At 36.7% G+C, this 72,089-nt stretch overlaps 6 protein-coding genes across 9 annotated transcripts in view; 5 read left to right on the top strand and 1 right to left on the bottom strand.

Annotated features, from left to right (window-relative positions):
- LOC131690836 (TWiK family of potassium channels protein 7-like) overlaps positions 1-20,378 on the top strand; it is a 359,592-nt gene extending 339,214 nt beyond the window's left edge. The window contains exon 8 of the mRNA XM_058976896.1: positions 19,082-20,378. Within this exon, the coding sequence (XP_058832879.1) occupies positions 19,082-19,833 (752 nt within the window). The 3' untranslated portion in view covers positions 19,834-20,378. The remainder of the gene's footprint in view (positions 1-19,081) is intronic.
- Positions 20,379-41,797: 21,419 nt separating this feature from the next.
- LOC131689603 (co-chaperone protein HscB homolog) lies at positions 41,798-42,736 on the bottom strand. The gene is made up of 2 exons (XM_058974812.1): positions 42,395-42,736; positions 41,798-42,303 (listed from the first exon to the last, which is right to left on the bottom strand). The coding sequence occupies exons 1-2, from the start codon at positions 42,563-42,565 to the stop codon at positions 41,803-41,805; spliced, it is 672 nt and encodes a 223-aa protein (XP_058830795.1). The 5' UTR covers positions 42,566-42,736; the 3' UTR covers positions 41,798-41,802.
- A 7,913-nt stretch (positions 42,737-50,649) lies between these two features.
- Positions 50,650-51,086, top strand: LOC131691234 (uncharacterized). Its single transcript, XM_058977474.1, has 2 exons — positions 50,650-50,839; positions 50,907-51,086. The coding sequence occupies exons 1-2, from the start codon at positions 50,775-50,777 to the stop codon at positions 50,998-51,000; spliced, it is 159 nt and encodes a 52-aa protein (XP_058833457.1). The 5' UTR covers positions 50,650-50,774; the 3' UTR covers positions 51,001-51,086.
- Positions 51,087-51,100: 14 nt separating this feature from the next.
- Positions 51,101-53,763, top strand: LOC131691233 (N-acetylglucosamine-6-sulfatase-like). Its single transcript, XM_058977473.1, has 7 exons — positions 51,101-51,230; positions 51,288-51,347; positions 51,399-51,737; positions 51,788-51,962; positions 52,016-52,527; positions 52,592-52,708; positions 53,152-53,763. The coding sequence occupies exons 1-7, from the start codon at positions 51,108-51,110 to the stop codon at positions 53,299-53,301; spliced, it is 1,476 nt and encodes a 491-aa protein (XP_058833456.1). The 5' UTR covers positions 51,101-51,107; the 3' UTR covers positions 53,302-53,763.
- A 3,251-nt stretch (positions 53,764-57,014) lies between these two features.
- On the top strand, positions 57,015-62,211 carry LOC131690557 (chromobox protein homolog 1-like). 4 transcript variants are annotated; one of them, XM_058976431.1, is made up of 5 exons: positions 57,015-57,196; positions 57,346-57,458; positions 60,728-60,894; positions 60,964-61,294; positions 61,358-62,211. In XM_058976431.1, exons 3-5 carry the CDS (start codon positions 60,793-60,795, stop codon positions 61,540-61,542), a joined length of 618 nt encoding a protein of 205 aa, XP_058832414.1. In that variant the 5' UTR covers positions 57,015-57,196; positions 57,346-57,458; positions 60,728-60,792; the 3' UTR covers positions 61,543-62,211. The 4 variants fall into 4 exon arrangements, with proteins under 4 accessions (XP_058832414.1, XP_058832413.1, XP_058832412.1 ...); XM_058976432.1 differs by lacking the exon at positions 57,346-57,458 and having other exon boundaries at positions 57,019-57,196; positions 60,964-61,090; positions 61,148-61,294; XM_058976430.1 differs by lacking the exon at positions 57,346-57,458 and having other exon boundaries at positions 60,771-60,894.
- A 5,895-nt stretch (positions 62,212-68,106) lies between these two features.
- On the top strand, positions 68,107-71,585 carry LOC131689616 (eukaryotic translation initiation factor 3 subunit C). Its single transcript, XM_058974831.1, has 4 exons — positions 68,107-68,235; positions 68,468-68,591; positions 68,649-70,641; positions 70,706-71,585. The coding sequence occupies exons 2-4, from the start codon at positions 68,499-68,501 to the stop codon at positions 71,353-71,355; spliced, it is 2,736 nt and encodes a 911-aa protein (XP_058830814.1). The 5' UTR covers positions 68,107-68,235; positions 68,468-68,498; the 3' UTR covers positions 71,356-71,585.
- The last annotated feature ends 504 nt before the right edge of the window (positions 71,586-72,089 follow it).

Genomic DNA, 72,089 nt, shown 5'->3' with positions numbered 1-72,089 from the left:
TCTGCCATCTTTGTTTAACGCATTGAGTCAAATGGTAGCGCAACAATAGGGGCACTCGATTCGTGTTTTCGTTGCGCTCAAACACGATAATTTCACTGTTTTCAGCGCATGTATGTTATTATCTTGGTACTTAATAACGAAGCAAAGCTGTTGATGCCAATTTGTATGCATTCCATTGTTTGTAGGCCGAGTAATTAATTAATCAGTGAGACGCCCTCCTTAGTATGGTGAAAATAGGCACTTCACCCTATATTTTTTCCACAACCAGTCTTTCTTAAGACTACCTACTTCTTTTTCGAGACTAAAACGTTTTTCAAGAATAATTCAGCCTAAAAAGTATTTACTTCTTCCACCATGGTTGGGTCGTCTCAGAAAGGCCGTGTTCCAAATATTAAAAAGACACGAAAAAGGGTAACTTCTCCACCCGAAAATACAATTAATTGTAGCAAGTCATTCGATGTTTTATCCTAATGTGAAGCAGAAGAAATTTGTAAATTTCCTCGCATTGTGCGTAATTCCAATGAGAAGAAACACCAATCTCCTCCACCGAGAACAGTAATAATCTCCGCCTTCAGAGCCTTTCAAGCTGAGCTTTCGACGTTCCATCCGGACGTGGAAGCCTTTTTTCAGATTGGTCGAAGAAGTGAATGTCGAGTTACAGCGGATGACTTAATTGGCCACAAACCACTTCTTCTGTATCTTACGGAGAAGTTATATAAATTTTATTCATTTTATTTCAAGACAGATAGACCAATCTAATCTTAAAAGGGTTACCGCAAGGCCAAAGTTTGGACGAAATATCGAACGATTTAAAAATTTACTTGACTTTTCTCCTTAACAAATTATTCTTATGACAAGAAAAGCTAACGTCTCCAATGCGTTACAACGCTCTGGAATTACCCAAGAGCTTTATTTAATTCATTTTAACCGTTATGTGGTAAATCATTTGAAAGTGTTAGAAAAACACGTTTTATTTTCCACGTACGAGTAAAGTGGGAACATTACAGACAACATGGGGGCATGATTCAAAATCTGACCCAGTATCCTAGATGTAAATCAAGGTATGTATAAGGTAACAAGCTGAGATACCCAACAAATTTATACATTGAACCCAAGTAAATAAAATTATGATACAGTAAATATACGTAAATTCTTTGCACGTGCATTCGTGGCAAGGAATCGAAAGTTTGATTATAATACTGGTATAATAAGGATACACGTATTATAACTGAGCGGGGCTTGCCGACGGGAAACTGGCCTCGGAATGTAGCGCTAGGTCTCTGTCATTCTGAAATGTGTCATTGGAAAATCGGCAGAGCTAATACCTAATAAAATCCCGATATTAAGTTATTTGCAAGGATGATTGGATCATCCACGTGACTAAGAACTAAGAACTGAAATTGCAGCTTTTGATATTACGCAATCTCTAAAGTGCATGCGTGCATACTTCAAACTATTATTCGATATCGACTTTTTCGAAAGGTGAATTCACAGTCCGTAACATATCCCTTATACCGTTAAACCAATCAATCTGAAACTTCCCACTATTATCTTTAATTTGAACCATTATTGCTAATCCGAATGCCAATGAACAAATTGAAAATTTCTCAGAACTCATAAGGAAAAATTATCATCACTGGAAATTTTTTTTTATGAAACTCTTCGATAGCCTTCCGTTACTCGCGGTAGTGCACTTGGTGCACACAGCTCTGAAAATCTTGCGAAATCTAATAGCAGCGGTTCTCCTTCAGAGCCATTTGCGTGACTTCCGGGGATCTATAGGTCAAACTAACTGACATCTATCCATAGTTTTAAGTTCAACGGTTCCCAAAACATCATGTTCACCGCATCCGATGAAAAATAAACTGTTTTGTGAAGCAGAGATCACTGCTCCATTTTTTAAAAATAGTACAATTAAAAATGATCAAATACTTTTTAATATTTACGAACCTTATTATGAAAAGTTTATTTAAAAAGCTTTTGTAATATTGGTTAGACGAAATGAAGAAAATTCCTAAACTTTTTTTATTTCGATTATAGAGGTTTTAACCTTAAGGTCATTCGCCTCTTCTGGTTAGAAAAATCCCTTATGAAAAATTTCTGACCCTATGTTCGGGGTCGGGAGTCGAATCCAGGTGCGCTGCGTACAAGGCAATCGATTTACCAACTACGCTACGCCCACCCCCACCTACCTAAACTTTCTCGATCCTCAACATATAGACCCTTTAGAGCACCAGTCAATTTAGGATACCCTTTTAACATAATTAATCGTAGCAAACACGCGGATGGGAATAAAATTGACTTTTTTCGGAATACCGCTCAATCGAAAGGTGATTGGGTCCATAAGTCGGTTACCAAATATAAGCTTGGACGTTTGCTTCTAGTTTACTCTCAAGAATTTCTAAGTTTGTAGAGTGATAATAATTGATGATTTAATGACCTAATTAACGCTTAAGTGCATATTGTTGTCATTTGGCAACAAAGCGAATATTGTGGTAGGAATCCTTAATAAGATGTATATATCCTATCCATCACGAAAAATGATTGATTACTTTTGTGAGTTACTAGAGTCGCTCATATTTGGCATGTGGTTTGTGAAGGTGAAAATTGTTGCCGGTCTAGTAGGTATATGATTGATAATACAACAAAAATCAAATGCTCATTCCCAAAACAAAAACATTTTCAGCAAATGTTGAAAGTTATGCAATTTTTTCGGAGAGCAGTCCTATGTTTCATAGACATTTAACCTGCAACTTCGCTCCTTATTCGAAAAATTGACCCTAATCCATATTTCGGTACATCGCTTCAAAACTGAGCTCAACATGATTCAAAATCTGAAGATTATGATTAGTTGCAGAATACCGGAATGTGATTTGACCAAGTATTGTAATTCTCACTCACTCACGCGAGAAGAAACTTATCCGATTTTTCTGATTTTTTCCTTCTCAACGAAGAAGGTATAATAATATTTAATTTTCGTGGAAATCTAATATCAAAATATACATTTCATTTTCGAGAAAAGCGACAAAGAAGTACGATATGCTTGTTTTGTCGTGTTTTGGAATAGCACCAGCAAGGCAACGAACGCGATATACTTATTCGCTCATTCTTCACTGATTTATTTATCGGGAAAAAGAATGCGCTGCATTTATCCAGTGAAGTTATATGAGTTCCAATAACTTTTCGTGTGAAAATGTGAGCTATTATTGTCGAAGCGGAAAAATATCTGGAAACATGTACTCATTTGATGCGTGGTAATATGCAATGCCTGGATTTGACAACTATTGGATCCCGACAAATAGAACAGTTACAGATTATGAATCAATTCCCACAATTTTACAAAAGTCCTTATGATGCTTAAAACAATATGTTCTCAATATACTAATCAGACAATTATTGTTGTAATGTTAAATTAAATCAGCCCACATCAGTATATTTATTTCTTCAATCCAATAAATTTGGTTACGCCGATGCTTGGTGTCATTTATTTAGTTTCTCATTATCCAGGATATGTTTTGAGCTTCGACTTTGTCTACTCAGAATCCGACATTAACTTAGTGACAGCTAGCACCAAGTTGACTCTAGTTCCAAAAACCGATTTAATCCACCTATCAGTGAGATGAGACATTTCTTACACACATCACTGTTGTATTATTCATTATTTTGCCAATCACACGCTAAGTTTACAAGCAACTAGATGTAATTTAAGCACAGTTTCGAGTCCTGCACGAATAACGCTTCGAATAAATTGAATTAAAGAAAAAATAATAAAACACAAAAAAATTAAAAAAATTATGGGGCAAAAAAATAATAAAGTTGTTCGTAAAGTGGATAGAATGATTAACAATTAAATTAATAAAATAAACAAATCAAATTAGCTCAAATGAAAATTACACAATATTAAAAAAGTGAAATTAAAAGAGTAAATTAAATTGTTTCAAGATAACAAACTGTACAATAACAAAGAGAACTGACTAAACGGTTTAAGCTATTTGACGGCGTTTTTAGGATTATCTGGTGTTTCTACTTTATGGATGGGCCTTAATTATTTATCAGGAAATCTAGAAATCAGGAATTTGTTTTGGAATTAAAAGAATTCTTTTTGGTCACGAACATCTTAAAAATTATTTTTGCGCAGAATAGAATTTTCAGGTCCAGTATTTTAACGCGTAATTGGAAATAGTAAGGCCACCTGTAAATAGTATTCATTTGCATTGAATTAACTAGAAAAGAGTGTCCAGGCTATGTTGGCAATTATATTAGTGTCGATGGCACAAAAGCCGAATAATTAGGTCGATTACAACGCAGTCTCTTTCTACCCATCCTTATTACTTGCGAGTTGTTTCGTTCGGAATTCTCGTTCTAGAGATATGACTTTATGAGTCCTATACACAACAAAACCATTGCAAAGAGATGGTTCAAACTACCAGAATAAGTACTTAAATTCATCGAGAAGCCAGTTAGTAATGAAAGTGCCCCTTGACTGCTTTGAGACACGAACATTCTTGAAAGTACATGTCCTATTTTTTCGCAAATAAATATGCTTTTCATCACATTGATTATGAAAAAATATATATTGGGGTTTTCAGTACAACTCAGTGTTAGTTGTAGTTACACAGTAATATGTGTGACATAAATTCAGTGAGAACAACCATCTGTCCAATGGATAAACTATGATTGTAATCCTCGCTAATTTACGTGTAGAATTCGGTACACTCAAACGAAACGTCCATTGAGTTATCCAATGCCTCTACTAATTCTGGCATTGAAGCTTCAATTGAAGCGTTCTCAGCATAAGGCAAATTTGGCAATTGAAGCCATCGTTATAAGGGGCCGTACACTAATTACGTAAGGCTTTTTTAGAGCTTTTCAACCTCCCCCTCCCCCCAGATAAGAGTTCGTAAGATTTTGGTGAACTCCCCCTCCCCCTACATAAGATCTTATCATGATTATCGTAATTAAAATTGAATTGTTAATTCATCAAATAATAAGATAGCAAATCGATATGTATAGAATTATTACAAAAAACTCATGACAAAATTTAACTGTAATCTGCAGAATTTTAATTGCATGCCAATCTCGCCCAGTAGAAAGAATAACTGTTGTCAGACATTCAGTAACTCCAATTTGGTCCACATGATCTGCTTTGCTATATTCCACTTTTTTGTTGGAGACGAACCACTGCGACCAGTATTTAAATCTATGTGTTATATTCCATTTCCTTTGAATCCATTTTCTTGTGATGTAGAATTAAAAAGAGTTCTGGCATGAATTTATTCTGAGTTCCAGCTGTGACGCTTATCGTACGCATAGCTCCGAGTTAACCATCTTCGAATTTTCTTGAATTAAAATACAGCTCACACTCTGGAAATATTCGACATTCAAGATCTTTGACAACATTTTCCAGATACCTTGCCGGTTTGAATCAAACGTTTGAAAAGGACAAAGTCTAACAACACGAAGGGTATCAACACTTCTTAACTTGTAAGGCATATTGTGACTCCAGTTCCCGAACAGAACAATGTACAACCAAGAACCAAAAAATTACGCATATTGTTTGATATACAAGGATTACATGGTACAAATGAAAATAGTTCCCCTTTCTTATTAAAAATAATATTTTCCTTATGGATTTAATTTTTTAAACTTGTTTTATGATATTACGTAAGAAAGGAGAAACCCTCCCTCCCCCTCAGATAAGAATTTGTAAGATATTTTGAAACTCCCCCTCCCCCATATGCCCTTACGTAATTAGTGTATGGCCCCTTAAGTTAAAAGCATCATTTTACTTGCACTTTGGTCGACATTTTTTCCCGGATCTAACTTGTGCATATTTTTGGAATTTGATCAATTATTTTTCTTAACACTCCAGCAAAGGAGCTCTGCGTGATGTAAGAAAAGGGCGTTCTGATTAAGCTAATAACAAGTGTAGTGAAGAAAAAAAAGTTTTAATATACTATTGCATTGGCCTACAAAACCAAACCAAGCTTCGACTTATTTAATTCTCATCATCTTAATCAGAACTCCTTTCCTTGTGGCACAACACGCAGTACTAGGAGATTGCTTAGAAATTGGTGTTTTCGATTTTTAGCTAGCGTCAACCCGGTGCTAGTTGGTGCTAGTCCTGTCACTAAGTTATTGTAGGATTCTGAAAAAAATAAAGTCGAAACGCAAATTACGCAACGCAAAAGACAAACTGTTTCTCTTGTTATTTTTATGTTAAAAATAAATGCTAAAACCACCTTTTTATGAGCCACTGATGAGGAGCCCCTCAGGCGCAAATCGCTAGTGGCAACAGTTTCAGTTATAGCACAGATAACAGACGTTTAGGCTCGATTCGAAACGTGTATAAATACCCGCTACTGAAATTCCGAATAAATGAGACGTATGAAACACGTTTGGCAAACGTTTGTAGGTAGCGCAGTGATCGATGCAATGCAGCGGGCAAACACGTATAGCAAGCAGTTGCGTAGATGGCAATAGTGAATCACGGATATCCAACGGTTATCAATTAGAAAGTTTACACAGGTTTTTGAAGAAATTTTGTACTAGCCTAAATATCTGTGGTTATAGGTTGGACTACATACGTTCTCTGATGATGATTATATACAAACACGTTCGTGTGCATGACGTACGTGTTACTACACAGAGAAGTTTCGCAGGGAGACCGTGTATGAACTTTACCGGTGGCGAAGCATCCTTTTTACCGGCAATGAATTCTACCCTTTCCCGTAACACAACCGTCGATTGCGTTTTGCTGATCGTATCTGAAATGTTGGCATGTTCGGGTGTGCTTCAGTCAGGTGCCCTCAGTAGAGGCCAATAAAAACTTTTTCAAAGAGGAATGTTGATTAAAATTTAATTTAAATCCCATTGGAGTCATCCCTTCCGAATGGGCCACCGATTTTTTATGAGTAAGCCTTTCACACCCCTGCGCATCATATTTTGCGAATTCTATGCGTTTTAACGGTCAACATCGACGTTAAGTTTCTAAGCAAAATTGCTTTTAGTTGACCAACTGTGGTTAAACTGCAACAATAGCTGCTTCTATAGAATAAAGTGCATATTTTGGCCCTGTTAGGGAAGGTGTCGCGCTGTTTCATTAATTACACTGTACCCGATCAGAATGAAATAACAAGATTATAACAGAACACAATTTTTGTAACATATTGTGTTATAAATTAGGTCTCCTTAGTAGTTAAAATAACAGAAATTTATAACAAGTAATAATGCGGGATATAATTTTGAAATACTTCTGTTATGTGTTTCTGATCGGGTAGGCATACGAAATGCGTATAAATTTGCATTAGCAGCTTTGCTTCGTTCCTAAAAATCAATATAATAACAAAAATGACCTGAGAGGTGTAATACTACCGTTTGAGCGCAACGAAAACTGGACGAAAGCACCAATTATCGCACTAGCATTTGAGCCAATGCGTAGAACAAAGATGACAGACGCTGCTCGAACCACCGTCTTTAAATGGGTAGGGCAATTGTCGAATCAGGACGAAAATAGACTCATTACCCTGTATCAGTACAGCAAACACTCGAAACGTTCGTTTTGTTTACCTATCTCTTCGACCGGGAACTGGAATGCTTTGATTTCATTGCAAGATCTATTATTTTAAACGATTATATTTCAACAGTATGTTTGTTTGCATTACACACGTTTTGGATATTCTATTCCATTCGGTTAGCTACCAAATTTCATTCATGTAATTCAAAGGGCTTGTCATGTCAGTGTATAGGAAGCAGTTGCTCCAAATGACAGCTCGCCAAATATTTGGCGGTCATGAACTGCTCAAGTTATCCAAAAGACTTTTTAATAATGTCGTTCCTTCCTACATACATCTCGTAACTCCCGTGTGTGCAACTAAATATTATTTGAAACGTTTATACTGAACGTCATTAGGAAACGATTTTATTATGAATGAGTTTTAAGTTAGTATCGTTAGTTTGTTTAATTTCAATTTAATTTTGTATTATTCGCTACCAGCTTTTAACCGTTGTGTGTCCGACGCGGTACCCGGGTACCTTTTTATGTTTCAATTAATTAAATTCCTATGTTTTATCCATAGCTGGAAATTGAAACTTTGTGATATCTTAGAACTTCACTAAGTCAAGCTTTTGGGTTAATAATATTGTTGATATAGTAAGGGTGGGAGTGAGGAGGGGCTCCTGAATTTTTTTTACTACGTAACAGGCCGACGTGGGTAGCCGGGTACCCACAAAACTAAAATGCCCGTAACTAAGGTAATATCCAACCGATTTCGATACTTTTGACTGTTTCGGATTCAGGAACTCACCCACTTTTGGACTTGGTGATAATGCATCGGGTTACTTTGTTCGGTTCCCGGGAATCCGGGTTTCCGGAAGCAGGTTCCAGTGCTGGGGTACTATTTGCGAACTTCAATGGAATACTAGCAATATGGGTATTAAAATTTCTTGGAATTGCATCAGTAGGCTGTATCTCGTGGTTTTGGAACCATTTGGTGATTTTACCCCGGAATGGACATTCCGGAGCAGGTTCCCGTAGGGCCGTGAGTGGCCATTCCAATCCAATTCCATTTTTCAAATTGCCATAGGGTCCCGTAACAATATAAAACAGATTTCCGAGACAATTAGAAGAGTTTTGATACTCATATTGCTAGTACATTATTAAAATTTACAAATCATATCCTAGTACTGGAACATTACTCCGGAAAATCCGGATTACCAAAAACCAGATCCATATTCCGGTTCTATTGTACAGAATCAAAAAGTAGACGAGTTCCTGAATCCAAAATATCTAAAAGTGTCCAAATCGGTTAAAGGAAGCCATAGTTATGAGCATTTCAATTTGTGGGTACCCGGGTACCCTCGTTGGCCTGTTAAAGGTGTTTTTTGTTGTTGGAAATATAACTGTTAAAGAATCTTCCTTCCTGTATTTGTTTCATGAATTCATGCACAACTTCATATAAAATGCGAAACCCGTTCTTGTGGAATAAAAGCTTTCACCGCAAGCATCAAAGTTGTTGTTTGTAATATTTAGTTCAACGTGGAATTATTCGCACTTGCCTAATCGTACTTGCAGAAGGAGCATCTAGCGAATGAACTTTGGACATTACAGACCACCATATAAAAACATTAATTTGGAAGTTGGTTCCTTGATAAGAAATCGCTTTAGACACATCTTTCCCACAACTCGTTTCAAGTTGAACAACATGACTCCTCTTAAACCTAGATATTTGGTGGTGAACCACGTGAACGCCCAGCAAGAGACGTGTTTGCCGTTGTGCAGAAGATGAAACTAGAGAAAAAGTTTTCCCATAAATTTCCAAATTAAATTAAGAAAGAGGGACCTGTTTGCACATCAAGCAGATAGAACAGTGAAATGAAATAGAATAAATATGTTCGCTGCAGCATATGCTTAATGTGGCTACGGATAGCCACAGGGCACGCTCAAAATAATCAGAGATATGTGAGCGGCGTTGAAAAACCCGCTATTTGCATTTTATGCAATTTATATCCACCAAACAATATAATTTAGTAGAAATAATGCACTCATTTCAATTTACAAAAAGCTTATGAAAATAGTAGTAAGACGAGAGCAAACATTTTTCATTCAATAGAAAAGTTGCGCGTGAGGTGTTCCCCTCCTTCCATTTAGGAATGAGTTACATAACAAAAGAATTTCCTGATTAAAAGTTTTATGTTATACCTTTTCGCAGTAATACTTTGCACGCTTGCCTTTTCCCATTGTTTGCGGTCCAATAGCGGCCTTCTGTTCTACGTGCAAGCAAAAGTAGCTCGACTCACGTATTTTCTCTGTACGATTTTACTTTTAATTGGACGGTTGTATGAAACAGCGGAACTCAACCCTTCTCTACTCCACAAGTTTCAGTAGGGGTTGGTAAGTAGGATGCACCACCTGCGGAAATCTTGATCCATTCCAATTGAAAACATCGGTGTTCGTTACTTTCGGTTTAATTAATTGCTTAGGGACTTACCATTTTGCTTGAGTGCATGCAATTGTAGCAGAAAGAATCAATATTAAGTTTATAAACTGTAATCGGGAGAGGAGAAGTAAAAGATTCTATTTACACGGTTAACGAAGGAATCCACGACGTAGATTTAAACTGATCCCAAAAAAAGGGTATCGAAAATTACTGAGGAATTTCGGTTTGCTACGCCGTTTTGAAACTCGTCGTCATGGAGTCTGTTTTTTACTGTCTATTTGACAAATTTTCATTGTTGAAATGACGGACTATTATAACTTTTAATTTGATTTGACATGAATGAAGTTATTTTTTGTTATTATAGAGGTTTTAACATTTCATTCGCCTCTTTTCGGGTTAGAGAAATCTATTTTGGAACAATCTCTAACCCTATGTGCGGTGTTGGGAATCGAACCCAGGTGAGCTGCGTACAAGGCAATCGATTTACCGACTACGCTATGAAGTTGTTATTTATTTCAATCATCAAACATCGTCAAACATATATAAACTACATAGAAAGGTATTACAAGGTTTTCCTATATACTATCCATCGTTTCTACGGTTAAGTTGCAGTTTCAGTGTGATGCGACAACAAATTAAATTGGTGAACGCTCAAAACTTAACTCAAAACTACATTTTGAAGTTAAGCTGAGTGGAGTTTGGCCACCACGTAACAGGACCATCATGAAAATTTATAAAGCGTTAAATTCGTTTATTGAAGCATTCCTTTTTGAATATTTCCAAATTCATAGTTTAAACCGTCACAAAAAGCTGATTGTCTTGCTGAAGGTACAGTTTCCTCACCAAAACATTTTTTTCGTGAACTTGCCCACGAAAACAAACTTGAATCATCTAGGAACCTTGCCGTGAGCAGGAGCCTTGTAGAGTTTGAACCCCGGGATTTGCCTAAAATTCCCATAGATATCATCGCCAATGCAGACACATCCATCGAGTCAATATCTCGTCGTACAGGTTTTTTCCAAACATAATCCAAGGTATTGGGATCCGGTTTGCTTTTCCGAATGACCTTCATCCGCAGTTGATGAGAATGGCTTTCCTTGTACTTTTTAATCACTCGAGTCACAACACTTTCAGGATAATCTAACATTATTGCCAGTTCCCGAGACGACGCTGAAGGTTTTGCGAGTAACTGTTCACAGTCATTTTTGTTTTCTCCTCCTGCATGAGGAAGAATTTGGCACTATGTTCGTTTAATACTGTGAAATTAATAGATCGAGTGTGGTCGTTTTAACAATTAAAAGATCAAAACTGTTTTTTTAATCCATTTATATGACACGGCTCATAGCGGTAGCTTAACCGAGCCGTGGATCTTTTATATGTTTACAATACATGTAAAAATAAAAATACAAACAAGAATTGTTGTAGTAATATTGGATCTCGTGCGCCCAACTTTTTATTGCGAGCGGAGACCTATTTTCGCGAGGTCTGTTGGGAAACAGGGGGTCATTTTATTCTCTTTTGTTTTTCACTTCCCGGTCGAAGCTGGCTTGGTGTCCGGGATCAAATGTTCTTCCCTGCTTCTTGCACGTATTGTTGATCAGTGTGAATCCGTCGTCATTGTTAGTACATTCGTTGCCGATCTTGGTTACAGTTGCTTTTGAGGTGCTGGATGATTCTTTTGCGGTTGTCATTATGATCTGAACAGCTGCCACAAATTTGACCACCGTTTGTGGTTCAGGCATTGGTATTGAAAACTCTGTTTTTGATTGGTTTGCCGTAGATGAGTTGGCAATCGGTTGAGATGCATTTTCCACTGCATCTTCCGCGAAGATTGTCCATGATGAGCTGTCTGATTACAATACTTGCACGTAGGAGTTTGCCCCTCATGGGTGCATAGCGTAGTTTACATAATTGTAGTTCTGTGAGTTTTGAGTTTTATTGTGAAGTAGGAGGGTACAGGCCTTTCAACCCGCATCCTCGCTACAAAAACGCCGTTAGGAGTACCCATGAAGAAGTTTCTCCAATTATCAGGTGTAACGGATTCTACTTCTCCGTATTGCAACATGCATTTTGCAATTAGCTCAGGAGGGGTACGAGGTGATAGGTCATATAACTTTACATCTATATAATCATTCTCAATGTATACGCAAATCTTAATTTCAACGTTGTCACTTTCAACCACGTGTTTTAAGTTGTTCTTCAAAACGAAACGCTCGGCTTGTGCTAACGTGTTGAATGATATTAACATTGCGAAAATACAGAAGGTACAAGACTTCCGCAAGCCTAGGTTGCATTTTTACCTTCAGAAGGTATTCCACTTTAATAAAACTCGTTTTGAATAAAATTTAAAGTCAACGACCGCAGCGTTGGGTCGGAGTAGAGCTTTTTCGTCAACTTTACTCATAACGACAAGAATAATCCGATGTTTCCTTTGTTCTCGAGACAATGCACACTAGATCGAGAGGCCTGTTGTTCACTTGGCTCGATTGTACGTCTGACTGCGGCAGAAGTAGAAAGTAGACTGATGATCAAAACTGTTCTTTGACTTTAAACAGATCTGCCATCAGTGAGAGCAAATTGAAAACTGTTGAAATATTTCGATGATACCAAAATTGTACAGTTAAAACAAGATAGATCTTTCGACCCGCATTCTGACCACAAGAACATCATTAGCCATATTCGGGAAAAAGTATCTTCAGATATCAGGTGAAACGGATTCTAAATCTGCGAATTCTGACGTATATTTTGCATTTGGTTTACGGGGGTATGCGTTGATAGCTCATATTGCCTTACTTCTATACTGTTATTTTCTATATCCCTCCGGAAGTCGCGCTTATGGCGCTTATGGCTGAACGAGCAGCCGCTGGTACCCTAAGACGATTCCCCTAGATTTTCAGAGCAGCGTGCACTCCATGCACTAGCGCGACTGCCGGAAGAATATACACGGAAATATCTTAATTTCAAAGCTGTAACTTTCAGCCACGTATTCTAAATTTTCGTAACTTTCAGCCACGTATTCTGTAATTTTGTAACTTTTAGCCACGTATTCTAAATCCGTTCGGTCTAACACGTTGAATGATATCAGTCTGCATTGCTTATGTGCAGATACTGAAGAAAGGCGACTTCCATAAGCTTAAACTCAATTTTCACTTCTAGAAAATATTTTGAAATATTTTGATCTCATATCTGAGAAAATATTTTGAAATATTTTGATGTTGGTTGACTGTGATTTCACGCTCTGCGTTTTTTCAGGAAATCAGTTTCTTGTCTTTCATTTTTTGATGCTTTGCCAAAAAATGAAAAAAAAAGAAATTGTGGATGTACCAATAGTCGCATACTTAAGCAAAACTTTTGCTAAAAAATCGATGAATAGATCTATGGGTAATGTTTATACATTAAACGAAAGCTTTCAATCCCTACTTCATAGTAAAAATATAAAAATGGTTTAGTAACCAAATTATGTATTCAATACCGCTAGTACCACTTTAGGAACACATGTACCAATAGTGGTGCAATCGCTAATTTCGGTTCCTATTGTTGCAAATCCCATTGATTTGTTATAGGACTTGCAACTATAGATACATTAGATCAACTATAGGTGCAAGGGAGCTCAAAATTCAAAGCAAATCGATTTTTTAAATAGTTATTTGAGCAAATTTTAAGTTTCATTGTCGCATAATTCTAGTGAGATGAATCGATAAAAAAAATATTTGTTGATGGTCGATACCTTAGTTAGACGTATAACCCACTACTGCAACTATTGGTACACCTCAACTATAGGAGCACCCACCCTATATCATTGTGTGGAACCAAAAACAATTTGTAACATATCAGTCTTTTTTCATAGATGATTTAATTTTTAACTGTGTTGCTTTTATGTCCCAAATACATACTTTTTATGCTCAGAACAATACAACATTTTTTCTATTCAAATTTGGTATGAAAATATTATATAACTACTGCAAAATTTCACCCGGGAAACTCTATATCGATAGCATTAGCGCAACTGCAAAAATGATGTCAAAGAAGCATGTTTTTACTTGTGAATGTATGGTAGAGTAAGGTGGGGCAAAAGTGCGCACCTAACAGTTTTCGTAAAATAACTGTTGGTAGAAAAGCACTAGAAAATCGGCATGATTACAAATTAATACTCTCATCACACATCTTCAAAACGTAATACTAGATATCTCTTGGTTTTGCTTGTAATCCGAGAAATAATTATTTTCTTATGAATCTCTTGGTTTTGCTTGTAATCCGAGAAATAATTATTTTCTTATGAATACCCAAATGCGCACTTTTGTCCCATGGTCGGGGCAAGAGTGCGCATAGCATGGGGCAAAAGTGCGCACTGATTAAATAGCCGATTTATTACCGCGCATAAATTAAACTAATCAATTTTAAGATATCCATCCCCTCTTACTCTTCCTTCATAACTAAAAAGGTCCCCCTTCCTCTGCCTCGGTTGATGTTGTTCAGTTTTCCATTATGTTGAAAAAACTTGGATGTTTCGTTCATGATCAAACTGTCACCCCTCGTAACATCATTATTTGTCATAGTTGGGTGGATCACTACAAGAATTCTTGCGAATATGCTATTTATATTAGAAATACATCTTAATTTACATATTCATAGTTTTTTGTTTCTTTTTTAATTACTCTGAGCTTTCGGCACTCTATATTTTCCCTTGGAACCAGTTATTCTGATGCTTTTGTCCCTAAACCGTTCATATCAGTCGTAATTTGACCGGTGAGCTCGCAGTTATTGAAGATGCTGGTCCCTTCATTAAATCATGGAAGAATTAGTTCAATTTTTACATAAAAAGCTTCATTCACGTCTTTTTATTGGGGCGGATATGCTATGCGCACTTTTACCTTACCGTCAATTTTTTAACTTATTAACTGTTACGTAAATTACTGATTTTTTTTCATAAAATCAAATGTATCTCGCAACGAACCATTTTAGGTTACTGTAGTTTTATAGATCCTGATTTATTCAAACAGCCAATTTATAATTCCCAAAATTCAAAAAATTACATCAAAGCAGAGAAAAATGCTACTTCCTACTTAATTTCAAGCCACTATATTCAAACTTTTCATGCTTATATGTGCGATTAGTTAACTTAATGATATACTAAATCCATACAGAGTTGCCAGGTTCTAGCGCTTGTGTGCTTCTAAAAGTCCTATGCGCACTTTTGCCCCACGCGCACTTTTACCCCACCTTACTCTACAATGCTTCAAACTTTGATACTGTAGTAAAGGAGGGTATCAGAATATATTGGCTTAAATGGCACGTTCCCCGTATGTAGTCGGGGATTTGTGCCTATATATAAGCGGGTAAGGGTTTCAGCGTGCAAAAAAATCAATACTTTAGCGATTTGGGTGAACTGATTGACTTCGATACTTTTGTACATTAAAATGTATCATTCTGTAATTTTTCCGTACAAAAATTTCGACAAGCGACTCGGTGACGAAGCTTTTTGTAGAACGTGTCTGGAAAAAGCAAGATTTTCGGTGTTAACTGCCATTCAAAACTTTACATACACATTCTATGTAAAAAATACCTAACCGTTGAGTTTTCGAGATAATTTTTCAATTAAGAAATTCTTTTACTCATAAAATAGCGAAATTTTTCGTGAAAATAGAAATTTTTATTTGAAATGAGTAAATTTTGATTTCAGCTTTCATTCTAAAGCTTAGAAAACATGTACAATTAGTTAAAAATAATTCACTAGAAGAGTAGACTTTTTCGACAATGTAAGGCAACTTTTAAAGCTGCTTCCAAAATTATGTAACGTATCAGTCAATGCGTTGAAGTTTTTAACTCACAAATAACAAAGCATGGAAACAATTTTATATTTGAAAAAAATCTCACCAAATGAGCATACTTTCAGGTGGTAGTATATTAACTATCAGAAATATGTATTATCAGTGAAATTCATGTCTGAATGTAACGTAACATTGTTGGCAACGCAAAGCCCCCACTCATGCACTTTTTGCACGCACGTATCTATCGCGTAAAACTAGGAACCAGAATATTTAATACCAAACCAAGATTTGGCGTGATATTTTTAACTACTAAACTTCAAAAAACATTAAAAATATCACTATCTTTGCAACCCATGGAAAATAGTACATCGCTACTCATCACCTTACAGTTGAAACAAGGTAAAGCCATTTGCATTTTTCCATTAGGGACCATTCATAAATTACGTAACGCAAAAATTGCCCAAAATTGACCCCCCCCCCCCCTATGTAACAAATTGTCACAAATTTTTCCATCCCCCCTCCCCTGTTACGTAACAAATTCCAAGAAAAAAAATTGATTTCTTCGATGAAAACATGTTACGTAACGATCTAGTTAACACCCCCTCCCCCCTATGTCACAACTTGTCACAACTTGTCGTACCCCCTCCCCCCCCCCCCTAAAAGCGTTACGTAATTTATGAATGGTCCCTTAGGTACTGCTTTACTCAACACATTACTATGCTGGCTTCCAGTATTCCCCGTTGAGCGTGGACCGAAGCAAGTTGGTTTTTCGACATTAACAGCCTGACACTACACATGTATACCAACAACAAAACAATTTAAATAATTGCTTAGCACACAACAATTCACTTCTTCTATTACTGTGTAGTAACTTCATATGTTCGGAGTTGAATAAAGCCAAACATATTTACCAAAACCATTAAACTACGAGATAATGTCCGGTGAAACTGGAAAACTTGTTACCTACACCTATTTCCCAATAACAACGGAGTGGTACATGCTATACACATGCTCTCCAGTTAATCTTCACACTCGTAATTCTGTAGCTCAAGGAAGACATTACACAGGTTTTCGACTATTCATTTTTTGTTTTGGCAGCTTTCCACGAATGCGTACGCATAGTGAAATGGAGGTGGGTATGTACAGGAGCTTTTAGACGCTACAATGCTTTCTGTTTGGATGGCTCTTCTACACACAACAACTGACTGACTTGTCTAGCAACACAGCTTTCAGCATAATACAAATGCTTAGTGAAGTAGTAAAAAATAAGTGAAAACAAGTGTAACTCGGCAAAAAGATGTGCAAGATAGCGAATAGCTTTCATTTAATTTAAAAATACCAGACACGACATTTTACTTCGCGGGCATTTTCCCCACAAACCTATGTGTAAAAATGAGTGACAAGCGCTCTCGGCGAAGATGCAAACATCAACTTATAATATTGTACAACGCAATGAGAACTGTACAGAAATGATTAGATTTTTAAAGAAACTCAACGACTTGTTTTATAAAAAATAATCCTGACAAGGTCCATGAAACAAGAACAGGTGCTTCTCTCGTAATTACTCAGCCCACAGCTGTCATTGGTATGTAGCTAATAAACAGCAGGAACACACAAATGTAAAACCCTTTCGGTAGGCAACTGCAATGGTACCTTATTGTTTCTTAATATACATTCGTCGAATATACAATGGAATGTAAATCTTATACGCCAAATTTCATCAAATTCATAATGTCAATCTACCAATATAAATCCATTGCGAGATGGTTACATAAGGGGCCATCCATATACCACGTGGACAATTTAGAGGAGGGTAGGTGGCAGCTTGTCCATGGGGGTATAGCTCCACGAAATACTCATATTTAATTTTTTTTAAATGAGGTCGTAAAACAAATATGCATCATTGGCATAAGCGTTTAATGTTTTTCTTCAAATCATCCCAAAATTGTGCAACACTTAAACTGCCGCTATACGCATAAATGTCCCATGTGCTACGGGATTCCCCATACACATGGGACAATTATTCGTAGAGCGGCAGTAAAGAGCTACTAACAGCATAGCATGTCGTCGCTGTTGTGCTATCTTATGACAAAGCCATTTTGGGGTTAACTGAGTTAGATATGCTACATTACTTGTCTAAAAAATCTCGACAAAGTGGCGTTTTTAGAATCTCGACATTCTGCTTTGTTACTGAGATATAGCGAGAAACGTACTGAGAAATTCTGTGATTTTTACTTAAAATGGCTGTGTCTGGGGATTAGCACAAGTTATCATAATTTATTAGATGTTTTTCTATGTAGAACTATCTAAGAAACACAATGGCATAATCATTTACACGAATTGTGAGTAAAATGCAGTTTAAGTTATAAACTGGAAATATAGTATATTTGGCAACACTGGAACCAAAAATTACTATTTTTTCTAGATTCCATGACTCATTTCCTTCAAAATACATCTAACCGATTGTTTAAAGACCAATTTAAACCAAAAATATGAATAAAAGTTATAAATTGATGCTTTATTTAAATGGAAAATTTTCCATGCATGATTATCAAATATAGTCAACCAATTTTCGTAATATTTGAGAGATTAATACAGAATAGATAGAAGCATCAATTGTCTTCTCTGAATTGTGGGGAGGGGGTAGAGGTACATGAATTGTCCGCGCTTGTCCGCGTAGGGGGAGGAGGGGGTCAAAAATAAAGCTTTTTTGGTCCACGTGGTATATGAATGGCCCCTAAATAAAAAAAAAACATTTGCGGAAACAATATGAAATCAAACGCAACCAGTCAGGTCGACCGAATGCATCTGTGACCGAAGCTACCCGTATTTGAGAACCGGAGAATCCCCGGTGTTGCGGTAGTGAAGAAAGAGAAATATTCGATTCTGAATTTATTCAATTCAGTTATTGATTGTTATATTCATCTAAGCAAAACGTTGTTGATATTTCTATTTCTCAAACAAAAATGTGAGTAGCTAATATAAACATATATAATTTTATACGAAACATTCAAACATTCTTAGAAGTTCTAAACATCAAGAGATTTTCGCACATACGAATCAGACATTCACAGATTTAGCAAATTGAATAATAGGCACAGTGATATTCAAAAGTAAATTTATTTTGGTAAAAACAATAACTTTTCAACACGAATCACAACTGAATCAAAAGGCTAAATTAATCTGAAGACAATCATCCCACAGATGTTTTCTCTTTTGTACCCACAATAGAATACATCATTGCCCAAATGCCCACCCATCACCACATCATTCTCAGTTTAATGAGGGTGCCGTAATAAACATAATAAACACGAAAACACGAGAAGTCTTTTGCCTATACTAGTTTCAAAGGTTTTTTATTTTCATTTTTTTCAGGTTACGGTGGCATTTCTCCGCGTACCCAATGGGGCAGAATAGCGTCGCTAATTTATGCTTTGTTTGGCATACCGATCATACTGCTGTATCTTTCAGCAATGGGTGAAGGTCTATCAGCAGCCATGCGCTGCCTGTTCCGTCGTATACGACCATCATCGCATTCGTCATCGAATAGCGCAAGCACCAATTCCAGCTTGAGCGGCAATTCGGCAATAAATAGCAAATCTTCCAGTTCAGAGCTACAGAAACGGTCTCAACAGAGCAGCAGTTATCACCAGACATGGACTGGCATACATGACCCACACGGTTACGGAGGCGTCAGTGGACTCGGTGGCAATGGTATAGCTGGTGGTGGTAACGGCGGAGGAGGACCTTCAGGAAGCAATGGCAGCAAACATAATCAATCAGTCGTACCAATATCAATCTGCATTATGATACTAATATGCTACGTAACGTTGGGTGCCGTTCTATTTCATAAAATTCAGCCTTGGGGGGTACTGGAGAGTTTATACTTCTGCTTTACCTCTCTTGGCACAATCGGCTTTGGCGATCTGGTGCCAATTGGAAATATTGCCCAGTATGCTGCCTCAGCATATATTGTCGTTGGTATGGCTGTGGTAGCCATGTGCTTTAGCCTCATACAGACAGAGTTGATAGTATGGTTGAAGAAATTTGCCACTCCCGAATCCCTTCCCTCGTCGACAGAGGACGTCGCTCTGGTGTCCGTTGCAATGACTCCGATAAAATCCTGACAAAGGCCAACCGATATTCTACCTAATGAGTATAACTCATTGCCACGTCGGTCAAGCGCATTCCAGCGAAACACACCAGCCCGCCGCTCAGCTGGCATAATGGAGAATCATGTAGAATATTTTGTACCGAGAAGTGTGAGTGAATTTAACCTTTCAGGCGTCGGCGATCTGGCGCTTCCACCGGCGAAACGTAGTATGGTAACGCACGCTGGTAGCTCAACAATGATTTCGATACCCAAACCAAGAGAAAAAATGGTTACATTTGAGGATGAATCGAAATGTCCCCATGGATTACCTTCAACGCCTCGAAAAACAACCCTGGCCAACGACGTCTTTATGTGACGGGAGGGCTCATGAGATGAAACAATTCAATGCCCTGGAGACATTATCAAAGTCTGATAGCAACTATCACCTCCTCCAATCCAAATATTCTCCTCCCCATCCATACCCATTTCCTCACTAACGATTGACATTAATACGACATCCCCTTAAAATCTGCATTAAATATATACATGAAAAAATTCTCATAAGACGAGGCCAAAATAGAGCAGATATTTTTTTTTTGAGAACTTATTTCAAACAAGGCCAAACTCCCCGCCCATCATATAACCGAAATCAGCACACGAGAAACCGCTTTTCTTCCTTCGTGGTTTTATGATCGAGCGTTCATGGTGCGACTAGATATAATAATGAAGGGGAAACGGGAAAATGTTACGCAAGAGCTGCAGATAAAGGTTAAAAGTATGAAAATGTTCATGATACATCTTTTACCAAATTAATAAAGGTCTTTTCGATTACGTTCTTACCACTCACCTCTTTCATTTGAACATTCATACCGATAAATATTATGCATCTGATGCACTTAAGATGTAGTACATTGAAGGTGGAAGGGGTGAACGTTGATTGACCTCCACTATTAAACAAATATAAAGCATAGTCGGAGAAAACAGAACGAAATCTTTGAATAAATTAAAACTAAGAGAAAATTCTGGTGGTGGTCACATTATTTTATTAATTGGCCAGCAGTAAAATATATCCGAATATCATCCACAATTTAGGTTTTCTATCAACAACATTTTTTTCATAAAACCTTATTTGATACGGCATTTTCTCAATCTTTTTTGCGCCGGATTCACGATGCAAGACCAAACAACATGTTCAATGTTTTGATAACACTCTCCGCAAGCATATTGATTAATCAAATAAAGAGCTGGTGAAAGTTTGAGTTATAGCAGGTAAGATGTTTGATATCCCAGTATTACAGACACTATCAGTCATCTTTAAAAGACACAAATATTCCTGCTTTTAAATAACCAAGCTTTACCCTCTAGAACAAAAATCAATAGAGTGTACTCAACGCTGCATCGACGAAGATGAAACAAAGAATTGCGCGGATTCAACTATCGTCCTGCATTTTCGATAGATCTAGTTACCATTGCGTTCATACACAAGTATTTCACCATTTACCGGCATTTTTTTTATTATACCGATTTCCAGGAATACATACTGATTATAAGTAATGCAGGAATGATCCTAATTTATATGAATTTCAACAATTGTAGATCGAGTAATTGATGATATAGTGCGAAACCCCAACGAATATGCCCAAAATGGGGTCATTACCTTATCTGCAATATAAAAACTCTGTAAATGTATGTGAAACTTGAAAAGTCTTAGCAGAACTTCACAATTAAAACAAAATGTTTTCGTTTACCCCGTTTTGCGATATCAAAGACACGTTTCTTAGTGAAAATCCTGCATAACTTTTGAATCGGACAAGTTAAAAATTGTATTCTTTCAGAAAAGTTGCCCCTAGTTGTGCTCTAGAAGTACTCATGACACTACTTTTATGAAAAAAATCAAAATAAAAAAATGTGCGGAAAAATCTGTTTTCAGAGACACCTTATAGAAATTACTCTAAAATGAAACCAGCTTGAGTTAAAAATTGATTGCTCTAGAAAATTGCAGAAGAAAATACGTCCCTATCTCAACTAGAATTTAAAATAATTTTCGTAACTTAAACTTTTAGGACCACCCTATATCTGCTTCAGCCACAAGAATCCAAGACTAGGGGAAACTGAGGTGAGTTCAAATAACGCCCATTGCTAGCGAAACCATGCCGTTAGAAATCTGGCCAAAGCATTTTTGTGGTACATCTTTCCTAAATGTTTAACAAAAGTATTTCTTCAAAATTCCTAACGGTATGGTTTTGCTAGAAATGGGCTTTGTTTGAACTCTCCTCGGTTTCTTCTAATGTTTCTAAGACATCAAATCTCTACATCCAAAGATGAAAGCGTGAACAATTGTTTCCTTCTAAATTCGCTTCCTGGATATGCAACAATTATGTTCCGTCCATATTTTATTGCAAGCAATTTTCAATGTATTATTTTCAAAACTGCAAATTTTAAATGTTTCTTTGATTTGATGATATTCTAAATAAGCCCGTATTCGCCGGGTGATGTAAATCGAGCGGACATTTCTTTAAACTGAGTAAACTAATTTTTATGTTTGTTTAGTGTTAACTAAATAGAGAACTAATCAACAAGGCATTAAATGTGCATCGGGAAAACGCATGGTCTTATATATCATCACGAAGAACGATAGTTTTATTGTCATGTTCATTGGTTTGCTTTTAGTTTATTAAATCGTTTTCATTACATAATTTTTTTTCATTGTATTGAGTAATTTCATATACTTTTGAGAGGTACATGCACTTTATTATTAATTGCCATGTAAACCATATTTCATCATGAGCATAATAGTTCGATTTTTGTGTTAAAAGCGACAAAAGCAGAAGTCCCTTCTATGTTTCTTGCATCTTCTGCATTTTCTAGTTTGGGCACTTAGTTTTTTCAAAAATTAGTAAATTAGTTTTTCCTGCTTTCATGTCGAAATAAGCGACTAAAAAGGAATCTCTATATTTCATTCCTGCATCTCTTGGACATTCTAATTTTTTGTACTAAATTAGTAAATTAATTCCGATCATTCTTCATGTCTATTCAAGATAAAGCTATTTGCTTTTCTTTCTAGTAATTGGGATAATAATAAAATACGTGCGCGTCAAAATTTCTTGTTCGTTTGTCATACAAATTACATTTTTCTGTATAGTTAATGCTTAATGTGTACCGCTAAACATTTTGTTATATTCTTGTCGCGAAAACAATCGAATTTTTTTGTTGTAGCCCCGATTTGTTTCTCACTCTTAGTTTTTTTCATTCCAATTTTTGGTTAGTATTTTATTTGTTAGTTTGTCTTCTGTAAAAAATTATATTTGTTTGAAGCATAATTTTAGATATTGTCTCATTATTCGCCATTACGATCTTCCTAAAACGTATTTAGAACACCGAATGAGTCTCCTGGTGGCCGGGCGCCCAGAGACTCCCAAATTTTTTTGAATTGCTCGCGAACCCCAGTACAATTTGGAATCCCTATCTTTATTAACAATCTCCCTACGGCTTCTAGCAAAAGTAAGTGTTGGACTACAGCTACACACACAGTAAAAAATATGAAAATTAACATAAGCGTATTTCATAATATCGCAGAAAAACTATTCGTGTAATTATGTTTCACGAGTAAATTTACGCTATATATCATGCGCATAAAATGAATCCTGGAAATCATGCAAATCTGTATGTGCCTATGGAAATTTACATTACTCTGTTCGCGATTTGTGCGCTATTTATTCAGCCAAAATATTACACCACACCTACACCAACCTAGTATAGGTTGTAGATCTCATCAAATGCAACACAAAATAATGTATGAAAAATATTGTATATCCTCAAAATCTTCATTTATAGCAAAAAAAAACTATTTTTCGGAACATTCGGCACCAAAAAAAATTTTGCGCGCTCATTTTTCAACCGATTTTAAATTTGTTGAGCGTTCTGGATAGAAGAATGGAATCGGAATGACCTTTTCATGGTAGGGGAATTGTGGGTAAAACCGACACCCCACAACTTTCTCTAGAAATCAAATTTTTATTCATTTCATAATGACACTTTATTATTAGTATAATTATGTAGAACATTTGAAGACAACTTGGATTTACGTCAGTAGGTCGAATGTCATAAAAATAAACAAGACATGCGACAGCAGCGTTCATACTCGTTTAGATGTTAGATTTTGTTGGTAGATTTTAGGGTTTTAACCGAAAAAAAAGCTTTTCAAATCACCACTTTCAGTACCTACATATTATCACAGAGAACAGACATCCATGATCGAACAAAAATATTTAAAAAACACTAGCGCCGCCACACCAACCTATCTTAACTATCCGTCAAATCCATTCCGGAACCGGTTCGAAATCCTGAATGGATTCAGTATGGAATCTTGCTCACAGAAAACAACCGATTCCGACTCTATCTGTTGATGCATTTGAGCTGGAAGTCCGAACCGTTGCCGGACTAGTTTGACTGGGTAGAGGAATAACCGCTGTCAATTCTGTCGAACTCAACCACAAAAAACATGACGACAGTACCGCACCTGGTTTGGATATCCCAACTACCTTCGAAACCGTTAGAGATTTTACACAGGTTGAATGCTGAAGATGGCCGTCTGTTCTCTGTGCTATTATTATCGACCTGTCGGATCAACTATGTGCATTGAAGACGAGTTAAGATGTACTAGTAGTATTCAATATTTTTTATTGTTTTTTGAAAAATATGTTCGCTGTTGGGGTAAAACCGACACCTTTTGGTTGGGGTAAAACCAACACGCTGTTAAGGTGGTTGTGTTTATGTTATGATTCGTTAGAAAAGGCTGGGATCTTTGTGACACTTACATTATTAGCACACTATAGTAATAGCAGAAGTACACAGAAATACCTTCATTGTGTTTATTTTTTATAAGTCTCTTTAAAAATCAAAAATTAGAATTTTTGCTGTTTCTGCAAAAATCTCATCAAACTGAATATCTAGTGTTCTTTTGGTTTGCCATAGATGAACTTCATCATAGTGAGATAATGATCTTTTGTATACCCCGGTAGATCGTTGATGATCAGAGTCCCGAAAAATCAAAGTCTTAACCAGGAAGTTTTACTAAGAAGTGTGTGACACTTATAAGTTAATGTCTATTAGCAGAATGTTGAACACTTGCAAATCTTCTCTTACGAAATAAATTGACGGTGAAGGTCGCAATGATGCGCGTAAGGATTATTTGAAAATATCCATACCCAAAAATAATCCTATAGCATAAAATACTCTTGTTTATAACTGTTTATAACTCTCTTCCCCTCACTACATGATGAAACTACAAAAAGCACATATTTGCATCACGCATATGCACACTTTATTACTCAAGCATATATCACATATTTAATAAAGATAAAGATTTTAATAAATTAGAGAGGAAATAAATTAAAGGGGGTGTCTGCCTTACCCCACAGAGAACAGACATACAAGCTAGAACAAAGCCTTTTGAAAAGCTTGTGTAAACATTTAAATGAAAATATGTTGAAAATCATCATCGCACACAGGTTTTCACGCGTGAATCACCATTGCATCCAAGTTTGTAAGCAAGGCCTTTATATTGATTACTGGTCAATCGTAGCGCCGACTAACGGCAAGTTGCTACTTGCGGATGACATTTCAAAACGACAGTTTTATTTTATCACAGTTTGCAAACTTTACTTGTATGTCAGATCTCAGTGCTTACCACTGTGGGGTGTCGGATTTACTCGCAGTGCCTAGAAGAAGTCACTCTGTTTTCCAAGTTATGCAATCAATAATTTTTAATGAAATTGATTTTTTGAAGCGCTGACAAAAATAAGCCTTGTTAAAAATTTTCTGAAGAAGAATTCTGCGTAGAAATTATAATTTTACTAGCTGTAACCCGGTGCGCTTCGCTCAGGACTAAACGAAATATTTTAAATATACTAAAAATAACAAATATTTTTGATACAAAGAAGAAACTTATTGTAATTCTTGCGGACAGACAATGTTCTTCGTTTGACCACCTGGAGCAATTAAATAAATTGCTCTGTTTTCCTACACACAATCGTTTGAAATCCCTTGGTATCATTCGAATTCGAGGTAGCAGTACATCTGCTCCTTTATATTTTCTAGTTACAATGGTCGCTTAAATGAAAATTTTCAACCAAAGCACAGTTGTGGTGAGTCAATGTTGCGCAGTAACTAATATAATAGGCACACAAAGTTTCAATTGCAACACATGCGGTGCATAGTGTTGCAAAACGACGTTTTCACGATCAAAATTCAATAACTCCTGAACCATTGCTTTTGGAGAATGGATTTTTTCGAAGAAGTTTCTAGATATAAATAGATGCATCTTTTGATATAATGAATTGAGTGAGTAATCCCCTAAAAGTGAGATATAAAATTTATTTCCCCAAATAATTTTGCTAAAAGCTCACTGTCTTCAGTAAAGTTCTAGAAAATATTATTGTGAAAAACTTGACTGAAGATACTAAAGCTCTATATAGTAACAGTAGCGAGATATGTAGGTTTGCTTGGGATAGACCCCTTGAAAACAGTTTTCTAATATAACTTTTTACGATTACTTTTTATTATTAAAAGTGTCTTCTACAAAGTTGTTAAAAGCGATAAAATACACATTTTTTATAAAAACTACGAATCTGTAACTCTCAAAACAACAAAGTTATTGTCAATTTTCGAATATTTTTAGGTCAATTTACACCTTAAGCAACTTCCTTAATCGCAAAAATTCGTAGAAAGAACTTTTTTCTTTCGATTAAATATAAAAACCTTCGTCTGACGTAGACTGCTGGGTAGGTTACGTATAAAACCAATACTCCTGAAAGCATGGTGGATCGACTGAATTAAATAATTCAACACGATAATCCATAGATTTATATTGTGTAACAAAATTCCCATCGATTTTATTTTGGATGGAGTAGTGTATGAAATTGAAGTCAATATTCGCAATCAATTAATTCTTCAACGGATTGTATTATTTTACAAAATTGTGGAAATCAGTGCAATTTATTGTTGCATCAATTAACATTTTCCATATATTAATTTTTTTGGCGAATTGACCTGCGAAGGTGACTATAAGAATCATTCAATAAAAGAATGCACATATAGTGAAAAGTCCTGTTTTCGAAACATATTTTCAACAGTGGCGTAGCCAGAAATTTGGTTTGGAGGGGGTTTTGATGAAAATCGCAAATTTTTTGAAAAAAAAGCTAAAATTTAATATGAGTTTGATAAATTATTGAAAACTCAAAAACATAAGTAGTCTAACAGATGTCATTCCAGTCTACAAACAAGAAGGATCAACATGGAACAGTTTTCAAACCTCTATAGATTATGTTCTTGTATAATATGTCAATGAAGTCAAAAATTGCGATCTTTTAAAGTGGGATAAATGATCTAAAAAATTTTCAACGTTCAAGATCACCTAATATAATAATCCTTGACTTTGAAGGTTTGACAACTTCGGGAAGTTTTCAACATAAAACAGCGCCTGCTTTGATATAGAAATTTTAATGATTAACTCTCATAGAAGTAATTATGGTGAATTAATTTTTCAAAAATATTAAGAGACATGGTGCCTTCAGCAAAGTTTTTGATAATGTCATTTCAAACAATTTTGTTGAAAATATGAAGGCTACATGAATTCAACATATAGGGATTTAAATGGACTGGGCTATATTATGCTATATTTCTTCTTAGTGAAGAAAAATTTAGGTGAAAACTATTTTTTCTGCGCTACGGATAAAATTGTTTGAAACAGCCATTGCGAGTTGATTGTTTCAAACGTATCTATCTTTACCGGCCGGTTGTCACGATAAAGATAGATACGTCTACCTTTATCAGGACACATGATAGTCAACTCGGGTGATTCGTAGTTATTCTGCCTAAGCTCGACCCTCATTATCAGAAGGCAAAAATTAAGCCCGCATGATATTAAGCCTGTTCTAATGATCCTGCCACTTCTAGCTTTCCGATCTGTTTACTTCACATCCTTGCTCTCACTTGAGTACTATGGCTCTAAGTTTCATAACTTTCCCTACCCAGTAATCTCTAGCTAATTGAATGTCGTTAAAACGTAAAAAAGTAGCATTCTGCAGCTAAAAATGCAATTTTCGTTAAAAAAAATCATAAAACTTATTTTTGAGCAAAGTTATGATCTTTAATGATGTTATGATATGAAGGAGAACTCTGCAAAATTTCAAACAATTTGGTGCAGTATATTTTGAGTTATGCTGTACATCGCATTTATTCGAGGTGTCTCCTGAAGATTCACTGTAACACACCCAATTTTCAATATTTTGCGGTGAACATTTATGAAAATATTGCTTAAATGTTGCATTATGGACTGAATAGACACTCTCGGTATCGCCAATTTTTTTTTGAGCACGATATTTTTTTCAACAATAATCCTACCCCCTTAAGCAAGAACTGATTTCACCAGTAGGTGTCGACTAACGGGTAAAATTTGCCGAAGATCGCTGACCACGCCACCATGTTGCATTCTTTCAGTATTTTACTTACACCTGAATTTTGATTGATATTGTAAGTAACGTTTTTCGCAAGCGCAAGATTTAGTGGCTATTTTAGGGCAGAGCTGTTCGTCCATCATCCAGCAATGTTGATTTAACTTCAGATGAAGCGATCGCCAGTGCAATTTTCAATTTAATTTTCAACAAATTCATGCAATTCATTAGTATTATATTGTCATTCGCGTAATAGATCTCTATCAAATAAATTCTTGCCATTCCATTTACGTGCTGGTAAACATACATGCAACAAAATTTTAGATTTTTGATGTAATTGATAGATATTGCATCAGAAACCCTCCCTCTCCTTCAAATTCCGAATAATCATGTCCACCTTTTTGGTGGAAGAAATACTTATGCCAAATCATATATATATATATATATATATATATATATATATATATATATATATATATATATATATATATATATATATATATATATATATATATATATATATATATATATATATATATATATATATATATATATATATATATATATATATATATATATATATATATATATATATATATATATATATATATATAGATAGATAGATAGGAGATTGCTTTTGTGGTAACCCAGAAAAAGTGTTACGCTTAAGGTGTCGGTTTTAACCATAATTCCCCTATGTTGTGTTATGTTCTTTAGTCAAAAGTACTATGCTGTCTTGGGACAACAATATGAAAACAACCATAATTTTGCGATTTTTGCATAAAAATTATGAAAATTGCTCAAAATTCTTCTAATGAAGCGTCTATGTTTTTATGAAAATTTAGACAGAAAATTCAATACCGCATCTAACGACCTATTTATGATCAAAATCAGTTGAAAAATTCCAGTTATTAATTTTTTTTCCAAATTAGAAAGGTGCTCGCATGAACTCTGGCAGGTTAGGCAGGCCAAGTCGCCTATGAATCCAGATTACATTCGATCGGATGAGGAGAGCAAACTATTAGTTGATGTGACGCTTTATCGTAGTCCAGTCCAGTGAATCTCAAACTGGGGTCCGCAGACCGCTAGAGGGCCGTAAAGTCGTTGGTGGGGGTCCGCGAAGAAAAAAAAAATGACATCTCTAGTCTTGTTTCCTAACAAACTGAAAATAACATTGATAGCATACAAAATCGTTGTGTATCCGTGAGGGTCCGCAATAACCCAGGGTGATTTCTAGTACGAAAAAGGTTGAGAACCGCTGCCATAGCCTAATCGGTGCACTATTTTACGTTGCGGTGAATGCGAGACCTGACATGGCAGCAAGTGTAATTATGCTAGGAATGAGAGTAAGTAGCCCTACGGAGATGGACTGGAGTGTGGCTAAACGGGTGCCGCGCTACTTGAGCGAAACGAAGCAGTTCAAGTTTAAATTCGACCCAGGAAAATCGAGGTCATTAGTTTGCTATTCCGACTTGGTTTGGGCCGGCGATCAAGAAAGCCGGAAAACAACTTCAGGATTTTTTCTTTTCCGGACTGGGCCCCACAGTGGACGGAAACGCCAAAAACGTGAACTTAATTCACTAGAGGCCAAACCATCGAATATATTCACAGGGCGTCTTTGGAGGAATTGTTCATATGAATATTCCCCACAATCTGATAACAATTGAAATTAGGCATGGATTACTATGATCAAACTAAAAAATAACTTTTTATACTGACGAGGTAGAAAGCTGGTGTCTTCGATAAAGTTTTAGGAACTTGAACTTGTAAGACTAAAGGTTACACTAGTTTACAAAATAAAAATAAAAATCTGAACTTCAATATTCGAGCACCATTTCTGATGTAAAATTGCGTGCTGAATCCGAAAATGAGGTTAAAAAAAATTACAATAGAACAGTTTTCGAGTTACAGCAAAAAATTGAATTTTACCTTTAAAATTAAAAATACGTTTAGTAAAATCCAAATATCTTCGGTTGTACAGCATCGATATGAAATATTATTATGTTGAATTAAAGGTAATTGAATGCACTTTCGATCGTTAGAGAATTTTGTTTTAGTGCGACCACTGGTTCTGACATTATTTACGAATCTATTGAACTTTTTCTTAATTTTTTGTCATTTTTTGAAGAAAAATGAGCATGTGGTCAATATTTTCGGCAAGATATAGCAATCCTAAAATTTTTATGTTTCTGTAGGTCAACTTATTGATCCGTCTCGATTCCAATTTTTTCTAGGGCTTGTTTAATAATATATGAGGGACTCTCTGTCAGAATTCTGTTAAATCCGGAAAACCAAGTCATCTTATGCACCCGGCCTCAGTGCTATACCTTCAACTGTATTGAAAAAATGTTCGGACTTACTTGTAACACCATTTGCATATATTTTTAACCTATCGCTTCAGCAGCAAACGTTTCCTGATTATTGGAAATGCTCAGTAATGTTCCCGATATTCAAGAAACGTGTCAAACGCAACATAGCGAACTATCGCGGAATCACTTCGCTACGAGTCGAATCTAAAGTGTTTGAATCAATTATTAACGAAGCGTTATTTTCTGCTTGTCGACACTACATCAGTACATCTCAGCACGGATTTTTCCCAGGACGTTCAGTCGAGACGAATCTCGTCTGCTTCACATCATTTTGCACGGAACAAATGTCTAAGAAATTGCAGGTGGATACTATTTACACTGATCTAAAGGCAGCTTTTGATAGAGTTAATCATGAGATACTGATAACAAAGCTTGATAAGCTAGGGTGTTCTACTAGATTCTGCCATTGGCTTCGATCCTACCTTGTGCACCGTGAAGTCGTTGTTCAAATTGGCGATATTGTTTCAGAATCCTTTTTCAACACTTCCGGAGTTCCTCAAGGTACTCCGATAGGTCCACTACTTTTTCAACTGTTCGTGAACGTTGCGGTTTTCATTCTAAGGCGTGGAGGAAAGCTGTTTTTTGCCGACGACTTAAATTTTTTTCTTGTTATACGGAATGAAGCCGATTGCCGTGAGCTACAGCATCTTATTGACACCTTTTATAGCTGGTGTGTAAGAAACATGATGGTCCTTAGCGTTGCAAAATGTTTTGTCATCAGCTATTTTCGAACGAGAAATATGCTTTCCTTCAACTATAACATCGCAGGAACTCAGCTACAACGCGTTGACCACGTGAAGGATCTAGGAGTCGTTCTTGATGAAAAGCTAACGTATACTCATCACGTCTCAGCGACCATCGACAAAGCCAATCGATTGCTGGGATTTATTTTCAAAATCTCCAACGAATTTCGGGATCCTCTATGTTTCAAAGCTCTTTATTGCTCATTGGTGCGCCCGCAGTTGGAATTTGCAAACGTCATTTGGTGCCCTTATCAAGCTACGTGGAGCCTTAGGAAGCAGTCCAGCGTAAATTCATACGATATGCGTTACGTGAATTGCCGTGGAACGATCCATTAAACCTGCCACCGTACGAGGACCGTTGTCGTCTTTTAGGACTTAATACTTTAACACGCCGGAGACATGCAGCGCAAGCTACCTTCGTGTCAAAGATTCTGCTGGCTGAATATGATGATCCGGAGCTACTAGCGCAAATCAGCCTCTACGCGCCTACTCGTTCTCTTCGCCCTCGAGCCCTGCTGCATTCTGAAATGCGCAGCACTAACTACGCTACCAATAGTCCAATTTTAGCAATGAGTCGTCGCTTCAACGAGTTTGCTGAAGTTTTCGACTTCGTCATGAATTCTTCGCAATTTCGTCGTCGTGTACTGTCACTAGTTTAATTATGTTTAATTTACCTTAGTTTAGTATAGTTCATTTAGACAAATTGTCAGTTGGACTATTTTATACAAATACAAACAAACAAATACAAATAAGTAAACGGAAGAATTTTGAGAGAATTTAATGTGGCGTAATATTCGAACTCGTTTATCCAAATGATTAAAGACTTCTGATAACAATAATTTCATGCTCAGTGGAGTTATGTCAAATATTTGGCATTAAAAATACGCATAATATTTACATGTGTCATACAGAATCGTATATGTACAAAATTCGTTGTAAACTGCACGCTCCACAAGGCCTTTATACACACATCGGAAGCTTATGACAGTGCAAAATGCAAAATTCGGGCACTAGCTTCACGAATGATGACTCATCTACCTATTTCCTCACGTTTTGTTCTACAAACAATTTATTTTACGTTATTAAAACCTCTAGAAGATTATAATTTAAAATTATATTGGATTCACATTGGCTTCTACGATGTAGCGATTGTGCTGTATTGGTTCACAAAACTTCAACATACTACAATATATTACGTTAACATCTAAGTGCAATTACAAAATATTCTACGTTCTTCAAATCATTCTTACGTTCAGTTTTGGAGATTTTGTACCTATAATAAGTCTTGTTCGATATCCTACATAATTTCAAAACGCGAACTGCTAGATGTTCTAGGAAGGAACATAAAATAAAAGGTTTAAAAAATAATAATTTTATAATACTTGACGTATGTAGTATCACATATTTCAACGGATTCGCATAGTTTGTATTAACATTGTACAAAACCCAGTTGAGCAGCTAGCGTTTCAAAATACGAATTTTATAACATGTGCGATTTTAGTTTACGAATTTTGTATCATAAGAGTGTTATTTTATTTAATACACTTGTAAATATTACACGCAGTATTGCATACCAATCATTCGATGACTTATAATTTCATTGAGCCTGAAATTATTGTTATCAGAAGTATTTAATCATTTGGATAAACGAGTTTGTCCAAATTCTTTCAAAATTATTCCATTTATTTGTTTAACAGAGAGTGCCTCATATATTATTAAACAAGCCTGGAATCGGGACGGTTCAATAAGTTGACCCAGAGACACAAAAATTGCCATTTTACAAAAAAAATGTATAACTTTCGCAATTTTCATCGGATTCAAACTAACAAGTGCTTATTTTCATTGGATACTAGCAGGCTTTAATTTCCCATGAAAATATGATTTTTAGGATTGCTTTAACTTGCCGAAAATATTGACCAAACGCTCATTTTTCATCAAAAAATTACGAAAAATTAAGGAAAAGTTCAATAGATTCGTAAATAACGTCAGAACCAGAGGTCACACTGAAACAAAATGTTCTAACGATCGAAAGTGCATTCAATTACCTTTAATTCAACATAATAATATTTCATATCGATGCTGTACAACCGAAGATATTTGGATTTTACTAAACGTACTTTTAATTTTAAAGGTAAAATTCATTTTTTTGCTGTAACTCGAAAACTGTTCTACTGTAAATTTTTTGAACCTCATTTTCGGACTCAGCACACGATTTTACATGGAAAATGACCACTAGCTTATTTATTTCAGAAATGCTGTAAACTAGTGTTATCGATTTATAAGGCGTTTTCTGTGGCAACCCCCTTAAAGCTAGTTTTATTAATAGAACTTTTTTCATTGTGACTTTTCGTGCAAACTTTGCAAAGTTCAATACAAATGTGTAGGTATCAAAACTATAAAACTATATTGTCGAAGACGGTATGTAAATATACTTATTCGTTTCAAAGTTATTGAAGCTTTTTACATCTTTTTACATCAACGTCAATTACGTATAAGAAAGAAAGGTGCAAACCAAAATGCACGATCAGAGTCTTTTTTCACTGTCTAAAGTATGCACAATAAAGCTAAAAACATGACATTTTGCATACAAATATCAGCAAAAAAAATTTTTTTTTTGGTCTTTTTGCCCCAGTATTCAATTGCAAGTATTATTTTCACTTATGCCTGAATATTTCAGATTTTATAAACGTGGGAGCCAAAATGTGAAGTTTTTAATATCATTGGAGATCCCAAACTAATATATACTCAAATAGACATGGCATAATGAATTTAATGCTTACAAAAGGATCTCATACCATTAATTGCTAAATTTTAAGGAAAAAATAAAAAAAAATTGCTGATTTTTGTATGGAAAAAAATATGATAAAGTAAGCTTACCCTATTCATAGGGTTCTAGAGTGCCACGCACCAAACCTTCTTAGCTTTATTGTGCATACTTTATACAGTGAAAAAAGTGCATGTTCGTGCATTTTGGTTTGCACCTTTTATTCTTATACGTAGTTGAAGTTGGTGTAAAAATGTAAAAATCTTCAATAACTTTGAATTGAATAAGTATTTTTATATACAGTCTTCGACAATATTATGTAGTTTTGATACCTACACATTTGTCTTGAACGTAGTTTGCACGAAAAGTCACAATTAAAAAAGTTATATTGAAAAACTAGATTTAAGGGTGTTGCCATAGAAAACGTCTTATAAATCGATAACCTTTAGCACAGAGTCTGTTCTATAAGCTGTTCTTTCCCGAAAAACCATGCATGCATGAGTCACCATTGTATCCAAGTTTGCATACAAGTCCCGTATAGCGATTGCTGGTCGATCGAAGCGCCGTCCAGTGGCAAGTTGCTACTTGCTGTTGTCATTTCAAAGCGACAGTTTTATTTCTTACACACGTTGAAAATTTTACTTGTATGTCAGTTCTCAGTGCCTTTAGTCCTACAAGCTCAAGTTCTTCAACAAAATTCTTCACTATGAGCATTCCTAAAACTTTGTCGAAGACACCAACTTTCTATCTCGTCAGTATAAAAAGTTAATTTTTAGCATTGAAAATGCTTTACTCTACTATATGGGGCTGGGGCTAGGTGTAAAATTAAAATCTAATTTCGAACTGCGTCACGAAAATGTGGCATAATTTTAAACGACTGTAGCGCTGTTAATTGTTGATGGATTTGCGTAGTTCAAATACTAATAGATTCAGAGAAGTCCAACTTACAAATTGGTTGCAACTATAAATTGGTATTTCAACTGTACACTTTTGAAAAATCCGTATCATTCTAAAACATTGGGAAAATGTAAAAAAGCAGACAAAGTTTTCGCTTACGTTTTGTTAATTATTGATGGATTTTAATGATGCGAACACCAATCGAAACAGAAAATTGCCATTAAAAAATTGTTATCAAATTTATCTGTGTATTTTATTAGCACACTATTGAAAAAATTCGTAAATATGCAATAAATAGGGAAAACATATATAAAATTTTCACAAATTTGCGCAAGACTTTCCCTAACACGGACCTCATCTCGACATTCATAAGCTTCCTACACAATTCATCGCTTGATATAAAAGGAATGTTTTTGACCGAATTCCTTCATTGCCATGCCTGTTCTGCTGGCAGAACCAGTTGGATTATCGCTATTGTTGCTGTTAGATCTTTCATTTGATCACGAGCTACGGAAAGACGTTTGTCTGTGTGCGCTGGAAGAATTTTATTCGCAGCTTCAAACGACGATTGCAGAACAGAAGCGAGATGGCGAACTGCTGGTTTATGCCGTGTGTATCAGCCGTGCAGGCAAGGCTCAAATCATTCCATAGGATTCTCGTCACATAGCTATTAGCAAACTGTGCTTATCAGGATGAATATATAATGGAAAAAAAATATTTCTCAACATACATATGATTACGGCCTAAAAGCCAACTGTCAAAATCCACTTTGAATGGAAATTCCGGACAAACCGTTACATGCCAATCACAGATGTTGGTAGTAAACGAAAGAGAAAAGTTTTCTCTTTCATAAACTGTTGTGAACTGTGTTCAGCTAGTAACGGTTTGTTCGGAATTTCCATTAAAAGTGGATTTTGATAGTTGGCTTTTAGGCCGTAATCATATGTTTGTCGAGATTTATGCCTTTAAGTGTTAATAATGCTGCATTTAATTTTTTTTAGTTCGACCATAGTAAGCTATGCCAAATTTCAATTGTTATAAGATTGTGGGGAATATTCATATGAACAATTCCTCCAAAGACACCCCGTGAATATATTCGATGCTTTGGCCTCTAGTGAATTAAGTTCACGTTTTTGGCGTTTCCGGCCACTTTGGGCCCATGTCGTAAATAAGCCGTCGACAACCATGCGTGACTCTTTCTTCAATGGAGACGGAATATGTCGCAGAGGAGAAGGGGAGGTGGGTAAAGGTTTCACAGAGCCGTAGCAATCCTGCTTTGCGTGAGGGGGCAATTATTTGCAAATATTTTTTTGATAAAATTTAACGTATATTTAAAGCAAGGACCTAAAAGAAGAAGGATTTTTAATATTAAGAGCCACGGTACTCAAGGCGGTCCTGACTCCTGCGGTAGAACGCAAAGGGTTACGTCGTCGCAAACTTTAAGCTTACTCATATGATATTATTCCACGCTGTTCTAAACTTTCTTCCTTCATCGTCTCGCTCGTTACAAGATAAAAACAAAAAATTTACTCACTCTTAGTCGAGCTACTACCCGATTTGATTTTTCATGTGGATGAGGTGATTGTGCAATGTCGCGACACGCATACAATGTTGCACCCCAGGATCCCGAAGCTGCAGTATTCTTTAAAGTCGCTCTGTGAACCTCAGAACATGAATGGTTTCAATTCACCTGGAATTTGTGCAGAATCTGGAAGAATTCTGTGCTGCAGTGGCAACCGTAAGATGTTTAGGATACCAACTTACACCTAGAGGGGATCCGTCTCACCATCACCGGAAAAAACCACAACCTATAGCAGAGATTGGAGAGTCGGATATCGAACAACCGTGCCGCTATTGGAAGGCTGACCGCATACAAAGACGGCAAAAGATCGGCGAAATTATGTACGATTATTACTCCTACTGAGCTTCGCATGCTAGGAGCTCACCAGCTGACAAAAAACGCGACACACTAATACAGCAATAGTATAATAGTGTATTATCAAAATGACTAAGGCGTTACACTTCTATGACCAAATCACCCACAAGAAGCTCAATTGCAGCGAAGGTCTGGAGTAGGGATATCAGCGATGTCACTAGCTTTTGAACCGGTATTTGGAGGCCCTGGACAATATTGCGAAGGGCAACCGTGGCGCGAGGAGAAATGAGCAGGTGAAGAAAACGACGAGATGTCAGCTGTCTCCGTCGAAATCAATTATTTACGCGAGGGTACGCGGTACCTTAGGAATTGGGCGTAACGCGAACCCCGCTTATCGTCGGATTTCATCACCAGTGATACCACAATTCTCCTCCCCAAGGACATACCAATTACCTGTCTAACAAGTCTGCACAAGATCATGAGCACATTCATCACTATTTATGTAAAGGCCCACTGTGAGAAAAATAGCATCCTGATAGAGGAGCAGAAGAGATGAATAACATACTAGATTGGAAAGATCAAGCCATCATCGATTCAGTCAATGTTAGAGAATTTGTTTGTAACCAACGGAACATTAGTATGGCCTATATCGATTACAAGAAGGCATACAACTCCATACCGCACTCACTCCTTATTAAGGTGTTGAATATGTATAAAGTAAGTCTGTAGTCTGCGGTTCCTGCGGCAGGTGATGGAGAGGGGGACGACAACACTGCTCAGCTCAGAAGTGAGAAAGACGTGTTGCGGTCTAGAATACATCTTGCGGAGGAACTTTCAAAATGATTCATTTATCCCGCTCGTCCTACCGTTCAATCAAAACGGGCATGACTATCAGATAAGGTATAGAGAAAGCTCACCGGGAGAGATGACCCATACTTTCAACGTAGACGATATCAAGATCTATGCTGACTCGACAGAAGATTGGGTGTAGTCATCAAACCAGTCGAAAGAATTAGTGGCGACATCGGCATGACGTTTGATCTAGAAAAATGCCGATCTGTTCAGCTACTATCAGTGCGATTGGTCGACACAGGAGGCTGCGAGATCGATGAAGGCGAGATGATTTTGGACACGATTCGTGGCAAATCGTATAAGTATAGTATAGGCTTCCTGCAGCTCTGCGGGATTCGCCACACCGACATCAAGCTTAAATTCCGAAATAACGATATTGAGTCAGGTGAACTGTATCTTGAAATATTCCCTGAACGCGGGGAATAAAGTCAGAGCAATCAATACGTTTGCTGTCCCCGTGCTGACCTACAGTTTCGGCGTCATCAAATAGAGGAAGGCATTTAGAATTGCCACAGGATGAAGGAGGACAAGGAATTCGACATCCAGGCAATATGTGCAGTGCAGGTGCTACAACTGCGAGAATACTTTGTGGAAAATTCCAATCGACATGGAGTATACCAAACAACCTTAACTGCAATTTGCTGACTACAGCGGAGAATATTGCAAAGTGGAAGCAGGAAGCTGTGCACGGTGCCCATCCACACCAGTTGGAGCAGCCGTACGTTGATAAGGCTGCATCTAACCTGCGGTTCAAGCAAGGTAAGCTCTCTTTGCGATCGAATCCGACATGACTGCCAACCACGACAGGATAATGCCGTCGAGGAATTACAGGAGGTATGTTTGCCACCAAGATGTCGAGGATATATGCCGGATGTGCCATTCACCGCACGAGACCTGCGACCACATTATGGCAGGTTGCTGCGTACTAGTCATTGCAGCCAATACCGAGCATCACAACAACGTTGCTAAGAGTTTGCGCCTGCAACATGGTCTTTTGGAAAAGATTGTGCCGAGCTACCTTTATCTGTCTGTCTGTGCCTGTTCTGGCAAATGCTCATTTCAAGCTGTACTGGGATCACACTGTTGTATTGGAACAATACCTACAGCGCAACCGCCCAGATATACTAGTCTTTGACAAGGGTCGACGACGGCGGACCACAATCTGCTCGTTGCAATAATTGCCAGATATCGCCCACTGGCCTTTTACTGGGTAACCACCAACACAAACATGCGCCGTGCCTTGTTGTGTTGTGACAATTTGCGGCGGTGAAGTTTCGTGACGATAATAATTTTACACAGTACAAACTATACAAACCGGACCCTCCTACTCACTCTTTATTGCTTTTTATTTGATTAATCTTCAATTTCGTTCTTGTATCAATTTCATATATGAGAAACATACGTAGTGCGGCAGAAAACGCGTGAGGGGGCAAAGCCCCCCCTTGTCCCTTAGATTGCTACGGCTCTGAGGTTTCAGCGTGAAAAAAAAAACATTTTTTTAGAACTTTGCGTATAGCAAATTTATTAACACTTCTGTACATTGTAGTCTATCATTTCAATAACATGCTGTAATTTTTTTATTCAAATATATCGACAAACTACTCGGTGACGGAGCTTTTTGTACAACGTTTCTGGAAAAAAGATGATTTGCGGTGTTACCTGCCAGTCAAAAATTATCCGATTTTTTTCAAACTTCACATACACATTCTATGTTAAAAATACCTAACCCTACGTTGAGTTTTTGAGATCGCTTTTCATTTAAGGGGGTATTTACTCATAAAAAGGGGATTTTTTTCGTGAAAAATAGTAATTATTTAAAATCAGTAAAAAAAACCTTCTTAATTGAACATTTATCTCAAAAACTCAAGTTAGGGGTTAGGTATTTTTAACATAGAATCTGTATGCAAAGTTTGAAAGAAATCGGTTAAGTAGTTTTGGAATGGCAGGTAACACTGCAAATCATGTTTATCCACAGACATTCTATAAAAGGCTTCGTCACTGAGACGTTTGTCGATATTTTTCCATAGAAAAATTACAGCATGTTATTGAAATGATGTACTATAATGTACAAAAGTTTTGATCAAATCGTTTCACGCAATGTTCTAAACAAATTCGCAGAAAAGCGTTAATTCATTCTGTACGTGATCGACAGAAATCTTTTCCGCATCAGCACAACACTATTATCGACATTTGCTTGAAATTATTTTACAAATTAATTCTTCCATGCAAAATAACAAAAAAGGGCAAAAGAAGACCCGTCTTCGCATATCCCGGTCCCAGGCGACGACGCTTAGAGTCGACTTCTTTACCCTAGCTTAACTTTTAAACGAGGTTCCCCAGTACGTTTGAACCTGGCTTAAAAGCTCCAATGGGGAATAGACAGAAAGAATGAACCGGAAACGGTGATAATTCACCTTTTATTGGACACACTGGGAAAAGATATGTCCTCAAGCAGGAATCGACCCTGCGATCTCTCAGTCTCTAGTTGGGTGCGTTAACCAGTCCGCCATCGATGAACTGTAATGATACATCACAGATTCCCAACAGTATCGTGATCCCCGCCACAGTCTTAATACCTACAGTGGACCGTCCTCTACCCACAATGCCTCTCATACGCGAATTGTCACCGCCCCTTCTTCTCAGGCAGAATTCACTCGTTAGTCTATTTTTAGCTCCGCATGTTGTGGCATAGGGGGAGGGGGAGTTAGCTATATCGTTACGTAACATGTTTTCACCGAAGAAATAAATTTTTTTCTAGGAATTTGTTACGTAATAGGGGAGGGGGGATGAAGAAATTTGTGACAATTTGTTACACGGGGGAGGGGGAGTCAATTTTGAGCAATTTTTGCGTGACGTAATTTATGAATGGTCCCTTCACTGAAAAAAATCCAAACGTTAATTCTATTTGCCTCAAACCGCTTAAAATTCATATGAAGAAGAAATGCTATTGTTATCACGCGCACACATACCTTCTATGTGTCAACTGTATTAACTATGTATGCACACACATAAGTTATGTGTGCATATTGTTATAGAATGGGGTTTTATGTTCCTAATAGTTATGAAATGTGAATGTAAGATTAATATTTCTTGTAAATACACACATTAGGTTTATGTGCCAGCAAATAGTGTCTATATGCCTCCGTTAATTGCAAAAATCTATGTGTAAAATCAATAGGCATAACGTTTACTTTTTTTTGAGTGTTAGCTAGCTTCGACACCGCCAGACTTTTGCTGGTGTGCAAAGCTATAGGAAAGCGTGTTGAAGTCTGCCCTCAAAGCCCAACGACAGATACTAACGGCAGAACCAGCCGTTGATGGAATTTCCATATATTCCTTGTTTTGACGTGAGTCTTGTTTTTACCTTTTTTCAAGGTTTTTCGGAACTTGTCCAATGGGGAATAGACGGAAAGAATGAATCGGAAAACTTTTATTGGACACACTGGGAAAAGATATGTCCTCAAGCAGGAATCGAACCTGCGATCTCCTAGTCTCTAGTTGGACGCGTTAACTACTCTGCCATCGAGGAACATCACAGTTCCTCGATGGCGGAGTGGTTAACGCGCGTTAACGTTAAAACCATTGAGAGTAACAAGATTCCAGCAATTGCAGGGCTGTTTCGGATTATCGTTGTTCTCATTGAGAAGGAGTGTTATACACCTGCGATGTGTATCATCTTAACTGTCGTATGCGATCCCATATCCCTTTGTACTGGGACGTTACCAACTTTACCAAAATGAAGCTACGCGCCAAAACGATTTTCTTCACTCACTCCTGTTCAACAATTCGTTTCATACCGACGTAGAATAAAAACGCGTTTCTTTTAGATTACGTGTCGCGTATTTTACTCTTTCGACGTTCCTTTTTCTGGCCGTCTCCGGTTTTTATTTTCACTGTGTGGGTTTCGCCACACTTTATTGGCTTTTTGAACGGATCTCATTACTAATGATCACAGCACTTTTAACTTACGTTTGACAACATATTTTCTGAAGCAAATAAGGATAAACTAATTTTGATTTGGCGGAGAAAGTGTTGAAGAATGAATGCAATTACTGCAACTTATATTTCAACAGCTTTTCTTTTATAACTCCATCAATGTTCAGCAAATATTTTAACCGAACTAGAGTTGATTTTGCTTTATCTAAATCATTTGTATCAAAATATTCGTATAACACAGTGTAGAGATGATCGACATCACTGTTTAAATTCGAAGCAATTGCTTCTAGCTCGGCCACGTTCTCAGCTGCTTCCACCTGTTCATTTATGTCCATCATATCCGATAAAAACTCAGGATCGACAGAAGTATTTTCTTCATCGATTAGGATTCCCTTTTGATGTAAAATATACGTTGCACGTTCTAGAGGTACATTCAAAGTTTTATACGCTTTGTTGACTAGTGAGCTCCACTCGAGAGAGTTCAATTTTTCCTTGTCTGACTTCTGACTGAATTTATCAGGATGCAAAATGCTTTGTAACCTTCGAAAGTTTGTCGATAACACCGACATGTTTACCGCGAATGTCTTAGGAACATCTAGTAAATTGAAAAAGTCCTGGAATAGGAATAGTGGTTAGTGTTTTAGTTGATAAGCTTCAAAAGTTTTATGGCTATCTCTCCACGCATACTAAAGAAATGGTCATCACCTCATTTTCAACCTTTTGTAGCGAGCCACATGAAACACAGAAAAATTTGTTCGTTTTCACCAAAGGTTTGTTGCAACTCCAGCAGATATTTGTGCTTAAGCAGTATGCATTGACCATAGTTCTTTGTACAGATCTTATCGTGAAGATATTCTGTACGATTGATTTTATCATTCCGAGGGTCTATAACTTTCTCCTTGTCCCGATAAAACTTTAATCCACCAGGCCGTCGTTCGATTAATAAATTACAAATTACATTCACTAAAAATTACACAATGATTTAAAGTTTGTTTATAAATAGGTAACAGCTGATATTGAAAACGTTATGACGTTCTTGTCTGAGGTTGATCACGAAACAGAATCAGATTACATGAAGCAAAACACGCTGTGTTACATAAAGTTACTTTCCGAGACCCAGATCGATCGACATTATTTTGCGCTCTTTGCACTGATAAAATAAAATATCCATTAATGCGTAGAAAACTACGCATTTTCAATAAAAGTGGAATAACCCATTAAATGGGTAAAGAGTTTGTACCTATAAATGAGTACAGATCTTGTACGTCAACCTGGGTATGTTATACCCATTATTTCTCGCAGAACTGCTACAACGAAATGCGTAAAAAATACCCATTCATGAAAATCGCTCCAGAATGAAAAATACTGTGAATAGAATTATTTCAGAATTTAAAAAAAAAACATAAAGTTACACTCATTTCACATTATTGTCTCCTTACAAAAGTATAGGAATCTAGATAGAGATCCTATTCCAAAACTCCTTAACAAAATAAAACCGCCAACTGGATATATTTTTGATGGCTGGATCTTTTGGCTGTTCTAAAAATGCCGAACTAGTGCATATTTGCAACATCCTCAGTAGTCTAAACAGCCGTTGTTTTCGGAGCATCGCCGAAATGTTCCGTTTCCGCCACGGACTCCGATACAGGTCGATAATTTGCAGGTTCCACTACGATCCTTAGTTAGCAGGTTAACTTGCTTGAAATAATTCATAAGGAGTTTTCACCCATTGTTAAGATCAATATACCCACTGACATTACCTCATCGAGTAGTTGTGAAATGGATAAAAAGTACTCATTGTTAGAAACAAAAAAATACCCATTTTTTGACAGCTTGAATAACTTCCGAAAATGGGCAATTTGAATACATAGAATGGGTATTTTTTTTTTACCGTGTATATAAAGTTTGACATTGACCCTAGGGGCAGATCACTTGTGATGCATTTATAAAAATCAGCGAAATTAAATGCATTTCTTTCTATTAAAATAGTAATTTGTAATGCATTTTGCGTTGCGTGCATTGTATTTAGCGTTGCGTGTAAGACCTCAAAACTACAAAAACAGCCCTACATTCAACAAAATATCGAACAAAGTGGATCAACGTAGGACGATTGTTAAACAATCTTTTCTGTGAGGGAGTGCAAAAATGGAAATTAAATGCATTTTTTTTCTAATTTGATGCAAATTTGTTATACATTCCTAGAAATATCTGCCCCTAGCATTGACCGCTCCAAATTATGTTCGGCGCTATGCACAATCTTCTACTAAGCACCCGCCGTAACTTGTCGTTTACTGTAAAAGTAGTGTGGGTCTCATTAGTAGATACAGAACACTAAATTAGGATTGTCGCTGGCATCAGTGGTAGTAACATCATTGTTTTGATTCCGATATATACCTGTCAAATGGGCCAAATAAAAAAAGCAAAGAAATAATCCTCTATTGTCGTTTCATAGCGACTAATCATTTTTGTTTCGTTTGACCAGCAAAACAATGGCCATTATTGGCAGATGGGTTTTCACTAATTAGAATGCACAAATTATCTAAACATGTACTGAATTTTGATAAATTTTCATTTCCATGTGCGGTATATACAAACTCTTTCATTTACACCGAGATAATTCGTTATATTGAATGTATTGATTTCTCATATCATTTTTTACAATTTGTAGTAGAACATAAACATTATCTGTCACGCATTGATATCATGTGAAAATTCATTAAATTATAATAGTAGCCACATAGAAATTTGTTTCATCATTTTTCTGTTTACCTCCCGTTTATTCTGCAGCAAATTTAATGCATTGGACGTTTTCGGTCTTGAATGCATAAAAATAACAGCAGAATAAACGAGACAGAAATGAAAAATAGGCAAACTCTGCATTTTACTAATTTGAAGATCGACTAAATGGTTTTTTATAGTTTGTGGTTCCAAGCAGGGCATATGCGTGTACACGCAAAATTTTATTTATGCATCGATAGCATATACTTTTCTATCTGCCTCTCGTTTCTTCTGCTGTAAATACTAGAAGTATATGGATGAAAATGCATAGAAATCACAGCAGAATAAAAGAGACGAGAATAACAAGTATACTAACTATTGGGATTTTCGATTGATTGACACCGGTGCAGTGGATTGCACTGGTTTTGCACTTTCTAGCTAAAGTGGCAATGGAACATACCCAGTTTTCTGCACTTCTGCTAGAAAGTGCAAAAACGGTGCAGTTTCAGTGCACTCCACTACACCGGTGTCAATCAATCGAAAACCCCATATGCATATTTTTATTTGTCAGTGTACCAAAAATGGGGACCAAAGACTTTTACTAAAGATCCTAATCTACACGCAACAATAAAATAACCTACACAGTAAGTTCTTTTAACTTAAATTTAGATACTTTTGAGCTGTGCGTCGCTTTCGCACTTATTAGTGTTGTCAAAAACAAAACGAGAGATTCGACTCAGTCGAGGTCTTCCGTGCAGTAATGTACTTTTAAGTTGTTTGGGGTATACTCAAAATTAGGTAATTTCAACTTAAATTTAAGTAAATTAAACTCAAGGTTGAGTTGTTATTTTTGCCGTAGTTAAATGGAAACTACCTTCAACACGGTTTACCTAATTTTACCTATCTGCACGATACCACAAGATTGAATCAAAAGTACTTAATTTTAGGTAGTTTTTCGGTGGCGTGTGAACAAATTCTGCGTGTGGGGCTCGGAAAGTAACACTATGTTTTTTGCTTCATGTAACATCCCAGTAAAGTTCAGCCGGAAATGAACTGGTATTCTGGCTGGTACCAGTTCGTATTCCAGCTCCCAACCGATAACTTTATTAACAAAATACGAATTAAGGACGATTCAGATTCAGAATCCCGTCAGGATAAGTTTAATGTTGCACAGAGAATGCGTAAAATTCGCAAACGAAAAAAGCAGTTTTTTTCCACACCGTATGTCAGATTTTCATAAAAATCAATCAGCGTATGTAGAATGTTGTTACTGTACTGCTGATTGATTTTTATGAAGATCTGACATACGGTGTGGAAAAAAAACTGCTTTTTTCGTTTGCGAATTTTACCCTTTCTCTGTCCAACCTTAATACTTTTCTCTTGTGCCCGTTCACACGTGCCGTACGTCAAAACGTTCCGTGCCGGTGATGTGTATGAATGCCTCCATTTAACTGCATGTAACTTATCCTGACGGAACGGTGACGTTCTGTTGAGGTTGACGGAAGCTGATATATCGCAGAGATGCCAGCTACTTTTTTCAAATGTCTGCAATAATAATTTTAAAAGTCTGGGAAGAACAAAAAATGTCAGGAAAGCTAGTGTAACCAAAAGCCTTATATTCAAAAATCTGCAAATATCTGCAACCAAACTAGAAAATCTGCAAATATCTTCGTCATCGAAAAAATCTGCAGCTTAAATTAAAAGTCTGCGAATTTGCAGACTTGTCTGCAAATCTGGCATCCCTGATGTATCGTCCTTTAGAATCAGCCAGTATTCCGGCTGATCTTAACTGGAGTATTTTGCATTGTATGAGGTAAATCAGATTGTGTTACACCTTGCCTCAAGGGGAAAGAAGAGCGCACCCGCCACGTATATGGCACCCCTATCCCATTTGTACAGCGCAAATTCGTTAATTGGGTCACGACTGCGCCCCAACTAGCGAATCGTATCCGTTAATTGGGGCAACTGACAGCTGACAAAAATTACCCAAGGGAAACGCTGATTTTTTGTTTTCTTTTATAAAAAACAAGCAAAAATATTTTACAATTCACAAAAGTTGGTTGTTTCCTTCCAGTTTAAAGTTGTTTTTTTTTGTGACAAAGTATGTCATTAGTGTTCTTTTTGCCATCAATTATTTTTTTGATAAATTCCTTCACATAAAACAGGAAATGGATACACCGTCGGGAAAAAGCCGATAAAGCACAAACATACTACGTTGCCACTAGCTAAAAAAGATTGGATAATGTGATTGAATACATGAGAGATGGCCTTCAAAAGTTACTAAACTAACGTCTCTGCAACACAAACTAATCGATGCTGACTGGAAGAAGCGAAATATTTAACACATTTATTTCACTAAAATCATTCCGAAATATGAATTCAAAAAATAAAATTCCATTGAATTTAAAAGTATGATTTTTTCTGGATCGCCACAGAAATCAACCAATAAACCTCTTGAAATCAATGACATTCAAACGTCAATCAGTTTTTGAGTTTCAGTTTTGACATAAGAGTGTCTTTTAGTTGGGGCATGCCCCAACTAGTGAACACCCAACTAACGAACAGCCCAACTAGCGAACACCCAACTAACGAATTTGCGATGTATTGAACTGACATAAGTCAACATCTCAGCGGGCACATAAATTATGGGCCCCACTGACAGTTCGAATTGTTCTGCATGTTTTGCTCAAAGCTCGATTTTCTCGAATCAGATACCGTACGACATGTCTCAATTTTTAGACATTTGTTAAAAAGTGAAAATTGGGTCATTAAATGAGAAAAAAAAGTCGTTTTTTATTACTTACATCGATAAAGCTGATTTTCGTGATTGCAACAATATTTTTTTCCAACTCAGGAAACGTGAAAATAATATTAAAATTTAAAATAAAGAAATATGTTGACAGTCTGGATTTGACACTATAGGAAGGGTTTGACATATCGAATTTCACGACAAATGATGCCCTGTCAGAAAAAAATAAGGCATGTTTTCTCGGTTTTTCCACAGGGTTATTTTTATTTGACATAAACACCATACATTGCATATAGTTTTTTTTCATTTTGGGTGTTGTCCTGATAGGCCAGATGTAAACAACCGCTGTTTTCCTATGTATGGTTGCCAAGTTTACATTAGATTTATTTTAAAAAACAAAATAATCGTTTTTACGTATTACAACGAATTTTTTTTTAAAATCATGTTATATTATGTATATTGGACCTAAAATTTATCGAATGGAACGGAAAACTATATATAGCTTAATGACCCAATTTGGATAGCTAATTCAAGCATGATTTTCGAAAACACCGTAACTAACTAATGTATACAAACTGACATTAATCTTAATGTACATGCTGACAAACATTCGTTTCATTATTCGGTAATGCAGCTGAAAAATGCGCAATCGAAATAATGACGAACAAACAATTGACACGTCAACAGTGCATAAATATAGTTTCGTCATGTTAGTTACGTTAGGTTTGGTACTGCTGTAACACACGTTATTTTAATTTAATCGGTTTTTGTAACTAAATAATTAAAATATACTACAATCTTTCTACTAAAATGCTCAATGTGTTTCTATAAGGGGAACAAGAGCACGCAGTTCCTTAATTCTAGCCAATATTTTAAAGAAAAAGAATGCAAGTAATGTTATTCTAAGCACCAATAATTAACTTTCAGCACATTTTCATTTTTGATTATCTAAATCTATCCCACAGTAGATCAAATCTAAATACTTGTGACAATGCGAGCAAAAATGAGACATTAAAATCGACTAATTGAAAAATGTCGAAAGTGTAAAGCGGACCCTACACGAGACCAGAATATTGTCAATACAAATATTGACAAGACAGCATCAATACGTCAATCCCATTTGAATTCTACAGGATCAATATTTTCAAAACGACATTACACGATCAATATATTGATCAATAATTGGTTTATTGACAATATTTCTGCTCGTGGAGGGTCCGCTTTAAGCGGACCCTACACGTGCAGAAATATTGTCAATAAATCGATGATTGATCAGTATATTGATCGTGTAAGGGTGTCTTGAAAATATTGATCATGTAGAAATCAAAAGCGGACCCTACACGAGACCAGAATATTGTCAATACAAATATTGACAAGACAGCATCAATACGTCAATCCCATTTGAATTCTACAGGATCAATATTTTCAAAACGACATTACACGATCAATATATTGATCAATAATTGGTTTATTGACAATATTTCTGCTCGTGTAGGGTCCGCTAAATGGGATTGACGTATTGAAGCAGTCTTGACAATACTTTTATTGACAATATTCTTGTCCCGTGTAGGGTCCGCTTAAGAGTGATGCTCAGAATAACGTAACCTTTATTTGCCTTCAACACACTGCTCAAAAGTGACAAACTACAAATGTTGGTTATCTTCATTGGCATACTGCCTCGGCGGAACAGTTCAGTCATAGAATTGATTAAAAAATGATAAGATTAGTCACCACAATTGACGAAACTGAAATAACGTAAGTGCAACAAAGATACCAAACCAACGAAAGTAAAACGACGAAACTGTGAGCGGTATACTAATAACATCGTAACTTTAATTTTTCTTCAATCCGCTCTTTTAAATGTCTTGATCGCGAATGTTCGTTCCATTCAATGGAAAGGCGTCTTTGGTGAGCGTTTTGGATGAATTGATGCAAAAATCGGTATGGTTTTTAAATAACATTTAAAACAAAACTTCGAAAATGTCATCGCCGTTTTCTCTGTTTGGGTCAAGTGCGAGTTTCGCTGTTTTCAAAAATCATGCTTGAATTGTTGTTTTGGACAAGTCGGCGAATAACAAAAACTCTATAGTACACTACACTATAGTTCACCAACAAATTAAACGAACTCGACTATCACAAAATTCAAGCATGATTTTTGAAAACAGCGAAACTCGCACTTGACCCAAACAGAGAAAACGGCGATGACATTTTCGAAGTTTTGTTTTAAATGTTATTTAAAAACCATATCGATTTTTACACCAATTATTCATCCAAAATGCTCACCAAAGACGCCTTTCCATTGAATGGAACGCACATTCGCGATCAAGACATTTAAAAGAGCGGATTGAAGAAAAATTAAAGTTACGATGTTATTAGTATCACGCTCACAGTTTCGTCGTTTTACTTTCGTTGGTTTGGTATATTTGTTGCACTTACGTTATTTCAGTTTCGTCAATTGTGGTGACTAATCTTATCATTTTTAATCAATTCTATGACTGAACTGTTCCGCCGAGGCAGTATGCCAATGAGGATAACCAACATTTGTAGTTTGTCACTTTTGAGCAGTGTGTTGAAGACAAATAAAGGTTACGTTATTCTGAGCATCACTCTTACACTTTCGACATTTTTCAATCAGTCGATTTTAGTGTCTCATTTTTGCTCGCATTGTCACAAGTATTTAGATTTGATCTACTGTAGGATATATTTAGATAATCAAAAATAAAAATGTGCTGAAAGTGCATTAGTGGTGCTTAGAATAACATTACTTGCATTCTTTTTCTCTAAAATATTGGCTAGAATTAAGGAACTGCGTGCTCTTGTTCCCCTTATAGAAACATTACCTATATTGAGCATTTTAGTAGAAAGATTGTAGTATATTTTAATGATTTAGTTACAAAAACCGATTAAATTAAAATAACGTAAGTGTCACAGCAGTACCAAACCTAACGTAACTAACATGACGAAACTGTATTTATGCACTGTTGACGTGTCAGTTGTTTGTTCGTCATTATTTCGATTGCGCATTTTTCAGCTGCATTACCGAATAATGAAACGAATGTTTGTCAGCATGTACATTAAGATGCGTAGAATGCGGGGGAGTGATAATCTCAGTTTGTTTACATTTGTTAGTTACGGTGTTTTCAAAAATCATGCTTGAATTGTGTTGAATGAAATTGATTCTGTTTCTTGTGGAGTGGATCGACCCTAACGTGACGTTTTAGATGTTGGCATAGAAATGATGGCGGTGTAGCAGATACCTGAAATCCGCATAAGAATACGAAGTGTCGCAGATTTAAGAAACATGAAACAGATTCAAGATAATCTTTATATGGATTTATTATACATTTTCATGCAATGTTCTATTAGAAAACCTGTAAACAGGTGATCAGTAACAAAATCAAAGAGCGGCTCGTCTGTCGTTCGGCCAGGGTCTCAGAAAGTAACCCTCTGTAACCCAGCATGTTTTGCCTCATGAACATCCAGTTGTTTTGCGCACCATGTGCACAGAAAAGTGACAGCTGACTTGAAAAAAATTTATATAAAATTTCATCGAGCAATCATTTTTTTTTGATTCTGTACGATTACGTATATAACTCAGTCCAGTTTACTTGTACAGCAATGGTACAGAAAAGCAATGGTTTTACGGCATTCTTCAAGAATATTTATTACGATGAATACAAATGGTAGGTTCTTATCTTAATTATTTTTTTATATTGGATCTATATCTGTCATAATTGTTTGTGTTCATAGGGCTCTCGTGAAGAGTGCTTCATTATTCATCTTGGGAGTACGGATCGCAAATGAGTGTATCGGGCTTGAGCTGATGCCGACAGTTCCACATTAGTGATAGATCATTTCCGTTTATATACCTATTACTGTAATTTACATTTCGATTAAATGCATATTAAATAAATTGTAAGGTGTTTGAAATCTGAGTTTTTCACGAGCGTTATGATAACTTTGATAACAGTATTGTATGTACTTTGTGTTATTTGTGGTGTTAAAAGTGGTAATCAATTTCCCAACATAGTACTGGTTTTGACTGATGATCAGGATGTTATGTTAAAAGGACTGGTTCGTATAATAATAGAATGTTTCAGTGTCAAAGACTTCTAAAAACGTATCCTTTAGAACCCTATGATCAAAACTCAGCAGTTAATTGCAAACCAAGGTGCCACCTTTACCAATGCAGTAGGTAGTGATAAGAATGTGGTTTCCAAAATTAGAATTATTTTCTTGCAGTTTACGTCATCTCCAATTTGCTGTCCGTCGAGGAGTTCAATACTCTCTGGTCAGTACGCACATAATACAAAAACATTCAACAATTCTGAGTCAGGTGGATGCTATGGAGCCCATTGGCGCGAGAAAATGGAACCTGTTACATTTTCGGTGCTACTACAAAAAAACGGATACCAAACATTCTATGCAGGGAAATATTTGAACGAGTACCACTCTGAAAACATTCCACCGGGTTGGAACGAATGGTTCGGGTTGCATGGTAATTCAAAATATTTTAACTACACATTGAACGAAAACGGTAAGACTGTTTTCTATTCGGACGAGTATCTAACGGATCTTCTTGTAAGTTTGAATGGATACATTGACGTAATAATAATATTTAAATTTTGTAGAAAGCACGTGCATTACATTTTATCACAAATGTAACAAAGAAAAGTCCATTTTTTGCCATGGTGGCTCCTCCTGCTCCTCATGCGCCCTATACCGCGGCTATTAGGCATCACGAGCTGTTTCCGGAAGTTAAAGCGTTGCGGACTAAAAATTTTAATATACCGTGTGGTCCATTAGGTATGCATTCTGACAACATTCTTCTTATATGAACCTGAATTTATATATCTTAGAGAAACACTGGTTACTCACTATGCCACCATCGCCCCTCCCGGATGAAGTGTTGGAGGAAATAGATATCATTTATAGAAAACGATGGCAATCCTTGATGGCTGTTGATGAGATGGTTGCAGCAATTGTTGAACTTCTTGACAACGAAAATATAATTGACAACACCTATTTTGTGTACACCTCGGACAACGGTTATCACATGGGCCAATTTAGTCAGCCATACGATAAGCGTCAGCCTTACGAAACAGATATCAAGGTACCATTCCTTGTTCGAGGCCCAGGAATATCTCATAAAAGTTTAGTTACGTCACCAATAGCGCTAATAGATATTGCACCAACTGTCCTCGAGTGGGCTGGCATTAAAGCACCGTCTCAGATGGATGGTGTATCGTTTAATCCCACACTTACGCAAACGGAGTTCAAAGAACGACAAATTTTGATTGAATATTGGGGCGAAGGAACCGTGAAAACGTACAATCCTGAATGTCCTTGGCAGAAAAAAGATAAATTATTTGTAAGTTTATTGTAATTCAGAATATTGTTCGTTTCACTAAATACATAATTGTACCATTTGACAGCTCTGCACAACCGATATAGCATGCCATTGCCAGGATTCCTGGAATAACACTTTCAGCTGCATCAGACATTTGGCCAAAGATTTGAATATGGCATATTGCCAGTTTAAAGATACTGAGGTACTATTATATAAAACCACAGAGAACAGACGTTCATTTAAAATTTTAATTATTTAAATTATATTAACCACCCAAATTTGAATGTAGTGCGGTAATTGTCACCGGGTGCGCTACTATACTTGATAGCCCGATCATTCAAAATAGTTGACATAGTACCGGGTACCAACTATTTATGCTGTTTTTGCTTGACACCGAAACTGAGTTGGGTTCCAAACCCCAGCAGTAATGGGTCTAGCTTGAAACAACTTAAAATATCATATACATTTTGACAACAGTTGAGGCTAAAACCTGACTCAGTTTCGTCTCAAGCAAAAACAACATTAAGAAAGTTTCTATAGCCACACGTTACACCTCTAACTTCGAATATTTTGAGCCGTCCGTTCTCTGTAATACATTGTTCAAAAATGCATGTATCGTATAATGTATGTATCACTTAATTGCAGAATTTTATCGAAGCCTACGATTTGACAAATGATTTCTCTCAAATTGAGAATATAGCCTACGACATGTTGCCGTCAATACGAGCGAAATACAGTCTTGCCCTCAGTAATTTAACAGAGTGTGTGGGCGAAACCTGTCGTCAAATATATTGAGAAAATCGGAATAACCTATAATCCAAAGAAACACGTTTAGAGTACGCACGCTGAGGTCTCGCATTTTTATATTCCCACCGGTCAGGTGGGGAGGGTATGAGGAAGAAGATATAACTCATTTGCATCTCCTGGCAACACATGCAAATACATTCGTTTTCCTATCTTGGCGAAATGAGTCGAACGGTAAACACAACACAGAAATTGTTGGTACAGGAAATCTTTTTATAAACAACAACGATCGGTTTACTCGCAAAATCGCGTTATTATAATTTTTGTCCAGATTTTATGATGCTGACCTTTAAACCTATGTAATAAAATTGTCCATACACTCATTTTATTCGAAATATATAAACTTAGGGTGAAATATAGCATAGTGCTTTCGCATAGGCCTGATACGCCAAGACAAGTTTCGGCTTTCGGCATAAACAGAACTTCTGCTTAGACGGGACATCACCAGTTTAACCTGTCGTTCGATTGAAACAAAATGTGTTTTAGTTTTAGGGATTAAGCGTCAAGCCGGCGCTAATCTATTCCGACAAAAAGTTAGTGTCGGTTTCTGATGAGACGAAGTTGAAACGCACCCATGACTAACAAGGAAAGAGTAAAATGATGGTGACTATAATCACAATACCTTTTTCATATACATCCAAAAAACGTTGTGACGTCATGCTCGATTGGCTCCGGCATTTGACATGTTCATTTGGCTCTAATCAGTGTCTCCGCCTAACTACGAATATAGTAACTACAAGCGGCATTTTCCGAGCCCCAGCTCGACCGGAAGGACATTTGTTGCGCTCTTTGTTTACTTGGCTGATCAGCTGTTTTGGAGAAAACCTGAGAACAGTTGATCAGCCAAGCAAACAAAGAGTGCAGCGAATGTCATTCTGGTCGAGCAGGGGCTAGAAAAGTACCGCTATGTACTGCTTCATATCAAGAGTTCAAATGGTCTTTAGTGACAAATGGAAATAAATTGAGTTATTTGCAGCACAGCATGTAATCATTGTTGCATAGCTAACGAATAACAAAAACAGATTTTATTGGGCCCTGTATTTATTAAAATAACAAGCATTATATAAAAGGTAGTAATATTTTCGTGATCATGTTAGAACATTTTGCCCACGAGACATTTCAAAGGGACATTCGCGAAATATTTCCTAGCTTCTGCAGCCGTTCATATGATGCATCTTGCAAAACCACCACAAGATTAATTTCTTTTGATATTTTCCCACTGCACTTAGGTACGTAGTAAAAAAGTCCTATACGTCAGAACAAAACAAATTATGTTCTAAGATCAATTTGAATAGTTCTTTTTAATCGAGTGAAATAACTTACGATGGCAATATAGAACATTCATTCATTTATTTATTTTATTTATTTGAATTTTCGGAACGTATTTGACTACTAGTTTTCTACGCTAATAGCTGGAAACCTAATTCAGCCGCCAAAATAAACATAGTAGGCAAATGCATCATTATAAACCTGCATTATCTAAGAAAAGTTTATTTCGGCTCTGAAATACCCGAAAATGTGTATTACTCCTTTTTGTATGTTAGTGCATCGTGACGCCCTTCTTCACCGTCCTTTGACAATCAGCTGTTGTTGTTGGGGCTTTTAACAAGTGCCTCTTATTGATGTTCTTGTGGCCTTACCTGAGCCATGTTTTTATTTCGATTTGGTATTACGTATTCTCAAACAAGGATTTGTTTTAGGTCCGTGAAACTTCAACCTCATTTTTCTCAGGTGAATGTCACTTAGTACCTTTTGAATAAGTACTCTTGAATTTATCGGTAGTCGGCCGATTCTGGTCTTCCCTACCGATTCACAGACGACCAAGACAAAACTACGGATATTTTGTTATCCCTACCGAAAACTACCGATTTTTATTGATTTTGGACACATCCTACTCAACATTCATTTTTTTGGTTGAATAGGGATCTTTAGGAGTGTGCGGGTTAAGGCATATTCTGATGCAGATTAGTACCGTTAGTTAATATCTCAGTCCTTTTTCAATTTTTTGGCCCGAAACTATTGAAAAAAACATTTTTTAGTTTGTTTCCTTTTAGGACCATAACACATCCAAACCCATGCGACTTGCACGACTCTATAGGTTGCCCTATCAGATCTACCATAGTTTGCAGATGAAACTTGGGATGGCAGGCTGCTAGCGGATTGAAAAAGTACCAGATCATGCTGTGTGGGGTGCTGTCCCGGTTAACAATGAGGCGAACGAGATGTTTGCAGTTACGTCATTTAGTAGGACAACTGTCAGTTTGCTGGTTGAATTTAATTTGGTTTTTTTTAATTTAAAAATCATAACAGAATAATTAAGGTTTAAGAATGATATGAGTGTACTCGTAAGGACACCCGCTATCAATACATATGAAAAACTGGCACAATTTTTCCAAATTAAAGATCCCTATTTGGTCTGAGATGTGTTTTCAGTATTTTACAATAATTATTCTATTTCAACACTACGTTTTTGGGATCACAACCCGGCCTACCGATAATTACCAGCCTCCTGTCAAGGACGACGTCTCTGTACAGCCAGCATCACTGCCATAAAAATCAAAACATGAATTTTGAATCGAATGATTAAAAGCTGTAATTAGTTACTAAATGTTGATTTTCTGAATAATATGGTATTAAATCATTCCACAAGATGCAAAACGTCATGTGGAACGCTTGAATATCGTGTATAGTGCCGAACATAATACTTTGTTTGGGGCTTTATAGCTATAACGCCCCATATATGTTGGTCGCTGTCAAACTCCATATGATGGTATAGGGTTGCGAGGAAGCTGATAACTACCGATAAACTTTTAATGACCCTAAACTATAGACACTCATAGTAATAGACCAGCGAAGGTACTTTTATCGAGCCAAACGAACTGTCAAAATCCGGAGCCAAACGAGCATGACGTCACTCAATGCAAACAAGCAGAACAAGTATTGCGATTTTAGTTAAAAAATATATTTTGTTATTCACAGTAGGCTTCACTTTTCGTGTTCGTATTAGTATTTCACAATGTTATTTAGAAAGATATTTATTGTGTTCAATATAACTACACAAAAAGCATTTTACTTATGCTCTTTTTCATCAATTTTGTGTTTCTGAAGAAATTGGATTTTTTCTTTCTTTTCTCAATTTCTTGTTGCTCAGTATCAAACATAGAACTTCTCTTTTGATTCATATATTGAACCACTTGAAAAATTATTTTGATAAAAACAGATGATCGAATACAGTCGAGGACGTTCGAGCTTGCACATTTTTGGGTGATGCCAGTTTAACATGCTTGTTTTTCTAGTTGCCAGTTTTGCGGTTTTTACATCCGCGAGTCTATTACTATGAGTGTTTCTCGACAAACATATGATTACGGCCTAAAAGCCAACTGTCAAAATCCACTTTGAATGGAAATTCCGGACAAACCGTTACACGCCAATCACAGATTTTGATAATAAACGAAAGAGAAAAGTTTTCTCTTTCATAAACTGTTGTGAACTGTGTTCGACTAGTAACGGTTTGTCTGGAATTTCCATTCAAATTGATTTTTGACAGTTGGCTTTTAGGCCGTAATCATATGTTTGTCGAGGTTTATACCCTAAACGGATATTAAGGAATTCTATCTGGCCCCCCTGCTTCGCATTACACCGATTCCGATTACACCGTAAAGTGTACACTCAACTGAACGTATTGCCGCGCCGCTGTCTTGTCAACGCACAGGGGATAAAAGAAAAAGATCAAGACTACACCTCCTGGCAAAGCGCATCACTTGCTTTCCGAAAGATTTAAAAAACAAGTTTTGGTGCGAGATTTGGCCCGTCCCACTACCAGCTGTATACGGCTGTAATATTTGCTTGATTCGGCGCCAGGATTACCTGGAAAAAACGACCAAAGGTGAGTAAAAGTGTCTAAAAATTGCCCTCCCAAGTTATATTTCTCCTGCGTCACGGCGCTTGGTTTGATTGGGTGTCAAATTTTCTTATTCTCTTGTGTTTTTTGCATCTAACCTGTGGTGGCGTTTTTGATTCTTGGAGGGAAATTAGCATTTTTACTGTACACTAGTTACTACTCCCGAAAACTAAAAATCCGTCATACGGTCTGAAGATTGCATTTTTTTCTTTGAGATCTTTCGACGGAATGTTGCGTTCTTTTCCGGGTAAGTATAAGGTTAAAATTACCAGTCTCCGCTTTGCACAAAATAGTGTATTTTTTTTAGCCATTTTATAATACGGCAAATCAAGTTTTCTCATTAAGGGTGGCTAAGTATCTTACACATCATATTAGGAAATTCAAACGCCGGGTTGTTTTCGCTAAATACATTGTTCTGGATAAATAATCTTCCATATTTAATTCCGGACGTAGCGCCTCATTTTGAAGACGGGACGGGAAAGATGCTCAGTGTTGCTAGTAATACAGCAATATCAGTCAAATTCCTTTAGAAAAGATTTACTGTTCTATGGTTAATTTTTATTTAATACGTGACTAAGTCAAGCATGGTTTTTGAAAATAACGGATATAACAAAGGTAAAACAGATTACATTCCTCCGCATTCTAAACCTTTGAACAGAGATGCCAGATTTGCAGACATGTCTGCAAATTCGCAGACTTAATTTTAGCTGCAGGTTTTTTCAATGACGCAGATATTTGCAGATTTTTTAGTTTGGTTGCAGATATTTTCCAGATTTTTTAGTTTGGTTGCAGATATTTACAGATTTTTGAATATAAAGGCTTTTGGTAACACTAGCTTCCCTGACATTTTTTGTTCTTCCCAGACTTTTAAAAATTAAAAAAAAATTAAATTAAAATTATTGCAGACATTTGAAAAAAGTATCTGGCATCTATTCCTCTGAATGTACATACTGATAAACTTTCGGTCCATTATTCGGCAATACTGTTAAAAAAATGCACTCAAGATAATACAAACAAGCAACTGACACACAAACTGCAGAAATGCGGTTCCGTCAGTTTTGATACTGTTGTAACACTTACGTTATTTTAATTTAATTGGTTTTTGTAATTAAATCATACTACAATTCTACTAAAATGCTCAATGCCGATAATGTTTCTGTAAGGGTTATAAGCAGCGATACCAACCTTCCAGTTTAAACTGGATTCTTCCAGTTTTTTAAAACATCTAGTCAAACAGACAATCGGCAAAATCTTCAAATTTTTTTTGAAATTTGAGCCAGTTTTATCCAGTTTTTTTTTAAATGTTCATTTATTTAGTTTTTTTTCACAAATTGTAACTTGATTCATAGAATTTTCAAGCTAGCGATGGGATGATGCCGCGTGCGGTAATTGTTCCGAATCGCGGCTTTTTCGAAAAGAGGGTTAATTTATTTTGGAAATGGTTCTAAATGGCCTATTTTATAACAAGCAATGAAAAAATTCGCGAGGGGGGGGGGGGTAAGCTTTAAAGTAGTTTAAACTGGAAAAATAAGTTGTTCCCACTTACTTGACTAACAATGGCATTGCTCATGAGAAAGTGACGTTAAGGGTGAAAGTAGCGTGATGCGGCTTTGCCGCATAGTCGAGTCCAAGGATTTGAAGCGGCGCAAAGCCGCTGAGAAACCGACGGACGAGTTGGTTTTGATCTTGCTATCGAAGGGTGCAATCAAACCTGTAATCCACTCGTTTGCCCGGTATACTCAAACATAGGGGCTATCCCTAGTTTGAGTACTAGCATAACAAAAAGCGAGGTGGCGTAGCCACATTAGGCATTAACAATGTTTTATTTAGTAACAATAAGATAGTATTCATTTACAATTAAATGTTGTCAGTGCCGAATGTGGCTACGCCACTTCGCTTCATTCAAGTGCTGTCCGACTTCGCTGCCGCTCAGTCGGACTTAAACTAGGGATAGCCCCTATTTTTGAGTATACCGGGCAAACGAGTGGATTACAGGTTTGATTGCAGATCAAAACCACCTCGTCCGTCGGTTTCTTAGCGGCTTTGCGCCGCTTCGAATCCTTGGACTCGACAATGCGGCAAAGCCGCCGCATCACACTACCTTCACCCTTAACGTCACTTTCTCATGAGCAATGCCATTGTTAGTAAGGTAAGTGGGAACAACTTATTTTTCCAGTTTATACTACTTTAAAGCTTTCCCCCCGAATTTTTTTCATTGCTTGTTATAAAATAGGCCATTTAGAACCATTTCCAAAAGAAATTAACCCTCTTTTCGAAAAAGCCGCGATTCGGAACAATTACCATTTTTAGTGAAAGGTATGGAAGATACGTGTTTGCTTAAAATTACGTTCGTTGAATCGTTGACGAGTTAAACATTACAAGGGTAATTTTCGAGCATCCAGTTTTTCCAGTTTTTTTTCTAGAAAAGTTCCAGTCTTTTTGAAAAAATGTTGGCAACGCTGAATAAGAGTTCGCAGTACGTAAATCCTGAATAATATAATAGAGAAAAAGAGTACAAATCATGTTCGTCTAAGCGTAAATGATACACTTAGCACATTTTATATTCAATTTGAATCTATTCTACAGTAAATCCTAAATACAGTGGAGAACCAATTTTATCAGCACCCGATTTTATCAGCTTTTTGGCCCGATGTTATGAGCTTCATATGGAAATTGATAGTTGGTAGTTTGATGGGCTCTATCAGACGAACCAAGTAGAATTCGAGTATGTAAATCCTTTCTTGAGCATTTTTTTTATATCTTAGATATCCGAAATATGCAAAACAAAATTATTTTTTTTTAATTTTGCACTGTCAGACCTCTTAAGGGAAATTTAAGCTAAATATTCAAGAAAGGATATTAGGCAATGACTAGGGACTAAAGAAGAATATTTTAAGATCTTCAGTTTCTTAAAAAGAAAGAAAAATATAGGTCCTGATTTTGTCAATGTCCCCGTTTTATCAGCCTTTAAATTCACCAAGGGGCTGATAAAAACGGGACTTCACTGTACTTGCAGCGATGCGAGCGTAAATGAGCTACTAATACCAAATAATTAAAAAAAATAAGGAAGTGTAAGAATGGTTACTTTTATCTTCAATACACTGCTCAGAATTGACAAACTACAAATGTTTGTTCTCAGAATATGACCTCTGCGTTCAGTTATAGGATTAATTAAAAAATGATAAGATTGGTCACCAAAGACTACGAAACTGAAATAACAAAAGTGCATCATGGCAAACGCTTTTTTAAAATAATCAATTTAAAAACGCAAAATGTTAGAATTTGAATTCGCTATCATTTTTTGAAATTGCTCGATTGTTACTTAAATGTATAAAATCAATTTCAGCCCATGTTCCTTTTTATTGAATACTAATTTCCATGTCCATTATATGAGAAAAAACTAAACAGATGGATGATAAAATTGGAGGGTCCCAAACACGACTGCAACGTTGTAACATAATGTGGAATTCTCAACTGTATAAAATTTCAATAATTCTAATTTAGCGGTTTTTACAGGGTTTCTTCAAAATTAACTTTATCACATTGCTAATTTTAACAGTCACCGTTAATCTTTAACGATAATGAGCGGAAAAAGAGCATCATCTAAGAACGAACAACCAGTTGACGATGGAGCAGAATTCTCCGTTGAAAAGATTCTCGACAGGAGAGTTGTTAATGGCAAGGTAACTTACATCCATCCATTGCCTTGACTATTGCAACATTATCATCAATGATTAATTTTATTTGCTCAGGTTGAATACTATCTAAAATGGAAAGGGTACTCTGCAGAAGAGAACACTTGGGAGCCAGTGGAGAATCTTGACTGTCCAGATTTGATCCAAGCGTTTGAGGATGCCAGAAAGAAAAAAGAAAAAGAGGGTAAGTCAAATTCTACAAATGCAAGTAAACCCTCTGCTGAGAGTGACCTCCTCGCAGGCAAGGAAGAAAGCTCGGGTAGAAAGGTTAGTCGCAAATCGGCAGCTTCCGACGATTCTAAGGTTCCCGCAGCAAAGAGAAAGTCTACTACTGGAGAAGACAAAAAGATTGGTTTCGATCGAGGTCTCGAACCAGAGGAAATTCTCGGTAAGAATCAATTATTTCATTACTGTAGAACTTGTTTGTGTATTAAACATTTAATTTTGCTAGGTGCCACCGATCACAACGGTCAGTTGATGTTTTTGATGAAATGGAAAGACGCGGCAAATGCAGATCTTGTACCGGCTAAACAAGCGAATGTAAAGTGTCCACAGATTGTTATCAAATTCTACGAGTCCCGCCTTACATGGCAAACGTCTGAGAAGAAAAACGACTCGAAGGACGATTACGCCTAAAGGACTAACTGATAGTATAAAACACACAGCTTAATTATAAGAGTATGGATATGTGAATCTATTTTAAGTACCAACTTTCTCTTTCCTTTTTACATCATGCTGGTAAAAAGATTTGACAAACTACGATTCCCACGCCTCAGAAAACAAAACAAACAATACACATATACAGATTCACGATGTGTAGTTCTCGGAGCACTTTTATTTCTCGTATACCCCATTTGATCTAGTGGACGTTGTAAATTAAAATTATTAAAATGAAATTTGTTTATTATTTCAAATATAAAAACACTTGCAGTATATGCAGGGAATAAAAAAAACCTATTTAGAAAGTTTACATAACTTCTTTTGTACATTCGGTATTCGAACAAAGTCGAGATATGAAAAAAGCTGTATGCCAACCACGTTAATTTCCTTTCTACTTTTGTACGATTGAACGTAGGGCTGCACCATTTTTAAAGTCTGACGAATGTGATTATGTACTGCTTTTATGTCAGTATAAAACTACCAATCGTCAAATAAACCGATGTCCGCATTGCGGCTTTTGTTTGCAAAAAACATTCGTTCGCTGGAATCATTTTTTTTTTTTATTTTTTTACAAATATAACATCTGAACTATGTGTAAGAAAGTGAACATTTAATTAATAGTAATCAATAAAGTAAAAAACTCAATTCGTTATTCAGTGAATTCATAATCATACTCCTTTTGATTTTTCAGCAGTTTAACTCTTTCGTATGAATGTGATTTTCATTACAGCACAAATTCGTTAGTTGGGGGTTTGCTACTTGGTGTGTTCGCTAGTTGGGGCATGTCACAACTTAGACACCCTGACGTCAAAACTGAAAGTCAAAAATGTGGTTGATGTTTGAAAGTAATCGATTTCAAGTGGCGATTCAAGTTGATTTCTGTGGCAACCAAGAAAAAAAAACACTGAAATCCAATGGAACTTTATTTTTTGAATTCATATTTCGGATTGTTTTTATGAAATAAATGTGTTAGATGTTGCGCTTCTTCTATTTAGCAGCAATTAGGCTGTTCGTAACGCTGATGTATTCTATATGGGCTGTTCTATTTTAAGCGGACCCTACACGAGCAGAAATATTGACAATAAATCATATTGATCAATATATTGATGGTGTAAGGTAATCTTGAAAATATTTATTCTGTGCAAGTTAAATGGGATTGATAGCAGTCTTGTCAATATATTTATTGAAAATATTTCTGTCTCATGTAGGTTCCGCTTTACATCACCGCTTAAAACAGATCGATCGCAATGCTGAGATGCAGTTCTATTTTTCGAGCACTTTTTTGGGTCAGATTTAAAACAGCTCGACTATTCTGTTTTAAATTTTCCATAATTTAAAACACGAATAGAACACTGTTCTATATTTTTTTTCATTAGTATGTGTGACGACTGACAGTAGAAAAAACAATATGTGTCACATAAGTGACAAACAGTAACAAAATCAAATAACATTTAGAACAGGTGGCTCAATCATCGCGACTCAATCTAGGGGTATCGTGCAAGAAGATAAAATTGAGTAAACCGTGTTGAAGGTAGTTTCCATTATTAGCGCATTTCCCCAAAATTCCACGCGGCCTTTCCCGATAGAAAGGAACGGCCGCGCTCCATGAAACGCCGCGCTTAGCCCATCTGTCATAATATTTTGCATAGCGAAGGGCTGAATGCTAACTGTTGTTCCAAAAAACAGCCCTGCGTTATGCAACACTTTGTGCAGGTTAATTATACCAGTTGCAGTGGTGCCAAATTCACCACGTTCAGTGTAATTCAAAAATTCTTTTAATATTACAGAATTGATAAAATTGGTTAAATGAGTTAAACTAATTAATTAAATCCTGTTTTAAAAACTGTCCTTGCGTTTAAACCAAAATGGGAATCATTAATAAATTTCAAGCATAAATAGCAAATACATGTGCTAGGTAAACCAAACATTTACATTTACCTTACAGCGGCATTTACACGATCAAAAAAAATGCGGGCGAACATGGTCAGGCGATTTAAACAGTTTGATGTTTGACTCAACTCGCCTGTGCTCATTGCCCCTAGCAACAAATGCAATTTGCAAATGCGATTTATAGGCGATATCAATACTTAGACAAATTTTCTGGCGGCTGAAATGGACTTAGTTGATTTTCGCGTTTTTCTAACATGGCGGTTCATGTATGGCTTAAGCTTAAAATTGTTTTTTGAACAATTGGCGTGTTCTCACTTGTACTTTGTTAGTCTAGTGCACTTCATTTAGCCAACGAATGTGGGAAATTATGGAATCGTGTGTAAGTATAGTAGAACAAGATCTCTGAGCTAAAGACTTAATGATCGTCAGATTGTGATAAGTTTTGGTGTGCAATATCAATTTCACCATTAATTCTTTTCTCTAGTTTGGTTATGATTACCTATTACCTAGTACACTGGTAAGTAAATGTGAGTAGATAATGAAAATAAGTATTATTAGTAATTTTCATATTAGGCAACTAAAAAGGTTGCATCTGAAATAGCCCCCTAATTGCCAGCAATTTGCGGGCAAATTGAAGAGCAATTAGCGCATCCGAGTTGGCAAATAGCCCCCCGTTAGCCAGCAACTTGCCCTGGGTAGGCGTGTACGTTTCGGTGAATATCTCAATACAGACACTTTATATAACAAACTTGCGGAGAGAAAAACAGTATAACTAGCTACCAAGAATGTAAACTGGCATCACGGATGCTCCCATAACCCACACTACTTTTACAGTAAACGGCAAGTTACGGCGGATAGCCTAGAACAACGTTTCAATAGCCTACCGATCGCCAGCATCTAGTTTAACCTGCCTGTTCGCCATTTCGTTTACTGGGAAGCTTTGCATAGGCTTCCTCTTGTACTTCTCCTCTCATAACCATCATGCTCGTTTGGCTGCACTTTTTGATAGTCCGTTTGGCTGCAATTTTTGACACTTCGCTAGTCTGTGTATAAAGTGTCTGTACTATTTACGCTTGAAATTTACTAATGTAGTTGAGATATATTTCATGTGCTGTATTGCAACCAAAAGTGTAGATATGAGGTTTAGCATTGGGAAAAGATGCAGACTACAGTCGACTTGGAAAAACATCTCATCTATAGAATATTAGCAAATCTTTGGTATACTATATGTGACATTTTGACTTGAGATTAAATTAACATGTAAAGAGTTATTATTTTTCTCTATTATTTGTGGACGATAAAGAGTCAATGCTTGGCTTTTATTTGGCATAATTAACTCAGTTTGTTTACATTTGTTAGATATGACGTTTTGAATAAACGGTATAGACAGGGCCTTGCCTCTAGCGATTATTTTTTGGTTCAATATGGATTCCCTAATAAGTAACACACGGTCCCTCGAAATGTCAAATCCTACTTTGACGTTTAGCTGACATCATAAATAATGGTACTCACTTCGCTGTCGACGAGAGGTATCTAAGGAAAAATTATCAACTAAAAATAAACAAAACGTTTAGAACAACAATTTTTCCGGATCTTCGAATCTCGTGCAGGTAGAAGAGAGGAGTTATCGGACTAAACAATAGGATTGAAGCGAAACTGCGGTGGCGACTAGTCATCAAATTTACTATCTAGTTCGCATCAATCAGCCCAATATATACCACATGCAAATCACGACGGGTACATACTAGGGGCAGATCACCCTGGGAATGCATAAAAAAATTGCATCAAATTAGAAAAAATGCATTTAATTTCCATTTTTGCATCAACTTTGCACTCCCTCGCAGAAAAGTTAGTTCAAAAAGCGTTCTACGCTGATCCACTTTGTTCGACGTTTTGTGGAATGTAGGGCTAGTTTTTTCGTAGGGTTTTGACGTCTTACACGCAACTCAAAAGACATTGCACGCAACGCAAAATATATTATGAATTTCTATTTTGATGGAAATAAATGCATTTAATTTCGCTGATTTGCAAAAATGCATCACAAGTGATCTGCCCTTAGGGTGCATATCACAATTGACGGTTTATTGAACGTAATTAAACTGGCATGCAATTTATTATAGCTGAATCTAATCCAGTAATATAAATTATTTTTTTCAGCGAAGTCCTGTGGATCAGTTTCACCAGCGATTAAAATGGCACAGGACCTTGCGATTGTAGTACCGACCGGATGTGTTGGATTATAAAGGCAATGGAGCGATGTACTGTTCCATGATCGTAGTGAAAGGTCGATGGAAACATGATTCTACGAAAATTGATTTGGTTCATTTTTTTCTATTGCGTGGATAAAATGTTTCCTTTTCTAAATTGCCCATGTTAGCATGGTGAAGTAAAAGTGCTTCCCCCTATTTTTACGCGCTTTTCCCAGCACTACACATAAAAACTCTTTTTGGGAATATCCAACCGCATTCTTTGAGATTTTTTTTTAAAATTAACTGTTCTTTGGAAACATCACTTATCGTTTATCTTTAGACAAAAGTAAAATACAATCAAGTAATTTTTTACGGACCGCGTAAAAACGGTTTATATTGTTTGTTTACACCAATACATGAGACGAAAATATTGTTTTCAAAACTCACGATTTAGAAGACACTTCAATGTCTAACTTTTTTGTACGTTCGACTCGCAGTTTGGTTTTCCCACTGGGGTCATCTCCCAATAAACTCCCCCATGCTTTGTCAAAAAAAACTGATCGGACGATCATATCCAAATGGTAGATTATGTGTATTCTACCAACCTTCAATTCTACCAATTCTTCAACCAACATTCAGTGGTAGTTCCAACAGATTGCACCCTACTTCTAGGAACCGATCTTTGTTTTAGATGATTTTTTCAGCCTCCGGGTAGATTGGATAAGGATGAGCGTGATGTCCATCCGATCTATCACTTGTTCATGTCGCTTCCTTAGCTTGTTTGTCACAAGTATGTGCCACAGTTGCCTTTTGAGGAAACTTATCACATTCGATAATTTAATTGTTGTTAACTGGATAATAAACAAATTATACAACGCACTCGTGTGGACGTCCTAGTACCGTCAGAACAATGCAGTACCGTTTATACAGATGTAGTGTTGAGAAATGTTCCTGATATCTGCCTCTGGATTAACGGCTAAAACTTCAATCAAACATTACAAAGTACAGCTACAGAGATTAATTTGTTCGATGCGATGTTATTAGAAATTTATTGTGGAAGGTTCCAATTATTTGGTTCCCGCTGCATTAGAAGATTCACTCCTTTTTCGTTGTACCTAAAAGCTGCGTATTGTACGGCAGGGTGTGTTAAGTTTGGAAAAATTTTCTCATGCGTTGTCGATAAAAATCGACCCAATATATTTATGAACTAAAAGACTATTCGGTTTATTATTGTAAAATATGCATTACGAAGGCCGTTTTGAATAAATTTCCGAGGATCGCAATCTTCCTAAGCGGGGAAACGAACAGAGTAAGTACCGATGTAAGGTTGTCTAGCTAAAGGAAAACGTCTCTGATATCAATGTGGTAGCCGTTAGACAAGCTGTACGCCTGAGGCAAACTTTTATCTATGCGGGCAACAGCCTTCTAACAAATTCGTATTCTGTCGTATGTTTTAGTGTCGGATTTTTAGTAATATTCAACAGTGATTGCAACAATTTTGGCTTGTTGATGATCGTTGTTGCAAAAATATGCAGCATTAAAATCACTTTCACGAGTTTCGGGATCATGTAATATACACAAAAACAACAAGGAGTGAAACGCGAAAACATCACACCGTAGATTAGGGCACAACAAGAGCAACTGTAAACAACAATTTTAGTTTAGCTTCTAGGCCTGCGTTGATTATTTTTTCCTAGAGTTTTTTTTATTTTGTTGCACTCAACAGAAACATCAAACTGTAGCGCCATCAAGTGGTGAGAGCGGTCAAATCTGAAGGGACCGGAGTCCCTCATTCTAAAATAGTAAAATGAGTCACAATTTTTAAAAACTTTCTACGTGCGATTTACGTCTTTATTATTTGTCTTTGGTATAGAACTGTGCAATAAAGCACGAGGTAATTTTTCAGACGCCATTTTCTCAACATGAGCATTGTATTTAATGCCTTATGAAATGTTGACGTCGAATCGACATTTCGACGAGTTTTGATTCGAGCCAATAATAGAGACCCGTCTTTCATTTTGAAGTTGACAAAGGTTAACTTGACCAAAGAGAATAGTGAAAGAGACGCAGAGTGAAAATCAGTCAAAACGGCAACACTCCCTTTACGATGATTTCAACACTAGAATTTGGCAACCGTTTCCAAAGGCAGCACTTTAAATGACTCCTATTATATTTTGAAAACAAACCTTTTGTCGATCGTTGAATTTGTTTATCAAACGATGTGCATTTCGAAACAAAGTGATGAAATAATTCTAAAACTTGTTTTTACTCATACATAGACTCTAGAATGCACCTTACAATCACGATTGCACTAAATTCTGACGAAAATTCAAATTTTTTTTTTGATAGATTTACAATACTTATCTCCTCCAACTCAGGCATGAGTAATGTTTATTTACATTGCACGATTGGTCTGCTCAATAAGGTATTTTTGGCTTCACACTATTCGTCTCTTTTCCTATTCTCTTTGAACTTGACACGTCTAATTTTTGCCGAAATTTTCTTCCTTCTTTTCACAAACGTCAAATCGATTTTCTCATGCTTGGGTCGGTGTGGAAGTATTTTCTACTAAAATAGTTGCGAAATAATTGTAAGTTACCAATAAACAGGTATTTGTATTTAAAAAAAGCCTCTACTACCTCGCGATGAAATTTGCAGGATATAGATTTCTCGAAACGAAAACTAATCCTTGAGATAGCTGCGTGGCATTAGTGATCGTTTCCTACTAGCAAACACGAAGCAGCGCTTCGGAAGGCGAAAAATGAAACGTAACCTCAAATTACGTTCTTGTTGACTAATGAGATTTATTTCAATTTTTATAGGATCTTGTAAGCCTACGATACGATTTGCATCATGTCTCGTTTCTTCGCCGGTGGCTCCGAGTCGGATACCGATAGCTCTTCGGATAGTGAACCAGTTCAGCGACAGGCTGCGCCGCAATTCACCGTATGTATCTACTTTTAATGCATTGCTTATTCAGCAGCTCGACATTTTGATTTACAGTTTAGCGATGAAGAAGAGGACGTCAAACGTGTTGTCCGTTCGACTAAGGAAAAACGATACGAGGATTTGTCCAACCTTATCAAGAGTATCCGCAATTATAAGAAGATCAAAGATATGTCCAGTATGCTAACCAGTTTTGAGGATTTGACGAGAGCGTATGCGAAGGCATTGCCGGTTATCACTAAGGTGGAGAACGGAATCACGCCGCGCTTCATAATTCGTGCTTTGGCTGAGTTGGAAGACTTTATCAATGATGTCTGGGACGACAGGGACGGTCGGAAGAACTTGTCCAAAAATAATTCAAAGTCGCTGGGGACGTTACGTCAAAAGTTCCGCAAATATATCAAGGAATTTGAAAGCGATTTGAAAAAGTTCCGTGAGTCTCCGGATGCTGCGGATGATGATGAAGAAGAAGAAGAGAAGAAAGATGAAGAAGAATCGGAAGACGAACAGGTTGTGGCTCCAATGGCCACGCGTGCGGTTACCTTTAAGAAGACCCTCGAGAAGGTCAAGGTCGAAAAGGACGATGATGATTCGGACGACTCGATTGACTGGGGATCGGATTCTGAGTCTGACGAGAGCTCTACCGATGAGGAAACTCAATACACCAGTATTCGTGAACGTTTCTTGAAGCGCGCCGATAAGGACGACGGTGAAGATGGCGAGAAAAAGAAGGAAAAGAAAAAAGTCAGAGAAGCGAAGGATAGTCATAGCCGTAAGAGCAAGCGTGTTGATGATGATGATGAAGGATGGGAGGTTGTCAATGGAAATCGATCGGCTACTTCAGAGCAACCAAAAATGTTTGCCAAGGATGCGGAAATCGATGTGAATTTGGTGATTAATAAATTGAATGAAGTGATGGCTGCTCGAGGTAAAAAGAGAACCGACCGGAAGATGCAAATTGAATTTTTGCGTGAATTGCGTACGGTAGCAGATGCTAATAATTTGGGGGCTGCTGTTGCTGCCAAGATTCGTTTCAACATTGTTTCGGCTATCTTCGATTACAATCCAAAAGTTTCAGAACCGATGAAGCTGGAACATTGGTCAAAACTTCTCGAAGAAATACAAGCACTTATTAAATTACTTCTTGCGAATGATGACATTCATCTCTCCGAAACAGTGTTAGATGAAAACGAGGAATATGAAACTGCACCTTACAAAATTCGTGGCTGTATGTTGACGACTGTAGAGCGCTTAGATGACGAGTTCACTAAACTACTTAAGGAATGTGATCCTCACAGTAATGATTATGTGGATCGTTTGAAAGATGAAGTAACGGTGACTAGCGTTATTGAAGAGGTAGTGAAGTACGTTGAACGTTTGGGAGATGAGATGGAAACGTGTAGAATTTACTTGCGCAAGATCGATCATTTGTATTACAAGTTTGATCCGAATGTTTTGAAAAAGCGAAAGGGACAGTTACCAGCTAGCACTCAAACCTCGGTAGATGAAATGGAACGTGTATGCCGTTTCATCTATGCCAAGGATCAAACCGATCGTCTCCGAACCCGTGCGATTCTCTCGCACATTTTCCATCATGCTCTGCACGACAATTGGTTTCAGGCTCGTGATTTGGTTTTAATGTCCCATCTGCAGGAAACTATTCATCATTCCGATCCACCCACACAAATTCTCTACAATCGGACAATGGCCAATCTAGGGCTGTGTGCTTTTCGCCATGGAAATGTCAAGGATGCCCACCAGTGTTTGGTGGACCTCATGATGACTGGTAAACCGAAGGAATTGCTCGCCCAAGGCTTAGTTCCGCAGCGTCAAAATGAGCGTTCTTTGGAGCAGGAGAAGGTTGAGAAGCAACGTCAGATGCCATTCCATATGCACATCAATCTGGAACTGTTGGAATGTGTATACTTGGTTTCTGCTATGTTACTAGAAATTCCATATATGGCCGCACATGAGTTTGATGCTCGTCGCCGTATGATTAGTAAAACTTTCTATCAGCAGCTACGATCTTCGGAACGGCAGTCATTAGTAGGTAAATTAGTGAGAGTTCGATTTACATTGCTGGTAAACATAATTTCTGCGACATTAATTTACAGGTCCTCCGGAATCCATGCGTGAGCATGTTGTAGCAGCTGCAAAGGCTATGCGTCATGGTGATTGGAATGCATGTGCAAACTTCATTGTCAACAAAAAGATGAACGTCAAAGTATGGGATCTATTCTACGAAGCCGATCGAGTTCGTGAAATGCTGGCTAAATTTATTAAGGAGGAATCGCTTCGTACATATCTTTTTACTTATTCGAACGTTTACGCTTCCATTAGCGTCCCTTATCTGGCAGAAATGTTTGATTTGCCGAAGAGCAAGGTTCATTCGTTAATCAGCAAAATGATCATTAATGAGGAGTTGATGGCTTCCCTTGATGATCCTACCGAAACCGTTGTCCTGCATCGATCGGAACCATCACGCCTTCAAGCTTTGTCAATGCAACTTTCCGATAAAGTTACTAATCTTGTGGATTCCAACGAGCGCATCTTTGAGATGAAGCAGGGCAACTTCTTCCAGCGAGGCGGAAATCAGGGATATAATCGTGATCGTCAGAACTATCGCAACCAGAATCAGAATCAAAATTGGAGCAACAACCGACGGCAGGATAACCGTGGAAACCGTGGTAATCGTAATCAGAATCATCGAGAACAACGTGAGCAGCATCATCGTGTTGAATTTATTGAAGATAAGGCAGAGTAAACGGCTTGATCCAGCCGGGATCACCACCCGAAGTAAAACTAGTAGTTTTGATAGAAGTATCGTACATTATCCGGCAACAATTTTTTAAACATAACAGCCAATTTATTCACACAAAGCTTCAATATCTTTCTTAGTAATGAAAACAGTAATAAACAAATGTACTATTCCCGATCTGGGAGTGTTTTTTATTAAAGCTCTTGGATCGGGAATAGCTACATGAAATCACGATACGTTTTTTTTTTTCTTTTTGGATGGTGCTTTCCTGCCCTGCAGTCGCAGTAATTTTATTTTAATAATCCATATATTTAGTTTAGTATGTATAACGAACATAACGATGTGACACAAGGCGCTAAAAGCGCAATAAAATACTGTCAATCCTGTTTTGCATTAGATTGTCTGCTCTATAGATATCACCAAGGGGCCGTTCATAAACGATGTCGAATATTAACAGTTAGGGTGAAGCGTAATGCAATGAATTAGCGAGATAAAAACTGAAAATGAATTTGAGACGTACTAGTTAAGCGGGAGTAATATAACTGACAACATGCTTGAAGGGAAATGTATTTTAGATTATTTCCTTTTTTTCTGCGAGACATTGTTTATGAATGGCCCCCAAATAAACAATATTCCATAACTAATATCACGTAGCATCGATGTCAGAGCTGTGGGAACAAGGCCAAGTTCCCTCAGGTTCGTGCTAAACTGAGAAGCAACATCTATTTAGGCACCGAGAA

The sequence above is a fragment of the Topomyia yanbarensis genome, chromosome 3 (genome assembly GCF_030247195.1).
Source record: "Topomyia yanbarensis strain Yona2022 chromosome 3, ASM3024719v1, whole genome shotgun sequence".
NCBI lineage: Eukaryota > Metazoa > Arthropoda > Insecta > Diptera > Culicidae > Topomyia > Topomyia yanbarensis.
Note: the sequence above shows the minus strand (reverse complement) of the source record. Positions and strands in the feature narration are given on the sequence as shown.

Coding starts and splice junctions, on each gene's coding strand:
- LOC131690557 (XM_058976430.1), top strand. CDS start 60,793: ATGAGCGGAAAAAGAGCATCATCTAAGAACGAACAACCAGTTGACGAT. Junction 60,895..60,963: donor GGAGAGTTGTTAATGGCAAG/GTAACTTACATC, acceptor TTATTTGCTCAG/GTTGAATACTATCTAAAATG. Junction 61,295..61,357: donor CGAACCAGAGGAAATTCTCG/GTAAGAATCAAT, acceptor TAATTTTGCTAG/GTGCCACCGATCACAACGGT.
- LOC131689603 (XM_058974812.1), bottom strand. CDS start 42,565: ATGATAAAATCAATCGTACAGAATATCTTCACGATAAGATCTGTACAA. Junction 42,304..42,394: donor TACAAAAGGTTGAAAATGAG/GTGATGACCATT, acceptor TTCCTATTCCAG/GACTTTTTCAATTTACTAGA.
- LOC131691234 (XM_058977474.1), top strand. CDS start 50,775: ATGGTACAGAAAAGCAATGGTTTTACGGCATTCTTCAAGAATATTTAT. Junction 50,840..50,906: donor TATTACGATGAATACAAATG/GTAGGTTCTTAT, acceptor TTGTGTTCATAG/GGCTCTCGTGAAGAGTGCTT.
- LOC131691233 (XM_058977473.1), top strand. CDS start 51,108: ATGATAACTTTGATAACAGTATTGTATGTACTTTGTGTTATTTGTGGT. Junction 51,231..51,287: donor ATGTTATGTTAAAAGGACTG/GTTCGTATAATA, acceptor CGTATCCTTTAG/AACCCTATGATCAAAACTCA. Junction 52,709..53,151: donor GCCAGTTTAAAGATACTGAG/GTACTATTATAT, acceptor ACTTAATTGCAG/AATTTTATCGAAGCCTACGA.
- LOC131689616 (XM_058974831.1), top strand. CDS start 68,499: ATGTCTCGTTTCTTCGCCGGTGGCTCCGAGTCGGATACCGATAGCTCT. Junction 68,592..68,648: donor AGGCTGCGCCGCAATTCACC/GTATGTATCTAC, acceptor TTTGATTTACAG/TTTAGCGATGAAGAAGAGGA. Junction 70,642..70,705: donor GGAACGGCAGTCATTAGTAG/GTAAATTAGTGA, acceptor ATTAATTTACAG/GTCCTCCGGAATCCATGCGT.